General features: G+C 46.0%; 3 protein-coding genes across 4 annotated transcripts; all 3 read left to right on the forward strand.

Moving 5' to 3' along the window:
* Positions 1 to 1,357: 1,357 nt before the first annotated feature.
* Positions 1,358 to 12,388, forward strand: LOC147673308 (uncharacterized). Its single transcript, XM_086947126.1, has 3 exons — positions 1,358 to 1,908; positions 2,144 to 2,815; positions 11,130 to 12,388. Exons 2-3 carry the CDS (start codon positions 2,624 to 2,626, stop codon positions 12,309 to 12,311), a joined length of 1,374 nt encoding a protein of 457 aa, XP_086803252.1. The 5' UTR covers positions 1,358 to 1,908; positions 2,144 to 2,623; the 3' UTR covers positions 12,312 to 12,388.
* Positions 12,389 to 20,467: 8,079 nt separating this feature from the next.
* On the forward strand, positions 20,468 to 37,687 carry DOHH (deoxyhypusine hydroxylase). Its single transcript, XM_086947131.1, has 4 exons — positions 20,468 to 21,868; positions 29,545 to 29,621; positions 30,327 to 30,564; positions 35,355 to 37,687. The coding sequence occupies exons 1-4, from the start codon at positions 21,595 to 21,597 to the stop codon at positions 35,669 to 35,671; spliced, it is 906 nt and encodes a 301-aa protein (XP_086803257.1). The 5' UTR covers positions 20,468 to 21,594; the 3' UTR covers positions 35,672 to 37,687.
* An 8,998-nt stretch (positions 37,688 to 46,685) lies between these two features.
* Positions 46,686 to 58,655, forward strand: SMIM44 (small integral membrane protein 44). Of its 2 annotated transcripts, none has more exons than XM_086947132.1 (3): positions 46,686 to 47,486; positions 50,884 to 52,634; positions 57,513 to 58,655. In XM_086947132.1, exons 2-3 carry the CDS (start codon positions 52,406 to 52,408, stop codon positions 57,770 to 57,772), a joined length of 489 nt encoding a protein of 162 aa, XP_086803258.1. In that variant the 5' UTR covers positions 46,686 to 47,486; positions 50,884 to 52,405; the 3' UTR covers positions 57,773 to 58,655. The 2 variants fall into 2 exon arrangements, with proteins under 2 accessions (XP_086803258.1, XP_086803259.1); XM_086947133.1 differs by lacking the exon at positions 46,686 to 47,486 and adding an exon at positions 47,873 to 47,948.
* Positions 58,656 to 68,119: the final 9,464 nt, after the last annotated feature.

The following is a 68,119-nucleotide window of genomic DNA, read 5'->3' on the forward strand; positions in this document are numbered from 1 at the left end:
CACTGAAATTGAGGACTATATTCCCCAGTTCTGTAGCAAAACAAAACTGTTCATCTTGATCGGACTATATGCAGCGCTTTAGGTGAGATAAAAAGAAAAGTGGGGGTCTCTTAAAGGGTTGAGAATTGTAAAGCTGTGATCCCTTCTTGAGACACTGTGCTCTCTGCAGAGAGGCCAAGGAGATGAATGAGCAAGCAGTCCGAACATCTCTACGGTTCACTGACCGCCACTTTGAGGAACTTGTACTGCCTTTAGCCTCGGCTCCAGAGTTCTCAATCTTGCCCCCTCATGAATACCCAGTAAAAACCTCAACTCCCCCAGGCACTTTGGTCCGGATTACAAGTCTGGGAGCTATTTATTACAAATGATAAATAACTACAACAAGGGGTATGTTATCTATTGAGTGCAATAAATACCACCAATGATGAGTTGTTGGGGAATAACATGCAGATGTTGGGGGTTAACGCAACAAAGTTTGCATGATATGATAACTACTGTGTGTTCTTCCCCCGCTAAATTTCAGCATGTTTGACCTGTCAAAATTAAACAAAGGTAGAATTACTTTATACATTTGATAATTATCGGATGTGTTAAATACCTAACAACTCCTACTTCCATCCTGTCTGTAAACAGGGGTTTACACATGGTTCAGAATTAACCATCCAAATTGTAATCAGTCCCTCAGAGACGACGCACTTCACTACCTGTAACACACTAGAGTCTTCTGTTGTATGAAAAAACTACAGACCCATACATCTGGAATAATCAAATACTATTAGGGAATCCCAGATGAAGTAAAATGTGAAATGTAAACAGGGACTACATCTCTAAACTGGATTGCTGAAAGAGTTTCACATTTTTTACGAGCCTTTTTAAGAAATCGAGTAGTGCAATTCAGTCAGTTAGGTTAAGGGCATATATGTCCCAGTGGGGACTGATTTCTTTTCAAACTCAGTTTTAATTAGTGCCGGGACTGAGCAGGACCCGGCACACCTAAAGGTTCCATGTCACATGCATTTTCTGGAGAGCTTTTGCTGAATTTATTAATCATCACACGCTCACACAACAAATATGTTATTCTTCTGACCAGCAGGGGGCGCGGTAGTTTGGTGAAAGCTTCTGCACTCGAGCAGCTCCCTCTTGTTGCTTCCTTTTCAGTGTTTTGGAGTCGCGGGAGGAGGAGGCAGTGTACATCCTTGCAGGCTGGGACGCGGGTGGTCCTAGGGGTGGGCAGCATTCATTCTCTCCTGGAGCGCCAGGCATCCGTCGCTGGTACTTTGAATGTCCCGAGTCCCCCATCACCGGGGAAGCTCCTGTCAGGTAGAGGCAGCGGAGCCCCCTCAGTCCACGTGCAGATAAGCCCCCACTCCGCCACTTGCCCCTGCGGGGAGGCTCAGTCAACCTAGTGGGTCATTTACACGCCCCCAACTGTTAGCAAATGACTGCGCGTCACCTGGACACGATTTTGCACGTCCTTGATTTCCATTCGCAGAAATGATTGTTTTCAGGTTTGTTAGTCCCATTGAACTGAGGGAATACTACAATTCCCAGAATGCACCTAGTTGTAAACTTAAACCTCTGGAAAATACACGATAATCCTGGTGACACTGAAGTAACCCCGCCCCTTCACCTGTGCAGGTGAACAACTCACTAGAATCATCTGTTCAGTGAGCAGGTGGAGTACTCGAGCCCCTGACATCCCTCTCAAACATTGGGGTCTCTTGTGACCCCATCCCAGGGGAGTGCAGGCCTTTCTTTGCACTACGTAAGCAGTCAGTACCTCGCCATTCCCACCTGCCCTAGATGCCCCACACGTTGCCCCCATGAAAGTGTAACAGTCTGCACCCCCTGCAGAACCAACCAGGGACCCACAGGGGAAGTGGTTTAAATGGAAACATACAAGTGCAGGTACTCACTCTTGACACTACCTGTTTGCTCCTGCAAAGTGCCAATACTCTCCCATTAAATGTATTGCAGCAGTCCTGAGAAGTGTCGGTACTTTACCTCTCAAATAAGAAGTGCAGGTACTCACTCATGACACTACCTGTTTGCTCATGCGAAGTGCCAGTACTCTCCCATTAAATGTATTGCAGCAGTCCTGAGAAGTGTCGGTACTTTACCTCTCAAATTAAAAGAAGTGCAGGTACTCACTCTTGACACTACCTGTTTGCTCCTGCATGCCAGTACTCTCCCATTAAATGTATTGCAGCAGTCCTGAGAAGTGTAGGTACTTTACCTCTCAAATTAGAAGAAGTGCAGATACTCAGTACCGGACAGTACTTGCCCATTTAAAGCACTGCATAGGGGTGTGCATGGATTCCTCTGCCAATCTTGTAATCACCAACAGAGATTAGGCCTCCATCCCTACATGGCCCTGAATTTTACCTCAGAAATGTGAACATTTTCCTCTATTCTTACATGATTCCAGTGACCCACTGGCAGGTTGAGCATAGCTTCTTGCCCCGTATAGGTGCTAATGACCGCCAGGCCTGTGGTGGGCTCTCTATGCTTTACGGGCACTTGATGACCTCAGAAATAGGTGGTCGTCACTGGTAGGCCTTGGCAAGGTCATCTAGTGCCCCCAGAAGTAGGTGTACCTGTCCTTCGTCGCAGGCCCGCTGCAATGCCTGGTGGGGCGGATGGGTCAGATGAGGCCCAACAGAAGCTGGTGCTCCTTTCCCTTTACTTGCTGCTCCTGAGGCGGAGGAAGGGCCGGGGCAGGCCCCCAGAGGAGGCTTCTCGGAGGGTACAGGAGGCGCAACGGAGAGGCTTACTGCGACAGTACCATGCTCTACGACAGAAGAAGCTGCTTTTGGTAAAACAACTTGTTTTTCATGGCATCATGCTGCCTCATACTGCCCTTTGCATTGCGCTAATGCTGTTTTCCATTTCTACAGTACGCATTTTATCGACCTCCAAAGGATAAATGACAAATTCTCCTGCAAATGCTCACAGTTGCAACCAGCAGGTTGCACACTAATCCTTCATTTATTCCCTTACAGGTGTATGCATATGTCCATTAGTTATGCAGTTCTTATTTTGACCCGGTGGTTTCCGGTGCTCAGTGCCAGCACTTAATTATCAACACTTATTGCAGTCTGCCAAATGGTGGCACTGTTCATCTAATTTAGGGATGAGCACAACAACAGTTGTTTAACAAGGAAATAAACATAAAACAAGCATTGGAAATGCAATAGGTCTCGCATTAGAAAAGTTGGAGCTATTGGTCTTGTAAATTCCTTTTTTTTTATTTATGTGTTGTTTTTGAAAATAGCTAAATTAATAGCTTTGTCATTTACAATGCCAATAGTTATAACTTTTGCAAATGTGACACCTATAGCATTTGTAATGCAACATGTTTTGTATTTACCTGACTTAGATGTATTGATATTACAAATAACAATGGCTTTTAATTTTTTAAAATAATGAATACTTAAAAAATGTATTTAATTTATAATGGCAATAGCTTAAACTTTTGTAAATAACTTTTGTGAAGAATATGTTCAGTGTATTTTATTGTGACGAAAATCCAAGAACAGAAGTGAATTATTAACATCTTTTTGTGACATTTGTAATAAAGCTTGAAACATTGAGAGAACATATTTGAACCAGTGATGCTGTGGTGGTGCTGAGTGATGCTGTGGTTGCGCTGAGTGATGCTGTGGTTGCGCTGAGTGTTGCTGTGGTTGCGCTGAGTGGTGTTGTGGTTGCGCTGACTGGTGCTGTGTTTGCACTGAGTGATGCTGTGGTTGCGCTGAGTGGTGCTGTGGTTGCGCTGAGTGGTGCTGTGGTTGCGCTGAGTGGTGCTGTGTTTGCACTGTTGTGAAATAAAATCCAATCACCCTCAAGATGTAGGAATCAAAGAAATGCAGCAGGTGAGGTGGAATGGACGACATAGTGAGAGCCATGATGCCTAAGAAAGATGTAGTCATGGCTGGGGAAAGGAAACATCATAGAGTATAAACAGTTTGACTCATAAACAGTCGTCAATGAATGAACAAATCTCAGTGTTAGAGACCCCGATGGAGTATCAGCAAGCAGCGCAGGCTGTCATGGGTCAAGTGAAGAAACGGAGCACCAGGGCCACATGCCGCAGAGAGCTAGCGGGCATGGCTGAATTGCATATTAAAAAACATAGGGACATCTTACAGTGCAAATGTAAAGCAGCGACGTAGCGATAAAGCATGTGAGCAAGGGAAAATATACAAGGGAGGAAAGTATAAACGGTGTGCTCCGTATCGTAGTTGTCAAGCGTTTGAAGTGCATATAGTGAGGACGCTTGTAATTAAGGATGGAGACACAAATCAAGGTGCCATGCAGAAACAGAGCTATATATATCTCAATAGTGAAGCTAATAAAATAGCAAAACCAACAAACAAAATGCGAGCGGAGCGAAAACCAATCGCAGCCTGTAAAGAGCGCATATCAGTGGGCTTACCTCAAATGACGGTCTAAGCGTATCGGCACTTCCTGAAGTGATAGGATTTGCAATCACAAGCTCCTTATATTATGCAAGCCAAGCGCGCAAAAACCTAAATTGGAAGAGGGGCAAGGAAAAACAAGCAAAGAGGGGGGGGGAGGGGGGTGAGGAGCTCACAAACTCAAGCAATGAGGGGGGTGAGGAGCTCACACACTCAAGCAACGAGGGGGGAGGAGCTCACGCACTCAAGCAACGGAGGTGGTGAGGAGCTCACGCACTGAAGCAACGAGGGGGGAGGGGGGAGGAGCTCACGCACTCAAGCAACGAGGGGGAGGAGCTCACGCACTCAAGCAACGAGGGGGGAGGAGCTCGCGCACTCAAGCAATGAGGGGGGGGACTGGGGGAGGAGCTTACGCACTCAAGCAACGAGGGGGGGGGAGCTCACGAACTCAAGCAATGAGGGGGGGGGGTGAGGAGCTCAAGCAACAAGGGGGGGGAGCTCACGCACTCAAGCAATAAGGGAGGAGGGAGGTGAGGAGCTCACGCACGCAAGCAACAAGGGGGGAGGAGCTCACGCACTCAAGCAATGAGGGGGGCAGGGGTGAGGAGCTCACGCACTCAAGCAACGAGGGGGGCTGGGGGATGAGGAGCTCACGCACTCAAGCAACGAGGGGGTGAGGAGCTCACGTACTCAAGCAATGAGGGGGTGAGGAGCTCACGCACTCAAGCAACGAGGGGGGGAGGGGGGAGGAGCTCACGCACCCAAGCAATAAGGGGGGTGAGGAGTTCACGCACTGAAGCAGTGAGGGGGGAGGGGGAGGAGCTCACGCACTCAAGCAACGAGGGAGGAGGGGGGTGAGGAGCTCACACACGCAAGAAACAAGGGGGGAGGAGCTCACGCACTCAAGCAACGAGGAGGGCAGGGGTGAGGAGCTCACGCACTCAAGCAACGAGGGGGGCTGGGGGTGAGGAGCTCACGCACTCAAGCAACGAGGGGGTGAGGAGCTCACGTACTCAAGCAACGAGGGGGTGAGGGGGTGAGGAGCTCACGCACTCAAGCAACTAGAGGGGGGGAGGGGGGAGAGGAGCTCACGCACTCAAGCAACGAGGGCGGAGGGGGGTGAGGAGCTCACGCACGCAAGCAACGAGGGGGGAGGAGCTTACCCACTCAAGCAACGAGGGGGGGCGCAGGGTGAGGAGCTCACGCACTCAAGCAACGAGGGGGGGAGGGGATGAGGAGCTCAAACTCAAGCAATGATGGGGGGAAGGGGGATGAGTGTCGAGTAAAGTGAAGTGTAAAGGGAATTAAATTCAGGATATGATCTTTATATATAACATACGTGAATAGTTTTCATTGCAGCCCAAAGTCAATGAGGTTTACCATATGGTTTCTTTCTAAATGGTGCTCCATTCAATCTGTGCAAGCCCTTTTTGTTGGTGCAAAGTTCCTGTTTGGATTGCAGTCACGCATTCAATCAATCAATCAAAGCATTTATATAGCGCACTACTCACCCAGAGGGTCTCAAGGCGCTAGGGGGGGGGGTCCGCTACTGCTCGAACAGCCAGGTCTTGAGTTGCTTCCTGAAGGCGAGGTGGTCCTGGGTCAGGTGGAGGTGGGTCGGAAGGGAGTTCCAAGTTTTGGCGGCGAGGTAGGAGAAGGACCGTCCCCCTGTGGTGGCTCTTCGGATGCGGGGGACGGCGGTGAGGGCGTGGCCTGTCGATCGAAGCTGGCGTTTGGGAGCGTAGAAGTTTAGGCGGCTGTTGAGGTATCCTGGGCCTTGGTTGTGTAGGGCTTTGTGTGCGTGGGTGAGGAGACGGAAGGTGATTCTCTTGTTGACCGGGAGCCAGTGCAGGTCTCTCAGGTGTCCGGAGATGTGGCTGCGACGGGGGATGTCCAGGATGAGTCGTGCTGAGGCGTTCTGGATCCGCTGGAGTCTCTTCTGGAGTTTGGCGGTGGTTCCGGCGTAGAGGGAGTTGCCGTAGTCCAGACGGCTGGTGACGAGGGCCTGGGTGACCGTCTTCCTGGTCTCGGTGGGGATCCACCGGAAGATCTTACGTAGCATGCGCAGGATGTTGAAGCACGACGAGGAGACGGCGTTGACTTGTCTGGTCATGGAGAGGGAGGAGTCCAGGATGAAGCCCAGGTTGCGTGCGTGGTCTGTTGGTTTGGGTGCGCTGCCTAGGGCGGGGGGCCACCAGGAGTCGTCCCAGGTGGAGGGTGAAGATCCCAGGATGAGGACTTCCGTCTTGTCCGAGTTCAGTTTCAGGCGGCTGTTCTTCATCCATTCGGCTACCTCTTTCATCCCTTCGCGAAGGTTGGCTCTGGCGGTGGCGGGGTCGTTGGTGAGGGAGAGGGTCAGCTGGGTGACGTCGGCGTAGGAGATGATGTTGAGGTTGTGCTGGCGTGCAATGTCTGTGAGGGGGCTCATGTAGACGTTGAAGAGGGTTGGACTAAGCGAGGAGCCTTGAGGAATGCCGCAGATGACTTCGGTGGCTTCTGATCTGAACGGGGGGAGGCGGACTCTCTGTGTCCTTCCAGCGAGGAAGGAGATGATCCACTCCAGTGCCTTCTCCTGGATTCCGACGTTGCTGAGGCGCTGCACTAGTGTACGGTGGCAGACAGTGTCGAAGGCCGCGGAGAGGTCTAGGAGGATGAGGGCTGCTGTTTCTCCGTTGTCGAGCAGGGCTTGGATGTCATCGGTGGCTGCGATCAGGGCGGTCTCGGTGCTGTGGTTGGCCCGGAAGCCAGACTGCGAGAGGTCGAGGGATCCGTTCGTCTCGAGGAAGGCGGCCAGCTGCTTGTTGACGGTCTTCTCGATGACTTTTGCAGGGAACGGGAGCAGCGAGATGGGGCGGTAGTTCTTGAGGTCGGTGGGGTCGGCTGATGGCTTCTTTAGTAGAGCGCTGAGTTCGGCGTGCTTCCAGCTCTTCGGGAAGGTAGCGGTGCCGAAGGAGGTGTTGATGATGTCCCGCAGGTGGGGTGCGATGACAGCGTCGGCCTTGTTGAAGACGTGGTGAGGGAAGGGGTCGGTCGGAGATCCGGAGTGGATGGAGTTCATCGTGCGGACGGTGTCTTCGGTGCTGATCGGGGTCCAGGCGCGGAGGGTGGTGGTGGGGGCGGTGGTTCGGTCGTGACGTGCGTCGGTTGAGTGCTGAAGCTGTTGTGTATGTCCGCGATCTTGTTGTGGAAGAAGGAGGCGAGGGAGTTGCAGAGGTCTTGCGAAGGGGTGATGTCGTTGTTTCCGGCGTTGGGGTTGGAGAGCTCTTTAACGATGTTGAAGAGTTCCTTGCTGTTGTGTGCGTTGTTGTCCAGTCGTTCCTTGAATGCCGTTTTCTTGGTGGCGTGGATCAGTTGGTGGTGTGCATTGTGCAACTATAAAGTTTTTTGCATTTAACTATTTACTTGTATTTTTTTGTAAAGTACTGGAGGAATGCGGCTTATATGAACATGTAAATAAATACTAAAGTGAGGGTAAACGGCTGGATAGCAATAAAAACGCATGAAGCAAATTGTCTAGGGCGGTAGGGATAGACTCGGAGGAAAGGGCGTTGGATTAATCTCACTTAATGACAATGCATTGTTTCAACAGAGCAGTAAGAGTTGCACTGAATTATTTCCTCTTCTACGGCTCACTGTGCTTCTTTGTAAACGCAAGGGTTGGGTGTGGAACGCTAGCTGTCTTAAAAGGATTGGTGTTAGCACCATTGTTATCAGAGAGGTTTGAGCCCCGGAGAGGCGCGGAACAAGTTGTTGTGAAGAGCAGGAGATCGCCATCTTTATGACACACACGCGCATGCTCAGGATCACTGATACTGAGGAAAAGAACCCGACCCAGAGTCACAGGACGAAATAACGGGCGGCGAAAGGGGAGGCTGCGTAAGGAGTAAGTAATGGCAGAAATAAAACGCTGGTACCGGAGAGTGAGGATGGGCACCGGTGTCGTGTTCTAGAGCCAGGCCTGCCATGAAGGGAACGTTTTAATTCTTTTTAAGGATCGAAATGGGTATAGCGAAGTTTTTAAACAAAGCCGAAGGAAGCACACGTGGCCTGTTCATTTCTTAAATGAGCCAGATAATTGTGCAGTACATAAAGTGAATGGAACCATTCTCGCTTGGCATCTCGGTGTGAAATTATATAGACTCATGGCGTGCAGTTAGTTAGGGTAATGGGCCCTTGTCACATTATTTATAACTCTCATTAAAAGAGTTTTGCAAGTCAATGATTTCATGCCTAGAAGCAGAAAAGGAAGTTACTGACACGACAAATGGAAGATGAATAACCAAGGAATTCAAAACCTTTTCTGGAGGAAATGGGCACCTATGTGGGCACAAAAGTAATTTTAAATATGGCACCAAATAGCAAATGGATGCCCTGCCATGTGTGCCTGTATGTTTGTGGGTTCGTGTGCAAGGGTGCGTGTTGTGTCTGTGCGCATGCATGGTTGTTAGTCGGTGTGAAAGGGAGCTTGTGTGTCTGTGCGCATGTATGTTTGTTGGTCCGTGTGCAAGGGTGATTGTTTGTCTGTGCGCATGTATGTATGTTGGTCCATGTACAAGGGTGCTTGTGTGTCCGTTGTGTCTGTGCGCAGGTATGTTTGTTGGTCCGTGTGCAAAGGAGCTTGTGTGTCTGTGCGCATGTATGTTTTTTAGTCCGTGTGCAAGGGTGCTTGTATGTCTGTGCGCATGTATGTTTATTGGTCCGTGTGCAAGGAAGCTTGTGAATTTGTACGCATGTGTGTTTCTTGGTCTGTAAACAAGGGTGCTTGTGTGTCTGTGTGGATGTTTGTTTGTGTCAAGAGAGCTTGTGTGCATGTATGTTTGGTGAGGCGGTGAGAGAGAAGCTCACAAACGACAACAATGTCCATCAAGAGCGGGAGGAGGAGAGAAGCGCGCAAAGGGGGTGGGGCAGCGTCTTTGGGTGTGGGGCAGCGGTCCCTGTGGTGGGGCGGGGCACAGAACCCGGAAAGGCAGATAAGTGTTTAGGAATGGGGGCACGGACAGTGGAGGAGGGCGAGAGCTGATATGTGAGAGAAACAGAGACAACAAATGCTGCAAAGAGCAGAGACGAAAATATGTGGAAGGGAGGGACTGTGAATGGAGGGGGAGGTAGGCAAATAGAGGGAGGGAAGGACTGAGGCATGAGAAACGAGCGAGGGAGAAGGGTAGGCGGAGAGTGAAAAAAACAAGCAAAAAATAAATAAAACGAGACATGGCCTGCTGGCCGTGAAAGTGAAAGTACGGCCGGCCGGCTGTGAATAATTAGGGGAGGAGCAGCCAGGAGAGAGCAGGAGCGGAGGCGCCATGCTGGGGAACAGATGGCTGGCGATTTGATGATGTGCACGTGCATTTTAGCTCAATGCGCTTGCGCATTGACCTAAAAGCGCACGGGCACAGCATCAAATCGCCAGTCTAGTTAAACTCTGTTTAAGCCCCTATAGTCTTGCAAGCTCAATGTGCATGCGCATTGACAGGCGAAACCTAAAAATGACTAATATCTGCTGTCCCAGCCGGTTTTCTAGCTTTGGGGGCTTGCAATAGTCAAAATTATCACACTTGTAGGAGTGTGATAGTTGGTAGTTGTGCTAGTATTGTCGTTGGCAGGGCCAATGGGTGGTGCAAGCTTCAGTAGCGTCCTGACGAGGGCCCTGGCACTTCTTTTTTTAAATAAAAGTAAGCACTGTAGTGATGCAGTCCATAATTCCTCCATTCAGCTATGGTCGGGTTTTTTGTGCAAGATTTAGTGGTGAATTATAACTCTGCTCTTAATTAAACCTCACACTGGGGAACCCCCAAATTGACACAAAAGTGACCTCAACTCACCGGACACTAGGCTGGGTAACCACCAAAAGGGACATTTCTTTGAAAGCCGGTTTATTTTTAAGGGCTATTTGCCAATGCATTTTTGTGGAAAACCTCTTAAGTTTCAAAATTTAGTATACATTTGAACACAGTAAAACAGTAGTCTTAAAACTTCTTCCTGCATAGGCTTATAGTTTCTCACAATCATGATAAATAGTGTGTACAAGCTAAACTATTGTGATGAGGCTTCTTAGGGTAAAAAGTAATGTTCAGTGGCCTTTTTCAAATTATCTCTGTAAATGTATCCAGTGTGAACAATTGTAAGTGACCCAAACTATCCTAGTAAAATGTGCAAGGGGCGATCCAAGGGAGATTTCAAAAGTAATTTTTGTGATTTTCTTTACTTTCTTTTTTCTTTCTCTCTCTTTCTTTCATCCGCTGAGACATTTTGACATATAGTTGCATTACTCTTTAGTTCTTCTTTGCTGAGCCTAACATCTGAACGATTGCAACAGTGGTGATTCAACTTATTGAAAAAGGAGGACATGTTGCCATACACATAGTAAAAATGTTTTTTTATAGACTTTGGTAAAGAAGGTTCAGTAATTCCGACCTGCCAAAGCCTCACGCGTTCCACGATATCCCATCAGGCCTCCAAGTGGAAGTCAGTCCCACAGTGTGAAGACCCCAGCACAAACAATTCTGCTGCCATTTGGTTGAATAGAAGAGTTTTATTCAAAAAGTCTTAATAAAAGGGAAAGATATAATTTCACTGAAGTGGAAGACAGGTTGAGTACCTGAGAAGTTTTGTAGGTGTACATATTTACAGCACTTTGGTATAGTGAGATAAGATTGTATACCCCTTTATGTGCATTGCAATTAAAGCTGTTCTTTCTCATCCTATTTCTAGCTATTGATGGCCCGGCGGAGGCAGAGCAGGCGCTCTTCTGAGCTTGGCACCGTAGATCGCCGTGATTGGTGGGAGCAGGTGGCCCTCAAGCAGTTCGGGCCCCAAGACTGGCTGGAGAATTTTCGTTTGCCCAAGTCCACCTTCCTCCATATTTGCGACCAACTGAGACCAAAGCTTTGCCACCGGAGCACCCGCCTAAGCCCAGAGAAGAAGGTGGCTTTGGCTCTCTGGCGTTTGGCCACGAACATTGAGTGCCACGTCGCAGCCTCTCTGTTTGGTGTCAGGCCATTGGTGGTACTGAAATGCGTCAAAGAGGTGTGCCAAGCGGTCATTTCCCTCCTCAAGCCACTCTACCTCCGCTTACCCCATGATCACGAGTTGGAGAACATGGCCGGGATTTTCAGTACCTGGTGGGGTTTCCCTCACTGCATTGGTGCAGTGGATACTATCCAAATCCCTGTTGCGTCCACAACACACTGTGACGAGGACTACAAGAACGGGGAGCGCTGGCACGCCATGGTGCTACAGGCCGCAGTAGATGGGCTTGGACAGTTCTGGGACGTATGTGCTGGGTTCCCAGGTGGGATGGATAACGGGGATATCCTGCAAAATTCGTACCTGTGGACCTTGACTAGGGATGGCGGCCAGTTGTCCCAGCCTCAGAGACACTTCAGTGGCCGGTCTTTGAAGTACGTACTGTTGGGTGACACGTCATATCCGCTGCAGGACTGGCTCATGAAACCTTACTTGGACTGCGAGAGGCTAACATCTTCCCAGTTGCACTTTAACTACCAGCTGGAGCGGGCCCACAACGTGATAGAGAACACATTTCTGCGTTTAAGGGCACGCTGGCATTGCCTCCTGCAGCCGCACAACCCCACCGTGGTGCCCACCATGGTCCTGGCCTGCTGCGTCCTTCACAATGTTTGTGAGATGCACGCCAGCCCCTTCAACCATGCCTGGCTGGAGACTGTGGAGATGTCCCACTTCCGCCAGCCAAAGCATCCTCCCTCCCAATCGTTGGATGACTGCGCGGCAGAAGAAGTGCGCCAAATCTTTTGCAGCTATTTCCAGAATACAGACAGAACTAATCCCAGGCAGGCTTGTAACGGTTCTCAACGCCCCAGTAACAATAATCCTTGCAAATTTTCCAATCTTCAGCAAATAGCAAAAACTGATTAAATGGCACATTACTTTATGTGTGAATTAAAATCTCATTAATCTTGTCCAGCATTAAAAGGGGAATTATCAAGTTATAATGGCTTCCTGTTTCATTGAGGCGCCTATGCCCCCCCCCCCCCCCCCCCCTCCCCCGCCGCCAAGCTGAAATGAGGGCTGGGAATGTATGCAGGAATACAATGTGTTTTTAGTTTAGGAGAACAATCTTTCCATGCATCTCATCTCAGTACATCACTTCTCCAAGCACCTTACCACAAAAGAACAAAAGTGTTGTACAGGTCTCTTTTCTCTACATTCATGCAATCTGCACAAACTGTCTTGATGAGTCGAAGATGTAGCCCTCGCAAGGGGTGTGGAAAACGCTATATTAATAACCATATAATGCGACAGAGTGGCTTGAACTGCACCATTTACGTGTTTAAGCCTGACCATTGCAGGATTCAGAGAGGCATTTGGAGGGAATTAAAAAGAACATCCTAGGGAAATATTAAGCATGTTTCCCCTTGCCATAATCTGCTGGAACGCAGCAGCTGTTTGCTGAGAGGGTTCGTTGCACAACACAAAGTGCTATAAATAATGCCAAAAATAACCCTTTCAGTACTGCTAAAAGACAGGGTATCCTCTAATTAATTAAATATATATATATATATATATATATATATTATACACACACACATATATTTGTGGACAAGACAGAGTCACCAGTTTTTTAAAGCATGAGATGTAGAAAAATGATGTAGCAGCGTTGACTAAATTATGTTTCACGCTAAGGCAAATTATGTGGCAAATCTGTGGTGGCGTTATTTAGCTATTTTGCCATTGTAACACACTAATCTGTAGAAACATGTTTTGACCTCGTTAGTACCAGTTTATTACGTGTATAGAGCAATCTGTAAGTGAAAGATGAGCGGTTAAACTTTGCAAAGGCTGTATCACTGTGCAACCCAACATGTACACTTTTTTTCTTTTCTTTTTTTTTGAATAAACTTTCAATCTGTTTGAGCTAGAAATAAAAATTCTTTGAAATCTGCAAATTAAACAGCAGATGGTGGATTCTGTGGCTGGTGAAGTAAATCCATGATTATGCTGAAAATGCCTCAGTCGCAGAATCACATAATTCCAGTGGCCCTGACAATGTATTACACTTACTGTGAATTTTGCTTTTCCGGTCATCCTAGCCATTTAGAGGCACCGACTTATCAGGAAATATGTTTTTCTTGACAGGTGTGTTCCCCTTTGAATATGACTTTTTTCCACTCCCTTTTTGTACATCGCGTTCTTGGAAGAGGCCTCTTAGATTCCCCAGTAATATAAGCTAGAATTAAAAGGAATCACCTTCAAACTATTTTCGTGGTAATACAGTGCCCGGCAGACTTGGCATATGGTTAATGTTGGTGTAATTCCAGCCGATGCAAATATAGACTGCCAAGGGGCATTTTAATTTTGCAGGCTCTTTGATTGATTTTAATTTTATTTGGCTTAAGCTTGAAAAGTCTCCACACTTAAACCACTGAAAAGCAATGGGTGGAGTGGGTATAAAGGAGGCACAAACAGCCAGGAAGGCTTGTAACTACCAGAGCAGCGGGTGGGAAACTAATGATACGATGAATAGGGCCACGGTAGGCGAGTAACTACCAGTGGCGGCTGGTGGACTTTGAAAGTGGTGAGGTGTAAGGTCAAGTCCTGAATTATATATAGTGTGCAAACAAGCGCAGCAAGTGAGCGTGGCTGTCACAAGTAATGTTCATAGAGAATCTCCCCAGAGGATAGTTTTTGTAATGGAGTAAAGTAGAGCATATTTAACACAAGGTCTGAAAATTATCATAAAGCCCCACCATGCCTTCTTTATGAGGTGTCATGCATGGGGCATGAGTGCAGTGCCTATATATGTTGCCGCTGTGTAGTGCAGTGACCCTCCCTCCGGCATGCTACTCCGTGTCTGGTACTAGCTGATGTGTAGAAATGGGCATGGGTTATGTAAGGAGAAAGTAATTATAGGATTAATGCTGGTGTGAATAAAAAGGGGTTGTAGAAGACAGATCCTTCCTCCCACTCCTGTGACATTTCAAGCTCTTATTTATCACTCCTTACCTTCCTCAATGCCACTTTTTCTGTATGTGCCCCACATCTCCCTATAGTTGATTCCATTCCTTTTCCTCTCCCTCCAAATCCCGCTCCCTTCCCTCCATTTTCCTCCCTTTAATTTTCCTTGACCAATATGTTCCCTCCCCCCCCCCACTCCCTCAGTTTTTGCCTTTACCAGTCCTTCTTTCCATTCTCATTTCTCATAGATTTAAAGTTATTCCATGTCAACAGTGAATATACGTTTATATGCAAAACGCATGGAAAAACAACTGTTATTGAAATGTTTTGCCTCAGATTTGCCAATACTTCCTGCCTCTGCATCCCTTCTTTCTGCCCATAAGTACAACCCATCTTCCCTTATCCTCCTTGTCCCAGCACCTATCCATCCCCATAGCTCCATAGTGGAGAAGTGTGGCTCAGGGGTTAGAGGCGGCAGACCCGGAAGCTGAGATCGGCCCTGGACCAGGGTTCAATTCCTCGCCTCAACGGGGCTTGGGCTCAATAATTCCACGGACTCGATAATTCTCGCTCCGGTGCCTACTCGACTCACGGGTTCACACTCTGCGACTCTGGGCAATAGCTTGCTTAAGCTCCACAACGGCCCCTCGCGGCGGGATGCTTGGCTTTCACCTTGTGGATACCCTGCCGGGGTTATCTCACAGGGGAATACCAGGACGGGTTCCCTAAGCAAGCGCTTAGATGCCTGCGATGTGGGTGATTTGCGCTATATAAATACATGTACATTTACATTTACATAGCTGCCAAGGTTTCAGATTGCTATGTGTGACATTTTCATAATTCCACTGTAATTGTGTGTGACATTTCAATGACTATGAGTGACACTTTCTTGCAAGCAAAATCAAGAAAGGAAGAGAAGGGAAACCTATAATTATCAGAAATTACACCAATTTGCTCTACAGGAAACTCTAAGACGATCTTAAATCTCTTGGAAGTAGTGTTCAGGGGACTGGGCTAGGCGAAAAATGAATGCACACACTGGAAAGAAAACGTAACTGTGAGTTTCTTTCAGAGTTTCGAAACATATTTTATTGATTTTATGTAGCAAATATTCTTGGAAGTAGTGTTTTGGGTTAGGAAAAACAGGAATGCATATACTTAAGACTTCTGCCCTTTTAAAAGCTCAGCTCTACCAGGGCATGAAGACACATGGTTACGTGAGGACGTGTGGAGATTCAGCAAAAATAGAAGAGACTCCGACAGGGGTAAGGAGAGCCGATACACACGTAAAGGAATGAGACAGCATAATGCGCTGCAGAAAGAGTTTGATGAGCGAAGCTGTTAGCACAAGTACCGCTGTCAATATCGGGTGTTCCCACCAGCCCAAAAGAAATTAAGTTATTCCTGTCCTACATACCAGCGTGAAAACAGGGCCCCTGTGACCAGACCTCTGTCTTGAAAACAGGTGGGCCCTGACAGTTCATACTCCTTGGCTCCTTGGCTCTCAGTTGCACCCTGTTTAAACAAATTCACTACTCCGCACTCCCCCGGGTCTAGGAGCAGACATCCTCCTATCTGCCGTCCCAGCTCTGGATCAAATACTGAAGCTGGCTGCAGCGGGGTCCTGCTTTGACGTTGCAGCTATGTAAAAATGCTTACTCCTTGAAAACGAAGGCGGCGATATACAAGAGCGTTTGCAAGGTAGCTTGGGTGGAGCAAGAGAGGAGTCAACACTCCTCAGCACCAGGACCTAGTGGTACAGCCCAGTTGAGTACAAGAGTGTGCCTAAAAACCGCAGAATCACTATTGACGTTGCTCAGCAGCACCGTCAACCAGCCCCCAAGTCTGGTGAGCAGCGTGCATGTCCGTGCACTGCCTTGACTGCCCCACTCACTTTAGAAAACTGTTTATTATTATAATTAAGCAGGCAGCGCTCTTGGGCTGCAGTGCTTGAGCATTGCAGATCAGGAGGCACTAACATGCGTAACTTCGCATTTCAGTGCAGTGATGCGGACCACCACACTGAAATGCGTTAGTCTTATGCCAGATCCGTGGTACTTGGCAGGGCTGCATCCCGATCTCTCTTCTTCTCATTGCCTCTTCTACTCATTTACTTACCGTACCCTTTAATCTTCTTCCTCTTTTCCATTGGATTGCTTACATTAGCAATTTCAAATGGCCACACATGAGGAATAAGCAGCTCATCTGTTCTTGTTCTTGTTTATTTGCGTTCTGATACTTGTAGCTTTCTGTTTATAACAGAAAAACGTAATACTAAAAAACACCAGAATGCTAAGGAAGTCCATGACTTGGTAGACCGTCAACTCTCAGTCCCTCAGCTGCCTACAACTTCCTTCTAGTTCTGTATCCAGCTCACTTTCACCCTATCTCCACTACTCACCTTTCTCTTTTTGCTATGCATGCGTTTCCTTCTCAAGGCACCTGCCTTATGCCTCCATCACTACCCCTGTCTACTTCTACCACTTCCCATTCCTCACCCCCATCCCTGTGTCCTGTAACAGTGATTCTCCTCCTACCTCAGAGGTGATGGAGCTGCCAGACTCCGGGAAACCATTGCGGTGAAAAACATAGTCTTGCTGCTGCTTTACAATGTTAGAAAATAAACTACATGGCGAAGTGGGAGTAAAATGCCTTTGCCAGTTGATTCACAACTGTTACCGGTTTAAAGTAAGTGTTTGGTTTTCTAAATAACATAATTTAACTTTAAAAGGTAAGCACTTTTTGGGACAGGCAGCAGCTCATGGACAGCACAAGCTGCGTTGAAAAGTGTGAGGCTGGCGTTTATATGACTGGTTTAGAACACCAGCCGCGTCCCTGAGGCCTCCCTGTAAGCCTCCACCTGACCTCAGACGCTCAGAATAGTCAAAGATATCAGGGCATTTCCAGAGGAGTACTCCAAAGGTTTTTTGCTGTTTTATATATCTCAAACTCGTTCCAAAGGTATTGGAGCGCCTGACATGAGCACCAGCTACTTCACGCAAGGTGACATTACTCGCCCAAGGAACGGTTTGTACAGAGCATCTTCACCAGTGAATCCAGGCCAGTGTCACAGTATGAGAAACACCAGCACACTAAGCAGTATATGTGTTTTAATTGTGCAACCTGGCTTCACTAATGACGCCCTGTTACAGGCACATTGGATACTCCTCCTGCCTGCCGGGCACACTGTAGTGCCTAGGTGCCTACTGATATGCAGAAAACTCAAGATAGCTCAGGCCACAGGAACCTCGCTGCTGAACTGATCCTCTGCTGGCAGCATTGTGCCCAGCAGCGGGTCCTGGAAATGAGGTGTTTTATCTCGCCTGGCCAATCGGAGAATGTTTTTCCTGAATCTGGCAACTCTCTCAGAAGCAGTTATATATCTTGTGTGTTAACCTGTGATTCTGGGCAAATTGCTTAGCCTCCTGGTGCCTAAAAATGTCGGACCTTGTGTAATATAGCCAGGTCACTCATATAATGCACACCAGTACCTTTGGGTCGAGTATACAAACTAATGTCTTCTGTGTGAACACCACTAGACTGCTCAAATGCAAGGAAATTATCCACAAAAAAACATTATCATTGCAGCGTAAAGGGGAAATAGGTACCTACCAAGTGGTATTCTTTTGGGCCTGTGGTGCAACAAACAGGGCTCTGCTTCAGCCAGCATTTAGTAATTTGTTTTCAGCTGCTTGGCATTTTTTAATTCTCTCCTTGCCTCTCCCCTCAGGCTAGTAGGGTAATTCTACCCCTTTTTGCCCATTACCACCATCCGCCCCTGGTAATTACTGGAAACTAGGCTATTATTCTCATAAATCTGCAATATTCATACAAAAAAGTTGATGAACCTAGTTTATGAACAATAAATTGAAGTGTGCCTTTGAGACCTAATGGTAGAAATTAAAACTCTGCAAACTTTTTTTTATTAAACTGGAGTAATCAGAATACTTTGGGTAATTCCGCACTACTCCTTTGATGCAGAATTACTGAAAATTACACAATTAAGCTAATTTGTGTAAGTATGAGTAATTTTGTATGAAACGCCAACCTCAGGAGCATAGGAAAAACAAATTTAATTAACGCATATGGCGGCTACTGTTTGTGTTCTGTTGCATTTAGCACTCCTTCATTGTGCACTAAGAAAATAGTGCTAAGTACATTTAAGATACCAGGGTGCATTTTGTGCTCAAAAAGTAGAGCCATGTGCTGGGTTATGCTCCTCACTTAATTATGTGTATTCTACTGTAATTTTGCATAATTACTTCTCAGCAAATTATGCAAGTAACACCCACCCCTAGTATAAATCATGACTGAAATTTCAAGAACTTCACCAGTTCATATGAAGCAGCACATTAAATGCTTATTGATGTCATGTAGCCACATTTATGCCTGAGTAGGAACACCACCATTTTACATGATCACGTTGTTAAGTTACCTTCTTTTCTTAAACATTTAACACACATTTGCTGTGTACGATTTTGGGAAACACTTTGAGTTTTTTGTTGCTCAGTATTTGTCTCATAATCTTTATGATTAGGCTGAAGAACGATAGGGATTGTTATGGTTCAGTGGGACAAATTTGGATGAATTCCTATTCAGATCTGAATTCAGACCCATGTGTGGGTCTGTTGACTCTGGCGCTTTTCCATCAAGACCGGCTGGCATGGTTGTGGACTGATCTGTAAAAGTAATGTCCATATGAAGGTTGTGTTGGTCTTACTGGGACTGTATGTGTATGACTTTCAAAAGTTATGTGTTGTTGAGTATTGTGCATTGTCCAGACTACACCAATCTTGGCTTCATTGCCAAGATCACAACAATTGCTGTTTCGTATTTGAAGTTACCTTTCCACCTGTCCGTTGAAAACACAATCCAAAGAAAAACAATACAACATTCTGGACATGTTTACGTTAGTAGCACCAAGTGAATCCTGCCTGGTAGCAATGTTGTTTGACCAGATATAGCCCAGGATATGAGCATAGGTCACAAAAATGGTTCTAATCAGAACTTTGTGGCTCTGGTATACTGATCACTTAAGCCTGCTTATTTGTTCCGGTGAGAAAACTGGACAACGTACATATATAAAAGAGCATGAAAATCAGTATCATATGAAATACATGTGCAATTCATATATTCTGTATAAAATAAAAATATTCACTGGTGTGCAGCACAAACTATTGGTATACACTATGCTTCTGAATTTGTGTTGAATAACTTGTTTTTAGTATTGTGGGTAATGCCGCAGTAACCAGATTTCCCATCAATGTTCGAATCTTAGCTCCAAAATACCAGCTCCGATCTGATTTGCACATTTAGATAATGTCTTCGCATACCTGCAAGGCTTGAAGATAGTCATGAAAATGTGTGGCACTTGATATGGCTGAAATCAACTGAGCAAATAAAGTTGTCTCTAATTAACGGGCTCTGCTGCTTGTTTATGGAAACCAGGAGAGGATTACAGCGCCGTCGACTATGTAAGCTGAGTACTTTTGGAAAACTCTAGTATCGGCCATCCCCTCCTTTATACAGTAATGATTGTTAATAGAGATGGCAGCCCACTTATTGACTCAGGAGGAAAAACAATGCCACAGAGAGTCAAGTGGCAGTTCCCCACCCCCACACACGGATGTCAACTGGCTGCCTGAAGGAGCGTACTGAATTTCAGTAGTATGTACCTTTTGAGGACAGAGCCTTCTGATCTTTGTAACAGAGCCTAGGGCTGCTGAAGTTCACATGGCAATCACAAGGTGAGCAGAGTTGCTTTGCAGCACTGGATGAACCGAGCTCTGAAAAAATGCCTACTGCCTTCATAGAGAAGTAAAATATATATAAAAGATTCTTGCACTTCTTCACCAGGTTTAAAAAGTGTTTATGTGGCCCATGTTGGTGAATGTTTTGCAACTTAAGAGTGAAACATTTAATCACATAAAACACATGATGATGGTTCGTTATGACAATGCTATTAGTGTAATATTTTCTTTAGAAGTAAAGATTATCATGTTTAAGTTATTTTTAGGCAGCAAGATTGTTCTGTAAATCACACCATATATTCAAACCGAAGTGTATTCCTTGATCTCAATATCATTGGCGCTGCTTCAGAGATTGTGTTTAACTCCTGTCACTCAAGCCAAATTTGTAGTTATTGTATACTGCTTAGGAGATTTACTGGAATGCTACACATTTATGGCAAAGTAGTTACTGTCCTGACTGCCTAGAGCGGACCATAATCTAAAGGTCACAGGTTAAAATTCAGGCCAGGCTTACTCCCCCTTTCAATCCTCTGAGCTGAGATAATTAGTGATGTTGGAAGTCAACTTGCCTTGTGGTGTTAATGTGAAATGCTTGGCCCATTCGATAGTGGTCATTTAATAACCTAATATATTCTTGGAATTGCAGTTTTCATTCTCATAATATGCCCAGACATCATACCAGATTACAGTGGATGTGCTTAGAATTATATTGACGTTTTAAGGTCCTGTTTTTTTCGAAAATAAACTAAAAAGAACAATTTCCGACATTTTATATTCTGTGTATTTGTGTGCATGCATACGTCTATTTTTAGTTGTACACGTCAGGGTTCGTGATGGGAAAGAGCAAACCTGTGATATAGTTTGAAAGCACTCCTAAACCATTATGTTGCACAACTTGGGTATTCTCTGATATTTATTTCAATCTATGGAAAGAACTGCTTTGTTTTATTCGCAGTGAAGTGCCAATCAAAGGGTCACGCTTATAGCAATAACATATTACACATAAGCACACTGAAAGTAGAAAAGTGCCACACTTGAGCAAAAGGAAACCTTTGCAGCTATTACATACCATACACCGACAGTAAACTAAAGTTTTGAGGCAGCCCAGATAGTTGGAGTTACATGTCGTCCTTCTTCTGTTTCGGTGTTCTGTCGTGTATCCTAGAGTAGCTATTGTCCGCTTTTTGTTTCTATTTTCGCACCTGGCCATTACCATTTGGGAGCATAGAGAGGGGTGCGTGTTTATGAAAGATTGGGTTCATCGCTGCCTTTCGAAGAACACATCTTACATTTTATGATTGGGGAAGTTAAATGTAATAAAAAAACTGTACTTTATGGAACGCCCAAGCATTGCCTGCCCTTTAAAAATATGTTATTATGTATTTCCGGCTTTGGTTGGTCCCGGTTGTTACGTTGTCCTGTTCTAAGATGGCCGCGCTCTGTGCCTAGGACCGGTGCGGCAATTAAAGATACACCGAGGCTATCCGGGAAAGATGGTGCCCCAGGAGGAGGTGCAGCGCCTCGGCCGGGAGCTGGTGGACCAGAGCCGGCCCTTGAGCCAGCGCTTCCGAGCGCTCTTTACCCTCCGCGCCTTGGGCGGCCCGGAGGCCATCGCCGGCATCAGCGGGGCGTTCCAGGACCCCTCTGCGCTGCTCAAGCATGAGGCGGCCTACTGCCTGGGACAGATGGGGGACCGTGCGGCCGAGCCGGCCCTCAGGGCAGTCCTGGTGGACAGAGAGCAGGAGCCCATGGTGCGACATGAAGCGGGTGAGCCAGGGAAAATGTCATGTCATTATGTGGCAGGGGAGGACCAAATTATGTGGAAGGCCTCACTTACCCCATTACAGGAATGACTAATTTATGTGTCAAGAAAAATCAATTTATGTGGCATAATGTGTCACATTTCGTAATGTATCTGTTCATTATTTCTTTTTTTTTTTAATACATTAACACTGTCAGGAGAAGGGTTTCACCTTGTAAGTACGAGTTTAATACAGAAATACATCAAAACGCAACTGAACGTTAAACAGTCAACCTTTGCAAAGTGTCTTCTGCTGCACGCAACGCCCCAGCGCATTTTTAATACCTTTTCTTTTATTTTAGTTAGCATTCTTTTTTCATCCGCTAAATATGCAGCAGATGATGGTCTGTATGGCAAACGCATAATTATGCAAAAAAGGCAGCTAAATCCCATCATTCCAGTGTCCCTGGGTCTAACCAGTTAATCATTGGGTCTGGTGGCTCAGTGGACTACTGCATCCACGACAAATTTGTAAGAGTCACAATTTAAAATGTTGCCGTGTAGCTCTGTTCTTCATCCAAATCCTTGCAGAACTCTTATGTTTGTTTTTCTCTAGCCTCCTTTCTCTGGGCATGTCTGAAAATTTGAAAGCAGTTGGGCCCTTATGATAGAGCACGATGTCTTATCATTAGGTTTCGACCTGGTGAGGGGTGCCCCTCCCAGTTTGAAAACTTTTGTTTTCAGTAGGGATGTTCAGACGGCCTCTGTTTCCAATTGGCTAGTTCCATAAATGGAGACTAGCCATTGGGAGACAGAGGCTGTCAATCACGCTTTCTTGCGAAAACGCGATTCGGGGGCGTTTCTCGTACTTTTTTTAAGCCCCGCCCCTTTGTCCTGGGCCGCGCTGTGATTGGCTGACGTCACGGGGGTGTCCCGGGCCGGCAGCCAATCACAGCACGGCCCGGGACCTGACTTGTTAAATCTGCTATAAAACCGAAACACTAGACGTGTTACAGGTATTCAAATATTTAAATAATGTATGACACGCATAGAGGCATTAAAAGCACTTGCAAACGCTCAAAAACATGTCTACGAATATAAGACTGTTTATAATTAATACAGTTTTGCCTTTTAATAGTAGCACTTCTTCATTATGATAATTCCATGCACGTCAGACTGCACCTACTGCATAGCCGGAGAAAATATGTCATCTTTAGAGATAGCGTGGTAACTGTGACACTCTGTGGCGTACACCGGCTCGCGCTTTACCCTGCGAATTCACTCTGCTCTATGGGTTTTCCCTCTCAGGGAACTTGGAGAATTGGGTACTGTGGCGCAGTCACTCAGCTGTACCAACAGAGACATCAGCGCTGCTTCTGGGGAGAGTGAAACGCTGCTTGTTTATTTAGGCATGAATGGCCCCGCAGTCCGTACGCCATTCCCGCCCCCCCCCCCCCCCTCCCTGTGCTCGTGGTGCTTTATTTATTATTTTAGGCATGAATGGCCCCGCAGTCCGTACGCCGTTCCCGCCCCCCCCCGTCCTGTGCCCGTTCCCGCCCCCCCCCTCGCTGATCACTTTGCAGCTTATAACATAGCACGCATTGCCGTTTGAACTTCCAGTTCAAGTCAGACGGAGAACTACGGTACTGAAAATAGAAAGAGACCGTCGGACTTCATCGGAGAGGAAAGGCAAGTAACTGAGCCCGGTATTGTGAACTGAGTGTTGCTTTTTCGAAACAACCTATACGAATACAATTCCAAGCGCAGGCGTCCTTTATTCCTTTGAGTTGAGTCTCTGAATTTTAACTGCCATTCACTTTTTTTGTGTTTCGATTTCCTTGAGTAGCGTCCTCGTGGGTAGTCCGTCTTCTTTTTCCATGACATATTTCCGAAATTATGTAGCCTTCTATTTACTTTATTCAATATTAAGCTTATTTTCCTCTAGTTGGAGTTGTTCTGTTTCATTGACTTATCGCTTTAGTTTTTTTTTAATTCCCTAAGTATTACCCATTTCTTCTTTATTTCTTCGTGGTCCGATTCCCATTGTGTCCGTCTCTCTGTGTAATAAAGTTTTGTTTGCGTTTTTGTCGCACATGCACTGTGCAACCACTTTCGGCGTTGCTGTTTCGAAGTTGGAGGTCTTAAGGGGACTGGTGTGTGGGGAGTGGTGAGTGGGTCGTTCTGTTGACGAGAATGTCGTTATTAGTTGGAAAATGTAGAGGGAGGATTAAAGGTCATCTTATGATCCAGGCTATGGACGGGGATCAAGGACAGGGTGGCTTTAGCACTAAAAACTATTATGATAGGTGGATTGTTGCTAGGCATATAGGGACATTTACTGGGATGGGGCATCGGATGCTGAGCTGTCTGACGGTTGTCAACAACTATTTAATGGGTCAAGAAGTCGAGGAGCCTTATGGATTGGAGGAGGGGTCGTATTGTAGCATTTGTATACCGCGTATGATTCCATTGTGGGGCACTAAAGCATTTACCCACTCTAATAGCTAACTGCATTGTATAGGGTGCGTGATTGGATGGGAGTTGTCTTTGTTTTGAACCTATAGGGGAATTGTGTTCATGTCGTTTGGTGGTGACTACTGAAGTGTGGGTCTCGCACAGTGGGTGGTGCTAGGTGCAAGTATGCGAGCGATAGATGCACATCAGTTCCATGGAAGCCAGATTAATGTTTCACGTTTCAAACGTTGTATCATTGAGTGTTACCTCGTGATTAACCATTTCTTCTTTATTTCTTCGTGGTCCGATTCCCATTGTGTACTTTTGTGTTCGTCTCTGCTGTGTAATAAAGTTTTGTTTGCGTTTTTGTCGCACATGCGCTGTGTAACCGCTTTCGGCGTTGCTAGTCATGGCATTTTCTTTGAGCCGATTTTTAGGCTTTGGTGAGTGTAAGATGCGGTTTCAGAGGTGGGCCGGTCATCGTGTTGTGAAGTAGCCTTTATTAGAAAAGGAGGTTAGGGTGGTTGTCAATACTGTATGTACCCCTTCTTACCCCCACCTACTGATCGAAAGGCATAGCCACTTCCCAACCCTTCCGTCCCGAGCAGGACTCCTGATTTCTCTCTCTCTCTCTGTCTCTCTGTCTCTCTGTCTCTCTGTCTCTCTGTCTCTCTGTCTCTGTCTCTGTCTCTGTCTCTGTTGTTGTTGTTGATCTGAAACTGACAGTTGCTCCACTGTCAGTTTCCTTCTCAGCCTCGGGGGCTTCATTCAAACCCCTGGCTGGCCCTTGGCCAGGTTTCCACATATCAATGTTGCTAGTATGGCTGCTCCGGAGAAAGAGGTTGACCGATCAGCCACCTGTGGAGCTCTTCTGGCAGGAAGTGAGGATAACACCTTCCTCCCTCTGAAAAGTCAGAACCAAACAACCTTTGTATACAGATCTCTAATATGTAACATAGACGCTGGAAGTAGGTTAGAAGGGGGTGCTGTAGCACCGCCAAATAACCGTGCTGGAGCCCAAGGTGATTGAACAATAAAGGTGCCTTTAATTTTTATTCATATGAGAATCTTGCTGGTGTGAAAAGAAATGTTGTGGGATGTCACTTGATACGCTGCTGAAGTGGGTGTATAGAGCTGCGTTTCCTACATTGGTACGTCTACTATCTTCAGGGCCATTGAAATTATTTGGCTGCAGTTCTTTTTCTCTTAATTAAAGATTTACCACATAATCTTTGCCCAGACATCATTCCCATGTGCAAAAATGACCAAATGATGAAATACTATCAAAATATGGACTGCATTATGTTTCATAATATCTTGCCTCATAATTAATTCAACTTTTAAACATAATTCATTGCTCCCCTGTCGCTTAATTCGTTGCTCTGTTGGTGTGTGTTGCTCTGTCTGTGTGTGTTGCTCTGTCTGTGTGTGTTGCTCTGTCTGTGTGTGTTGCTCTGTCTGTGTGGGTGGCTCTGTCTGTGTGTGTGGCTCTGTCTGTGTGTGTGGCTGTGGCTCTGTCTGTGTCTGTGGCTCTGTCTGTGTGCAAATGCAATAGGTCTCGCATTTGTGAGAGATTAACCCCTTCCATGCTGGTGACGAACCCCAGCCGTCATGCACTACGGTGCTCGTGTGCTGATGACGGCTGGGGTTCGTCATGGCCCGCCCCTGTTCGTTTGTTTACCGCACGGGGGCGGAAACGGGCCAGCAGGGAAGGGGTTAAGCTATTGGCATTGTAAATGACAATGCCATTTATTTATCTGCTTTCAAAACCAACACATAAATACAAAATTTGTCATTTACAATGCCAATAGCTCAAACTTTTACAAAGGCGAAACCGTTGCATTGTAAATGCTTGTTTTTTTATTGTATACATTAGATTACCATGACATGTATTTGTACCAAGTTAACCAACTCAATGGTACTCATTTTATAGACCTCAGATGGATGAAAGGCCGAGTGGACCTGCCGGGATTTGAACAATCCCGGCGGGTCCACTCAGCCTTTCATCCACCTAAGGGCTATAAAATTAGTACCATTGAGTTGGGTAACTATAAACATCTGTTATTCAGCGCCAAGATGACCCTTTGGGGGTGAACGTGCGCTTTACAAATTCACGTCATGGTAATCTTTTATAAAGCTCCCGCAGCCCAAAGAGTCGCTTGGCGTTAATGTGTTAAAGTGGATGAGAAATAAAGGATGAGGGCGGTAGGCTACTTGCTTTACTGAGCAATTATCTAAGCAGCATAAGTCACTAAGGATGTAGTCTGCAGCCTAGGGTGTGGCCAAATAATGCATTAGTGCCATAGTTCTGAAAAATACATTGGTTCTATCTTTATTATACACCGTGTACAAGAATGAGCGAAAAATAACCTGCTCTGCACTGAACGAGGACCATTTGCAATAAAGCATTTGGCAAGATATATATACAAGACAATCTACCTCGGCACACCTGATACCGGTCACCTCCAAGCCTTGGATCGGCAACCAGCACTGCACGAACATCAGTCTCAATGGAAACCCTGGAACTGTATGGGAAAAACTTCCTCGCAGAGGCACAATTCCCTATTCGAGGATGACAGTGCTGTTTAATGGTTAAGCAATTGACCCATTTGGTTTTATTTTTCTAAATTCAATGCGTAATGTCATGACAATATTACTAACTCCGTCCTCGCATCGCTTTACACACGGCAGGTTGGCCAGCCATCAGAGGACCACTTTCCTTATTGTAAAACGTTGAACTTACTACTGAAGTGTATTGGGTACAGATGATAATTTGGAGAGTCATATCTTGGATGGATGATTTTGTTTATTTTTTATTCGGTCAGGTGTCAGCCGAAACCTTTTCGTTTTTCATTTTTTTAAGTGCAGGGGATTTCAGTCAGCCCTCTTCTTCCACTGATCTGTTAAGCCATTCACATTTGTTTACACCCATCAAAGTATACAGCACAAGACAATGAGTCAGCTTTTCCCTACATTTCACATAGAAACCACACAGATTAAGTAGGTTCCAGCTGGTGTAGAAGTGGGGATCCTTAGGAAAGCCCTGGTTTCTGATTGCGTTATAAAGCCAAGAATGGAAAGGAGGCATTAAAGTGATCCCACTGCAACGGAGACCCTTCCTGGCTGTTACTGCTTAAAACACCAAGAACCATGCCTAATTAAATAAGAAAGCAAGGATTGGCAAAGATAACCTGCCTTGCCTTTTGGGTCTATTGATTGGCTTTACCCATTCTTTGGATTATTCGTAAAAAGCCAAAAGATATTTGCCGAAGCAGCACAGGAGGCAGAGAGCTCGAAAAGATGCGCACTCTCATGGAGTGCTGAAACAAATAGATACAAGCATTAGCAAAGCCAATAGGTTTCACCTCTTCGAAATCTATCGGTTTTGTCAGTGTGTTTTAAGATCTGTTGCACAGCAGCGATAAATTGTTGCTAAATCCGCAAAATCTGTAAAAACAGATTGATTCCGGGAAACTCCAGGAGCTGTTCAGTTACTTTCCCATACATGTCTGTAAAAGCAGAGGTAGCGAAAATGAGAACAAAATAACAATGGGAGGACGGTGCGGGGTCGAGGACACACTTTAACAGTCCACAAGCCACCTTTGCAAAGCTAACTGCAAGGCAGACTAGGTGTTTGTCATTAAACCCCAAGCAGCCCATCTAATTTTAGGTAAATCCCTGCAGCTCACCTGGGTGAAACAATTGCTTGATCACATTTGTTGCTTCCAAGATATTGGGGTTTGAAGATTATTCAAAACTGGTAGCCCCAACCAGGAGATAGAGTAAAACTCTGTGAACCAAGGAAGTACCCAACATCTCTATACCTATAATCTGGTACAGCTTCCTTTTCTTTTTCAGTAGTCTCTGAAGAAATAGTGGAAATACATTAATTTGTCATTTTAGAACTTTGGTTTTCAGCATAAAAATAATCAAAAGGAAGTGCATTAACAAATGAGTGCAGTGAGCTTTCCCTGGCTGAGCCTTTAATGCCTCACCAGAGACCCATGCTTTCTGACATAGCATTGATTACCTTGTGACAGAAGCATGGACAGCATCACCTACTCTGCTACACCTACGCAGGATGACGTAGCAATTTATATCTTATCGGAGTTTGGATTAGTTGACGGTTCCAAGACTCCTTCTGATATCTGTTGGATAATAAAGATAGAAGCAATGGTACATTTTTCAGACGTATGACACTTGTTACTTTAATTAGACCACAACCTTTGCTACATAGCTGCAGGCCACACCTCTATAATGTTTACTTAGTTATTTCTGCTGCTTAGCTCGCTGTCCTATAAAGTAAGATGTCTACTGCCCTCATCATTTCTTTGGCATCCACCCTAAAGCACTAGCACCATGCAACCCTTTGGATTGCAGTCACCTTTTTGTGTCTGTACAGGACAGACTGTCCTTTGAGAGAACCAGGCAGTATTGACCTCAGGTGACCCTCATTTGGAGGCATTCATTTTACCTATAGTTCTTCTTTAAAAAGTCCCCCTCACTAAAGATTCACCCAACATAGCCATTAATTTAATGTAGGACGCCTCTCAGCATATTTTAGTGCAATAGGCTGGGAGACCTACCCCTTGCACGCTCTGAAAACCCTCCTTCTGTTATCACTGCTTCTGTGCAACCTACCTTCTTCAGGAGGCTGATAAGGGAAGCCATGAACAACCGGTCTGTTTTTTTGATATATGTAAGAGGACTGCTAGCAGTTCATCCCCTTAGTGAGACTCACCTCGGTCTGAGATTTGAGCTGAAGATAGTGACCATTGAGGTGGAAGCCCTTGTCCTCTTATTGCGTGGTCACACCTTTAGCTCTCACTTTTCCGGAAACAAATATAGCCCAGAAAGTCCAGCTGTTCTTTGTCCGTGCTTCTCGTTGCCCAAGAAGTGGTTCTGACAGATGTTTCACTCCCATTTGTTTTAGCTCAAGCTCAAAGTTTGCCGCTCAAATTAAAAGAGCAGTTGTGCTCATTGAAGCTGACTGACCTAGAAGCGCATGGAATATCAGTGTATCACTTGGTCCATATTGTTCTTTCATCGTATGATGCAACAGTCTTTGGGTGGTGAGAGTATGATGCCTCCACTCACTGGTGGTTGCTGTCCTCAGGGGTAGCTGTTTCAGTATGCTGTACATCACACCTCTCCATGCCATGACCCACTATTAACAAGGCAGGGACTGGACATCAAGTCTGCTTTCATCCTCCATGGCTAAACCTATTGTCTTTTTCTTTCCTTCCAGGAGAGGCGCTGGGAGCCATCGGTAGCCCTGAGTCCCTGGCTCTCCTGAGGGAATATTGTACAGATCCTGTTATAGAGGTAAATATACCTGCCCCCCCTCGCCCTCCTGTATGCTTTATGTGGTGTCATGGGCTCCAGATCCGCTTTTGCAGTACTTCAATTATTTTCATAGAAAAACAGTCTCTGTTATAACAGAATATGATGATAACCAGGTAATTTTTCCCTTGTAATTTTTTAGGCATTTAAAAAATTTGTTGTTGCTTAAATTAAAAGTTGTTTTAGCAAGGTGTATATGCCTCGGAAGGTATGTAATATTTGTCATTTTACTAACAGTGGAGAGATTTTTTTGTGACCTTAGTGAAATGTCATAGGGATACTACAGTGCCTGGTCACTGGTCTATCCCAAGAGTGGTCTTCACTCTGATAATGAACACAGCTCTCCTCCTTTATTGTATAGGTGTAACTTCAATTATTACACACAATATCAATGCGATCTCGAGCATGGTTTAGTCTAGTGACATCCAGTAAATAATGAGACATTTTTCTCTGGTGTCTGTATGATTATTTTAACATGTATTCACTTGAGTATATGATATATACCGGGAACCCAACTCCAAAGAACGTTTTTATTGTAGCCAGAGCATCTCAAATACAAATGGTTTTGTGTGTGGGCATGTTTATGTGGGAGTGTAGGTGGAAAATAGGCTTCTAAGATCAGTACCCTATGTACCTGCTTCTTCATTGTTACTGATTCACTGTGTTCTTTTTGTGTTACCTTCCCAGGTAGCAGAGACCTGTCAACTCGCTGTGAAAAGGATAGAGTGGCTGCAGAAGAACAAAGATAACCCTGATGCAAACCCATATCAATCCGTGGATCCAGCTCCCCCTCTTGAAGAGAAGGATGTGGTGAAACTAAGAGCGGCACTCCTGAATGAGTCTCTGCCACTCTTTGACCGGTACCGGGCCATGTTTGCTCTTCGGAACTTGGGTGGGGAAGCTGCTGTGCTGGCATTGGCCGATGGTGAGTTTTCCTTGACCAACTGATTTAAAAGTGTATACCCCTGGTTTCCATTAGCCTTCATTCTGTTTCACTTCTTGGCCTTCATTGTTATTTCCCCTTAATCATCTCTGCCCCTATAATGGGGCACATGTTAGTCTTCTATGTTCAGTGAGAAAACAGTTCCATACCTTATTTCCAAGTGTGTAAAGTTTCTTCATCGAGATTGCAGTGGCATCTTGGAGAATATCTGCTACTCCAAGTGGGTAATTACTCCATGTGGTTAATATATAAGTAAGTCTAGAAATGGGCAGAACCATTGACTTTCATCATTCCCCTAGTAATGGCTATTCCTTTAATGTGATGTTTGCAGAAGGAACTGAAGGACTTGGTGAGCCAGAAGATCACTGTGTTGGAAGCCTGTCAATCAATCAGTGAATTTCTATAGCATGGCTAATCACCCAGGAGGGTATCCAGGCGCTAGTTTGGCTCTGAGTCTGAGTCAAATAGCCAAGTCTTTAGTGCCCTTCGGAATTCCGGAAGAGAGGTGGACGTTCGTAACTGTGGTGGAAGGTCATTCCATGTCTTCACTGGAAGGTAGGAAAAGGAGCGTCCTCCGCTTTGGTGGATGCACGGGGCTGTGGGAGAAGGATGCGGAGCGTAGACATCTGGAAGGTTGGTAAAAGCTCATGCAAAGGTTGATGTAGTAGGTCCCTGGTTGTGAAGTGCTTTGTAGGTGTGGATCGTCTGCCTGAATTGGCATCTGTTCTGTATGGGGAGCCAGTGGAGTTTTCTGAGGTGCAGGGCATGGGTTCATCGCGGGAGGTTAAAGATGAGTGAGTGCGGTGTTCTTTGTGGTCTAGAGTCTCTGGAGGAGGTGAGTCGTGATTCCCGAGTTGTTGGCATTGCCTGTGTCCTGGTGATTAGAACCTGTCTGATTTTGGTCTTGTGTCATGGGGGAGCCACTTGAAGATTTTTCATAGCATGCACAGTGTGAAGAAGGCAGAGGAGATGACGTTGATCTGGGACTTCATTGTAATTGTGCTGTCCAGGATGATGCAGAGTGCTTGGTTAGAGAAATGGTTCTAGCTCCGAGGGCCACCAGGAATCATTCCAGGAAGTGGTGTCGTTACCGAAAATCAGTACTTCTGTTTTGTCTGTGTTGAGCTTCAGGCAGTTATCCTTCATCCATTTGCCGACGCTTGTCATTCACCTGTAGAAGTTGGTTTTGATAGTGGCGGTGTCTTTGAGGAGGGAGAGGATGAGTTGGGTGTTGTCTGTGTAGGATATAATGTTCAGTCCATGGGATCTTATTGTGATGGCGGGGGTGGGGGCATGTAGATGTTGAAGAGGGTGGGGTTCAGGGGTGAGCCATGGAGGACAAGGCATGTAATGTCTTTGGGTTCGGAGGAGAATCGTGGATCTTCTGTGTTATTCCGGTAAGGAAGGAGGTCCATTTGTCACCTTGGATTCCGATGTGTTGAAGCCTGGTGATCAGCATGTGGTCAGATATGGTGTCGAAGGCCGCCAAGAGGTCGAGGAGGATCACTGCCGCTGTCTCTCCCCAGTCTAGGAAGAATCGGATGTCATCTGTAACTACAATCAGAGCAGTCTCTGTGCTGTGGTTGTTGCGGGATTCAGACTGAGAGGTGTCGAGGAGGTTGTTCTGTTCTAGGTAGTTAGTCAGTTGCTTGTTGATGGCTTGCTCCAGGATTTTGGTCGGGAAGGGGAGCAGACTCCCTCCCCATTCTCCCCCCTCCTACCCCCCCCCCCCCCCAACACCCTCTCCTTCGCAAGTCTTTCAACTCGGTATCGAACGAGGAACAAAAAAAGACTTACCATACTCGAACAGTATTCAAATTGTGAATACTTCCCAAAATTCATCTGTTAGCCTGCATGTTTCCAATGGATTCAGAAAACGAAATGTGTCATGGGGTCAGAAAAAACAAATGGCAGAAACTATCTGCCTTGTTCCTTAAGAAAATTCCAAGTCTTCCTGTACTTTTTATTCATTATCTGACTGAAGTATTCTATCCAGCTTTTAATGTTGTACTACTGTATTTGTTCTTCTCAGATTACTAAACAAAACAGCAGTTAGCAGGATTTTTTCTTTAGCTGTCATTCAACATATTACCGTCCAGTCTTGATTAAGGCCATTTCATGTCATTGTCAGTCTCTAGTATAATGTCTTGTGCATTGTTGATGAAGAAGAAGCCATTCTTTTGGTTATGTTGGACGCCTGAACTTCCTTCAAAATCATGGACCAACGCAGAAGAAATAACATTTTCCATTGGGTGGTTTCATTACTTTTGGAGTAAAGATCACAACGACTGCAACTTGACAAGGAGTAGTTTGCATGCATCCACTCCTTGTTTAGCGGTTCACTTAAATGAAATGAAAGTAACTCTATTGCTGGATAAGCAGCATGTTTACACAGCATGACCAGCTTGCGTGTTATGGAACGAAAAACGAACTATGTTCCCATTTTTAATGATGAGATAGATGTATTAATAATTTTGCCTTTTTATATGCACAGTTGTGCTCACTATATATAGGTATTTCAGGTGGCACTATCTCAAAATTATTTTTGCTTTTTTGCTATTGTGGAAAGTGTTAAAAGGTACATCCCCTAGAGACTGTTATACGGTTCCTACTAATCTAGCACTACTGTGCATTTAGGTCAACAAAACTTCATAATACAGAGACTGAGTATTCCTATATAATCATATATGTTGGTCTGTTTGGTTAGCTCACAGTACAGCATCCAAAACTCGTCTCCTTCAAGAATTATGGATGTTTTCAGTAACCTACGACATGACTTTCAGTTTCCACAGAAATTGTGGTAACAGATCTAATCCTTTCGTTTGTCACTCTGGCATGCCCTAAGTGTTCACAAAGAAAAGATACAACATCGCAACATTTATTGAACAGCTCTAATCTTTGCTAATCTTTGTAAGTAAAACACGAACCGTGATTGTAAGAAAGATGAGAAACATAATTTTAATAAGCTATATTAGAATAGTGAAAAACACACCCCAATCATGGCAATTGTTGATTAACTTAATACTATTTAGTAGTAGCTTCTTTGCCAAAGAGAACATATCAGGAGTACCCATCTGCCAGGCCGATTGGAATTACCTAACCCTATACCTTGGTACTGTGTCTCAGGAAGCCAGGCTTAGCGCATCCACAAATGCATCTCCGACTGAGTATACAGCTATCTTCCTTCTCAGGATGAAGGTCGGGCACAGCAGGGCTACATCTTACAGCAGCGTTGCTTGATAATTCCGCCAGAAGTGAACCTCTCACTTACTTCAGCACAGACGCAGTTTAAATGACAAAACAGCAAGCTTATCACAATGTGCAAAAGGTGCAGGGCAGCATTTTAATTAGACTAAAGCAGAAGTCGTCTTCGTACAACCACAGAAAATAAAACAGTGCCTCATGTTCTGAATGAGTGCGACAGTGGAGCTAAAGGTGCAGACTACAATGCAACAATGTCTATCAGAAATAAATGCGTGAAAGGGCCATACTTGCCATAGGAAAAACCTGTGCAAACCACCATTCGAAAATGAGTTAAAATGAGAAACTAAAATAGAGACGAAATGCAAACTGTACAACACTACTTGTCAGAAATAATGAATGACAAATCTAGCTGAGTAGGTACTGTTATAGCCGGGAGGTTACAAGATATTTTAAGGTTGTAAAGAAACCACAAAAACAAATTAATTGTGAATGGCCCTGCACTCAAAACAACAAATAAACTATTGATGAAGGCAAATTATCATCCATAATCAAGCACAAAGGAATCTGTTGGGATCTTCCTAAATGAGAAAAGCGATAGTCGTTTTGATTGTAGAAAAAGGTTCCTTTTATTCTTTTTATCCATAGATGAATTAAAATACAGCACACAATGGACAAGACTGCTGATGCGTTTCGTCCTTATAAGGACTTCTTCAGTGCTTAATAGGTCAAAGCAGTGCTCAGAAGTTCATAGAGGTGTAACTCTTATGAGAACAATCAGATTGAGATTGCAAAACGTACATATATAGTAATTTTCCTAAAATCAAGTAATCATGTCCGTATCCCAAGTACAATGAAAGAAAGCACAGTGTATCTGTCTCCACAAATGATACGGCTTGCGGGATAAGTGTGTGTCCAAAGCGGTGTCTGGTTCAGAAAATAAGATCAATATTTTAAGGCTTTACTTAATTATCTACCACTAAAGAAATCATAATGTTACTCGGTGATTACTAGTTCACATAAAGCTGGAATTGCTGCTGGGTTTTTGAATTTGTAATATTTTATGCTACTGTTTTTATATTTTGATTCATTAAATATTAGATGTTGAGGGTATTTTGTTTGGAGCCTTGAAGATGTCTTTGATGAGGTTTCTTGTGTAGTTAAACATTTTATGAAATTGTTTAGGAGTTTCAGTACTATCATTTTGAAACTGTTTCTTGATTTATGGTTATACAGCATGTAGGACTGTGAACATTGGGTCTACAGCCCTCTGCCAGATACTGGAGGCTCAGGGTTGAAGAGAATCAAATTGTTAAACAGTCGCTCTTTAAATGCTTGGTGGGTGGTGAATACACGGATCTTGATGCAGTTTTAAGAAATAGAAAAGAATCCACTTTCAAATTTAATACAGCGTGTATTCTTTATATATATACTATGCTTGTTTAACTGATGAACTCTGACTTTATTTTTGCATGCTCCCTCTCATTTCTAATTTGGGCGAGGGGAGGTATATGAAGATGACTAGGTGTTTTTAATCTGCTTGTTTATACTTTTTCTTGATTCCTCGGCAGGACTCCAGTGTGGCAGTGCTCTCTTTCGTCATGAGATTGGATATGTACTTGGGCAGATGCAGCACGAGGCCTGCATCCCACAGCTGAGGGCCGCGCTGGAGACTGCAGAGGAGAACCCAATGGTGCGCCATGAATGTGCCGAGGCGCTAGGCTCAATTGCAAAGGACTCCTGTCTTGACACCTTGCGGGCATATGCCCGGGATGAAGAACGGGTTGTGCGAGAGAGCTGTGAGGTAGCGCTGGACATGTTTGAATATGAGAACAGTGACCAGTTCCAGTATGCTGATGGACTGAGGAAGCTTCATACCGTGGAGTAGACTTCATTGGACCTTCTTAGGTACCACATGTCAAGCCCCTGATGGCTCAAGCAACCGGAGCTTGGCCTCTTGGTGGCAGAAAGCAGACAAACCTGGTTAAATTAGGGATTATTGTAAATTCTGATGCAAGTTTTTTTATCTTTGGCCTGCTCTCCAGTCGTTGTACGCCTTCACATCTTAAATACAAGTCCCTCTCGGCCTTAAATTGCAAGTCCAGCACAAGAAAAGTAAAATAACTCTTAAACCTACTCTACCGCCCTTCTTGGAGTATGGATGGAATTAAAAGAAATCCACCGAAATGCTTTGCCGGATCACACTTTATTTTCAATGTTAAATCCTCTATGCGTCTGTGTTAGAAACCTGCATTAGCACTTCCAGATGGCGTGTAAGGAGTGGCAAATGATTGGAGCCATTTAACTGTCTGTATTTGAAAGAAGGTCTTTCATGGTGTTATAAGTATGTGAAATCAACAAGTGCCTGGAAAAACACCAAACTGGCATGTGGGGAGGGAGGGCAAAATGAGAAATAATGTCCAATTGTTTAATTATTAAGGGTATTTATATTGTGAGGATCAAGTCCCAGGCGCATCAGTTTTGTACATGGGCCTACGTGACTGCATCGGGGTTTAGAAGCTCAACCGCCGCGTTTACAAGAGCTCAGACATGGAACTACAATCACAGGCACCAGTGCAGCAACACAGTGCAACAGAGGGATGAGTAATGGGGGAATCGGGTAGTGGGTGTGAAATGGATGTTAAGTTCTTTCATGAATGTTCAAAGTGAAGGACCCTTCTTGAATTTGGGGACGATTGTCCCATGGTAAAAAGCTGATGGGTGAGAAGGCCTCCCTTCTTGGTTTACCTTGGTGAGATTTGAGATCAACAGTTAGTAGGTTCACAGGGACTCTGGTCAGGTTACTGGTCACCAGACGTTTTTCAGTTCAGTGGTCAGATACAGAAGAGGATGCCTTTGTGTTTGATGTAAAGCGGCTTGACTTTGATGCACGTTTCGAGGAGGCGGTGGGGGGTACTCGAGCATTTTTTCTGATTGTCATTTGTGCATTGCCTGGTGATCAGATGTGCAGAGACATGGAAGTAGCTTTTACAGAGGTTTGTATATTTCATAGCGAATGATTCACCTCCTTGTGAGAGAGGAGGAGAGTGAACACTAGTTTGAAGCTCTTTGCCTGGAGCAGTGTGTTCTGATCATGTGGAAAAGGCTAGTCTGTTACAAGACGGTCTGGTTTTTAGTTTGAACTTGGGAAAGTAAGTAACCCAAGAATTTGGCTGAAGATGTAAGAGTGAAGCAGTAGCCATCAGGTTGCACATAGCTGAGCCTGCTCCTCTTTGAGGTTGAAGGGGTAGTAACTACTCACATAGAGGCTGATGTGAAGGATGTTCGATGTTTGCAAGACTCTAAGGTACACCTAAACATCCTCTGAAAAGTATGTGTAACATGACAGCATTAACGACTTTGTGGGGCTTTATAGCCGCAAAGTGAGCGTATTCGAAACACTAAACTAACCTGCTACAGTTCGATCATGACAAACTCTTTACCAATACGTAACTGATGCAGGAACATGTTTCCATGTCTTTAAAGGTTGCGGCTTCAATAAGCATGTCTTGTACAGCAGCACTCCACTGGTGTGCAACAATCTGTACCTTACCTGAACCGCTGATGTGTGATTGTGCATGTTCTGCCATAGTTTTTTTAGAACAAATGCACCTTTGGGGCACAATGTATCCCACTTGCAACTGTGTCCTTTAGCCCCAAAACTCCGCCATTCAGAGCAGCTAACACATGTGCTCACTTGTACAGCCCAAGCAATTCGAGACCCACAAGAACATTAACTAGTATGTCCCTCCACCAAGGGCATTGCACAGAGGACTCTTCATTAACCTGCTCCTTTGTCTTATCAATGTGCTTGAAATGCATTGACCTTATCTAGACTGCTGTCGATATTCAGGGTGGAAGGTCACTTGGCACAAAGACAATAAAGCCATGATGCCCTGGTAAATGCTGTCTTCTTTCTTTACATTGGTTGCTGTGTAGCTTCTATCTGCAGTACCGTGTAATTGCTTATTTTGTCTCCTTTAACGTAGCTCATCATGAGGATCGGCGCTCCTACATTTTTTTTTCTTCTTCTTCTTCTCAATCCAGTACAGCGACCTACATAACTTTGCATTACCCCCAGGTCCCCTTGTCCCCTTCATCACAAGGGAGATAGTACCATCTCGCCACACAGATATAAGAACAGAGTAATACTAGAACTCTCTCCCACCGGAAGTCCGCAGAATCTCATCAACTGCTTCCTTCAAAAAGGAAGTGAAAGTAATCCTTATGAACAAGTTCCTGCCTTAAATGACGATGGCTCGTCTGTCTCACTCACCTCCCTTGGATTAACTGCTATATTAGACTATTATTTGTGAAGACCAGAGTTGTTCGGTTATACTCTCATAAGTTATGTTTGTTCTTCTCCCAGCATGCTTTGTATTATTTAAATGTCTTTTTATACCCCCTCTGTCACGGTTCCTTGCCTGCATTCTCAAATGACGTTGGTTTTACTCCCTTCTTATTTCTGACACTCCAAATTGTGGAGCGCTCTGATACCCGTCTCGGTCTTGTTCGTGCGATACAAAACTTTATAAATAAATAAATAGTATCTATTGCCCCACCTCCTCCTACTGAAGGATACATAAGCAGTTCCGACCCAGCCCCACCTCCTCCTACTGAAGGATACATAAGCAGTTCCGACCCAGCCCTACCTCCTCCTACTGAAGGATACATAAGCAGTTCCGACCCAGCCCCACCACCTCCCACTGAAGGATACATGAGCAGTTCCGACCCAGGCCCACCTCCTCCTACTGAAGGATACATCAGCAGTTCCGACCTAGTATTCCTCCTGTTCTTGTTTCTGTCTAGATCGACAGCATATAGAGGGCGATGGTGGGGGTTGCGTGGGGCTTGGACGACTCTGCATTTTGTCATCCTGGCCGGTATTTCAGCAGGGAGGGGTGTCACCAGAGTGGTTTCATATCTCCCTCCCTGCGGGGTTTGCAGGGAGATATGTACAGTGTTGAAAGAACGATTATTCGGTTTAGGAATTTTCCGATCGGTGTTCAGATGCTCTCTGCTTTCGGGTATGGATCTGCACATGCGCGGCAATGAGGGAGTGTGCATATACGCACACTTTTTTTTTTTTCTCCCGGACTACATTGAAGTAATATAAGTTAAGACGGGCGAGCTGGTGAGTACTGAATAGCAGTTGTGTATTTTTTGATTTAGAATTGATTTCTCTGCATTTAGACCGGATTTGTACTACCGAATTCCAGCAAGAGTAAAGCAGTCTAGGAAGAGGAGACATGTGAAATCCTCTTCCTCTTCGGAGTCCTCTTCATCGCCCCCCTCTACCAAAACATTGCATGGAGAGTGATGATGTGATTATAAAGAGGCTGATTGTGGAGACTTTACTGGAGATTTCGCCATATAAAGTTAAAAATAAGGATTTGCTGCCAGTGAGACCCTCTCAGTCTTCTGGGTCAGAGGATGAGACTCCTGGAATGGAGGAGCACAAGGGCGACTGTATTGCAAGGTATATGTTGCCTGATTATGCATGTGAAATCCAACATGGGGTTTCCAGAGGATGAGGTTCCTGAGACTTCTGCTGGTTCCCTCCTTCGCCAGTTTCAGAGTACTGCTCCTCTTCATGTCCCAGTGCACCCCTACATTACTGAGGCCCTGCAGGATATGCAGCATGATTTCTCTGATTCGAACCATGTTGACTCATTTGTGGCCAATTTGATGGAGAGAACATCTTTGGCAGAGGATGCAGTCATCAGAGTCTCTGCAGATAAGATTGATGTTGCTTTGCATAAGTTGTATTCTGGCTCATATCTAGCTCTTAGGGCAGGGATATATGGCACATGTGGCTCAGTCTTTGATCTCAGACATTGTCTCTCTTCCGATCCATGGATGATACATCTGATTGTTCTAGGTCGTTGGAACAAATAGAGCTGCAGGTGGAATACATGTCGAGCGTCGTCTTTCATGTTGTGGGGGCCACAGCACTGTCTGGAGGAGTTTGTGTGATTGCCAGGCGTAACTTGGTATTGAAAAGCTGGCCCCCTGACTCAGCTCAGAATGCAGCTGCTCTCAGATTTACTTTTCAGTGTAACCTGTTGTTTGGAGCAGAACTTGAGGAGAAACTCCATAAATTATTTAAGGAGAAAAAACATTCCTCCTCCCTGAAACATCCTTCTTCAGATAAGCAGCCTGCCCTACCTTAGTCTCCTGTGCCTCAACCATCCCGGAAGCAGCAACACACTCTCAGCGGAGGTTTCAGGCTCAGAGGGGTCGAGACAAAAAGGTAGTCTCACCCAAAACCTTGCTTATGACTATATGGTGGATGGCCAGGAGTTTGCGGTAGGGGGTTGGATCCAGAATTTTCCCCGGCAGTGGGAGGAATCTACTTCTGACGCATGGGTGCTGGGAATTCTCTGGGTAGGGTACTGGGTAGAATTTTCAGCTCTGGCCTATACATGAGGAGTCCGGCCCACTCCTTGGCCTTTGAGGAGGTAGAAGAGGTGGCCCTTTCTCAGGGCATCGACTCCCTTCTTCAGGAGACTGCAGTATTGGATGTTTCTCATATGGAGAGGAGTAGAGGTTTTTATTCCATCCTTTTTCTAGTGAAGAAGTCCACAGGGGGTTTCTGAGTTGTGGTGGACTTGAAAGCTCGCAACAAATTTCGGCGGACCTTGCATTTCAAGATGGAAACACTGCAGAGGATAATTCTGTTGGTTGTTAAGGGGCATCTGATGTTCCGATTCATCCTCCGCACCAGCAGTACCTCAGGTTTTGCATCCAGGAGAGGCACTTGCAGATCTGGGTGTTGCCGTTCTGGCTAAAGTTTGCACCCCGGGTGTCTATGAAGGTAGTGGATCCTTTGGTGGCATCTGTTCATCTGCTATGGTTTCACCGGTATCCGTACTTGGGCGATTGGCTTCTTCATGCTCCTACAAGGTCACAGCTCTTTTGGGATCTGGCCATGGTCTGCTCTACGATTCGGGCACATGGGTTTCTGCTCAATCCTGGGAAGTGCCAGTTGATTCCTACAAGGGATCTGATGTTTATTGGGGAAAGGTTTCGTACTGATCTGAACAGGGTTTTCCTTCCAGCACCCGGGGCAGTGGTCTTGAGGTCTCTATCCTTGCGAAATGATGGGTTGCCACTCCCTCCCATTTCCTCAGTGGTTTAGACTTCTGGGTCACATAGTAGCAGCAGATTTCACAGTGGCATCGGCTCATTTTTATCTTCGTCCACTGTGGTCCCATCTTTGTTCTTTTTTGGACCCAAATTTCAAATGTTTGGTTCCAGTGATTGCAAGGGTCATCGAGGTACTGAGGTGGGGGACACTGCTGGGATGTTGGGGGGTGACTCCGGTCCAGTTCCCTAATGCTGATTCTGCCCTGCTTTTTCAGTGGGTGAAGAGGAGGGGGGTGGGGGGGGGGGGGGGGTTCACTTGCATTCTCTGGTGGTGATCCATATCAGAGGGGTTACATGGAGGTCACAGATTCGCTCAGCTGATTCTTTCCTCCTTCCCAAGAAATGTCACTAACTTGGGCAGTTTTTCGTCAGTGGTGCAAGAGGTTTGGTGTGCTCCTTCTATAGCCCTTTGCTTTCTGGCTCAATGTGCAAGTTTCCAGGTTCTTTTCTCGCAATCCACAGGAGGGTGCTTGGTAGGTGGATGCATTGATCACGTCGCCGGATCAGCTGTTGTATGCATTTCCGCCGGTTCCTTTGATTCCCAATTTCCTAACCAGGTTGTTCGGGGAAGTGATGGTGGTTGTAATCCTTTTTTGGCCCAGGCGCTCATGGTTCCCCGGCTCAAATTCTAGGCAGTCTAGGATCAATAGATGATTCCTTGTCCTCCTTCCTCTCTCGGTCCTCCCCCTTCCTGTTCCTACAGAGGCTGCGTCTTATGGTTTGGAAGTTGAGAGAAGACTGTTACGGAGTAAGGGACCGTCCCAACATTTAGCAAAGGCAATTCAGCAGTCCTGTAAGCCATCTGCCTTAAAATCATGTGAGCGACATTGGGTTAGTTTTCAGCGATGTTGTAAGCCTCTCCAGCTTTCCGCGCCGGCCTTTCACCTGAATGAGGTTCTGCAGTTTTTTGGGAAGGTTTTGAAAAACGTCTGGCAGTTTCCACAATGCGCGCCCAGTGGGCGGCTGTTAGATCTTTTAGGTCACCATGGGGCATTTTGGCTAATGCAGAGGATTTGGTGGCACGATTCGTGTGGATTTTTTTCTCTGTCCCAGCCTCTGGTAAAACTCTTGTTTCCTTTGTGGGTTTTGCAGCTGGTTTTGAAATTGTTGGTTTCTCCTCCCCTTTGAACCTTTGGAGGTAGTGGATATTTAGTTTGTGACCTTCAAAGTGGTGTTTCTGGCGGCCATGACTACTGCCTGTTACATTGGAGATTTGGGAGCTTTGTAGGCTCTTGAGCCTTTTCGTCTTTTTCTGAAGATGGTGTGGTTCTCCGTTTGGACTTCTCTTTTGTGCCTAGGGTGGCCTCCCAGTTTCATAGGTATCAGGAAGTGATTCTTCTGACTCTCTTTGCTGAGCCTGGTTGTTCCTCTGAGGACCAGTGGTCTGTGTTGGATGTCAGAAGGGCTGTGACAGTCTGCCTAGATAAGACTAAATCCTTTTGAAAGGCTTATTTTTTGTGTCTTTTGGAGCCTCATCTCGTGGGGGTAAGGCTTTGTCTTTGCCCATCAGTCGGTGGATCAAACGGTTGATTTCTCTGACCCTATTTCTTTGTCCGGGACCCCTCATCCAGTAGGGATTATGGGGAGGTCCACCCGGGGAATCGCTGCTACCTGGGCCAAATTGTAAGTGGTGGCAATCTCTGAGATTTGTCGGGCAGCCATGTGGGTTACCCCAGATACTTTTGTTAAACATTACAGGTCGCAGAATGTTTTATGTGATGAAAACAGTTTTACTTTAGGTGTTTTGCATTCTGTTGTGTCTTGAATTGCTCACTTATCTGTATGAATAAATCAGTGTGGGGCGCTACATTTTTGTGGTTTCTTATTTCCATAGGAATGCCATGTAGCTCCCTTGGGTAGTCTCACTTGTAATGAATGGGAGAAGGGGGATTTCCTATTACTTAATGGTAATCTTCGTTACCCCTGGTCCTATTGTCCTCGTCCCATTCACCACGCCCATTCCTCCTGTACTGCCAGCCTTCATATGGTGGGGGCTTGGTAGTTTATTTATTTATAAAGTTTTGTATAGCGCGAACAAGACCCAGATGGGTATCGGAGCACTTCACAATTTGGAGTGTCGTAAATAAGGGAGTAAAACCAACTATTTAACAACAAGGTGTGGTGATGGACAGAGTTTCTGAATTAAGCAGAATACTCTCACCCAGTCAAGAGATCAGGGCTAGATCCAACACCATTTTTTAGCTCACCGCACCATCCCAGTTCAGAACCTGGCTATATGCAAATTAGTCTGTTCCTGTCCCAGTGCATGATGGGAACAGGGCAAACCAAACTACCAAGCCAATTCTTACACTGGGAAGGAAACAAGCTTCCGGGGACCGGTTTCTGGCATTTCAGCCGTCGTCGGCCCGGCTTGCTTGAATCCTGATGGTAGTTTAGTCTGCCCTGTTCCCATGCTGCACTGGGCCCGGGACAGACTGATTTGCACATAGCCAGGTTCTGAGCTGGGATGGTGCAGTGAGCTAAACAACGGTGATGGATCAAGCCCTGATCTTTGGACTGGGTAAGAGTGGTCTGCTTAATTCAGACACTGTCATCACCACCCCCTTATCTGAATCGTTTTTGGCCACTATAGGTGTGGCAGGGTATACTCAGACATGAGTCCCTTGCTCACTGCACCATCAGGATTCAAGCAAGCCGGGCCGACGACGGCTGAAATGCCAGAAACCGGTCCCCGGAAGCTTGTCTCCTTTCTGGTGAAGAATTGGCTTGGCAGTTTAGTCTGCCCTGTTCCCATGATGCACTGGGCCAGGGACAGACTGATTTGCATATAGCCAGGTTCTGAGCTGGGATGGTGCAGTGAGCTAAATAATGGTGATGGATCAAGCCCTGATCTTTGGACTGGGTAAGAGTGGTCTGCTTAATTCAGACACTCTGTTCATCACCACCCCCTTTTCTGAATCGGGAGTAAAACCAACGTCATGAGAATGCATGCACGGAACAGTGACAGAGGGGGGGGGGGGGTATCAAAAAACATCGCATTTAAATAATACAAAGCATGCTGGGAGAAGAACAAACATAACTTATGAGAGTATAACTGAACAAATCCGGGTTTCACAAGTCAGAAGGAATGCTAGGTAGGGACTGCTTATGTATCCATCAGCAGTAGGAGATGGGCCAGTAGATACTAGTGTTTCTCTTCTTTTTTCTGTATGGCGAGATTGTACTGTCTCACTTGTGATGAATAGGACGATGATCACATCACCATGAGTACTGAAGTAATTGAACATTACTCCAGTCAACCCTTTACTCTGGCAACCATCACTGCCCTCTGTACCGATTCAACACATCACTTTAAATCTGTTCCTCTGGAGCTGGCACCCACAACACCAAAACTCCTTCCTTTGTGGCTTCTAATGTTACATCACAGGCACCGGTGTAACGCCACCACTGTGCATCGTACTACCTGAGAACCAGGTACCAATAGGTACCCACTTCGCCAGTGCACCCGCTCCTTTAACACCTGCCTTTGCGCATTCTTGTGCAGCCCTGTCGATGCACCCAGGGCTGTATCACCTGCAGCGCTTCTGTAACCTTTCACCTCTATCCAGTACACGGTTGGTGTTTCAGCAATGACCCCCACATGTAATGTAAATGTAATTTGTACAGCGCACTAATACCCCAACTGGGGTGTCCTGGCGCTGTAAATGTCCACTCCTGGGCACCCCCAAGTAATGTCCACTCCTGGGCACCCCCAAGGTGAAGCCAGGCATCCCTGCGCTGTTGGGGCCGTTGTGGAGATTAGGTAAGCTATTGCCCAGAGTTGCAGAGTGGGACCCATGATTAGAGTAGGCACCAAGGGGAGAATTATCAGGTCCGAGGAAATTGAGCCCAAGACCCGCCGAGGCAGGAATTGAACCCTGGTCCCGGCCAGACCTCTGCATCAGGGTCTGCCGCTCTAACCATTGAGCCACCCTTTTCCGATCTGTATCCTTGCCCCAGTTTCTTAGAACTCTTCCTGACACCGTGAATGAACTCTTGTCTTGTTAGGACAACTATCATTCGACTGCCTATTCTATCGCTGGCCCACAGGGGGCAGTCTAATCCTGTTTTACAGATAAGTCCTCTTGGGTGCAAGATCTCTCCGAGTATTTTTAAAACCCATATCTTTAACGTGAGCCTCACCAACCAATCCCCCTCACCTTTCACCACAATTCTATGGCAAAACCCCCTAAGCTTAACTGGGGGAGCAAAAAACCTTTGTGCCTATTTGGAAACCTCAATTGTTAGAAATTTAAACTGATCCGTTTTTTTTTTGTTCATTTAACATTTACTTTTTCAAGTTCATGAAGTACCTCGAGCTTTACATGCCAACTCCAGCAAGACGGCGTCTCGTTTTTACACAGATGCCCTGTATTGGATTATGTCAGTTCTCTGGGTCTTGCCAATCAGCACTCATGGGCCTCAGGTGGATGAATGTTGAGCTGATGGATTAATTATCAGATTGAAACCTTCAAAATGCATGGTCCTTGTTCCTCTGCACCGCTTTCGAGTGAAATATAAATTTAATGGAGAAAATTCCTGAATATAGTGCTACCAGAAATTTTGTATTTTGCATAATTTTTGCCCACTGGAGACTGGTGTGTGGAAAGTGTCTCCTCAATAAACTTTCTACGTAACCCTCTTTCCTGTCAGTATTTTGTGAAATGTGCCTTTGCGTGGAATAAGAGTCACACAAAATTATATATACATCACACTAAAAGTGCAATTATGTGAATTTTCATTACATAAAAAAAACACAATTTTGCCCTATTTTTGTGCAACAGAAAACTTGGATGGGCAAATTCTTTGCTTTAAATTGCATCCCAGTTTGGTAGAAGAGGCTGCAGCCCTTATTTCGATTTCCTTGTAAATCCCTATTCGGTCATAAACGGGTGTTTTAGGCTGATTAGTGCACTAAAACACGCACACGGTGTACATTTCCCTCCTTCACATTTCACCAGTAAAAGGGTACAAGTGCCTGAAATGAATGAGATAAAACTTCGAAAATGGGCGTACAAGCAAACTTTTTTGTTGTGATTCCTCGATCCTTTGGCATAAACTCCGTAATGTTGCACTACGCCAGCACAGCAAGATATCCATAGTTTGTGTGGCATTACCACACAATTTTAACTCTAACGACCCCACAGTATCTTAAATCCTGATCTTTAGATTTCTCTCCCTGCACAATTCACCAGAGGACAAGCACTGCGTTGTAAAGTTATATTAGTTTGTCATGGTGTTTGCCACTTTCCTCTGTTTCTTCTCTGTCTGAGTGCCGCAAGGCAGACTAGTGCATGTAGCACTATACAAGAATCAAAGAATAACTCCACTCATGTCACACCATCTATTTTATCCAAAAACCTCCATGGCTCTGTCCATGTACTTCACTCCTTCGACACCACCCTGCTAAGTACTCATTACTAAGCCCCATACGGTTCTTCCTTTGCACCGCGATGCTGTTTTACAGCCCTTAATTGCTCACTTTCTGGAATAAAAAATACAGCTTTTGCGCCACACTCGAATTGCAATCCACCGATCCCTATCTACTCTGGTATCCCTATGAAAGATGCATGAACGTAGGGAAAAAGCTTTATCCTTGCACTTTCTGCGTTATACAAGGGAATAATATATAATCCCAGCTTGTCTGCAGTCCCTTCCTGTACTTTGCATTTGCTGTGACCTCTGGAAGCTTTGGTGATACGCTCTGCTTATCCTCTTAATGCACTAAATCCTCTCTTCCTGCACCTGCCGCTTCACTCTGGAAGGCCTGGTTCATCACGCGCAACCGCTTAACCAGAAGAAGTGACCCAGCGCTTTCCGCAAAGACATCGCAGTCCAAATACCGGAGAGGCAAGCGGTTCATTTTCAGTGAGAAAGGGAAATCGTGCTTCTTAGCCATTGGATCTCCGGGAGATGCCTGCTGCCATTGAGATAAAAGAGAGCATTTCATGACCTTTGGGGAGAAGCCTGGGGCTCTTGAGATGGAGGAAAGGAATTCAGGACCTTTGGGAGAAAACTGGTGCCATTGAGATGGAGGAAAGGAATTTGTGACCTTTGGGAAGAGCGGGGGCCATTGAGACAGAGGAAAGGAATTTGCGACCTTTGGGAGAAGCCTGGTGCCATTGAGACAGAGGAAATTAATTTGTGACCTTTGGGGGAAGCCTGGTGCCATTGAGATAGAGGAAAGGAATTCAGGACCTTTGGGAGAAAACTGGTGCCATTGAGATGGAGGAAAGGAATTTGTGACCTTTGGAAAGAGCTGGGGCCATTGAGATAGAGGAAAGGATCTCAGGAATTCAGGACCTTTGGAAGAGTGGGGGCCATTGAGACAGAGGAAATTAATGTGTGACCTTTGGGGGAAGCCTGGTGCCATTGAGGCCGAGGAAAGGAATTCAGGACCTTTGGAAAGAGCTGGGGCCATTGAGACAGAGGAAAGGATCTCAGGAATTCAGGACCTTTGGGAGAAGCCTGGTGCCATTGAAATGGAGCAGAGGAATTCATGTATAAAAAATCAGGACTGTGACCAGAATTTGAGCATGCAGTGAAGGAAGCAGGTAGGACTGGGAACAGGGATTGATTTTGACAAAATGGGTTTAGCATGTATCTGCCAGGCGACTTACAGACTTTATGATTCATAAGAAAACATTTAGTCAGCTGTTAATATCTGGAAATGTTGTGCATGTAATCTTTATTTATCCTGAGAAGCACTGAAGGAGATTAGTGGGATCAGAGTCCTTTGCAGCGCTCGTCATTTATGGCTTGCACGTCATTGGCGCATTCGTATGCACGTCGGGTGTCCTTAGTGCCCGATGCTTTTCCATCAGTGTTCCTTGAGTCTTGGTTCTAAAATAGAATTGTTACTCATTTATTTATCGATTTTACAATATCTGAAGCAACTTCTCTTGCAGGGTATTTGAGTGTTTAGCTTTGTAGGTTTGTAAAACTTTTCTACACGTTTTGCTCCCAGGGCCATTAAGGAGAGGCGGGCCTTCTACATTGCAGTCAATGGCTCAGTGGTTAGAGGGATATCTACTGGGCTGCTGCCCCCAAGTGAAATCCAGCCAGAGTTCAGGATGCAGTTGGGCAGGGTCAAATAGGCAGAAAGGAATTTATTGAAGGATCATGCATCTTTTTTTTAAAAAACTTGAAAATCTTCTTAAGCTGGAAGGAATACCAAGTGGGAGCTGTCATAATATTAGTTTTTATGGTGCCTAAGAGGCTGTTTTTGGAGTTGATGAAAGTGGAGTGTTACAACAATGTATGGGTTTAAGAAAGGTTCTTGAGGCTAGAAAAGATGCTGTTAATTTGGACATGGAGGGAGCCACCTTAGAATCGCAGCGCTACAGTTTTTGGGCGCTGGCTCTCATTTGCTGTATTTTCAAAAAATGGAAATTCCTCATTCATTTTCGAGAGATGTTGCTGTTGGCGTTGACCCAGGGCCAAGGACAAACTGGATCAGTTTAAGATATTATGGGCTTGCCTTTTTGCCACTGTGGACCAATTTTTAGAAGATTTTGTTTATCTATGTTTTGCTTTAGAATCTAGCCGAGTGGTGTGGACACCAGTGTTGTTATTCTTAGGTCCCCTCCTTTGATGCTTCTCTCAAAGACTGGCATTGCAAAATGTGCGGGGCATAGACCCTCTGCAGCAGGACAGGCTGTGCCAACAGCTCAGCCGTCCTGTCACAGCCTTTTTAGATCGACAGCGATCGGGTATGTCAAAGTGGGCTTGTGAAAAATATTTTCCAAGGTAATATTACAAATACACCTGATTTTGTCAGAAAGATAGTTTTTTTCTCTTAAAGCAAAATGCATGAGAAAGTAAAAATGCAGCTGAAGTGAGTACTTAACCCTTTCCGTGCTCGTGACGGAACCGTTCCGTCACGAATCTCGGGTGGGCTGTGCTGGTGACGAAACGGTTCCGTCATGGCCCGCTCGCCGCGGCGCGAATTCCGCGCCTCGCTGACGTTGTAAAGAGCGGGCGGGGCTGTGACGGAACCGTTCCGTCACAAGCACAGCCCACCCGAGGGCCGTGACGGAGCGGAATAACCGCCGCAGCTAAGGGGTTAATATTATATTTCTGATTTATTGCCCTTATTTTTGTAGAATCGTTTGTGGGATGCTGAATGTTGGCATCAGACTCCAATGCCGTACCAAAATGGTCGGTCTGGATTGTCGACCTGTACTCTTGTACGACTCTCTAAAAATGTTTAATAGCTGGTTCTGCTGTTGTAGGTCATCGTGTTTGTGCCCGGGTCTGGTGGCTCAGTGGACTAATGCATCCATTGCAGGGGCCTGGGTTTAACCTCATTGTCACAGGTTCAAATCCCGGAGGGTCCACTCAGCCTTTCAGCCATCTGAGGTCGATAAAATGAGTACCATTGAGTTGGGTAACAATGAACATCTGTTATTCAGCGCCGAGACACCTCTGGGTGAACATGCGCTTTACAAATACAAATGTTATGTTATGGTGTATCTGTATTTTGGCCCAGATATCATCATAGGTCGCCCGTAGCATAAAGGAAACGGGGCAAAAATGTTGGGTTCTCATTATAAAAAAAATATTGAGCTAGTACTTCAATTGGACCTTAAAGGAGAGTAGCACTGATATGCGGCCTAGCTACATGAAAGAGAGAGATATATTTCCATTGGTGAGTACTATCAAAAATATGTATAAAAGGAAATTGGGGGAGGGGCGGGACAATAAGGGTTGTACTGGAAGCTAAAATGATAAAAGGTCTGCTTAAAAAGAGATAGATCATCAAATAATGACACCCAACACATACCTAAAATGCCTTCCTAGTCATCCTTAAGTGTGAGGCCAAGAAGTTTCACATTTTCTACAGTTCTATATCTTGCACCAAAAGCACATGGTATGTTGTGAGATTAAGGACACTTTTATCAGGAAGACTGAAAAGTGTGGTACCTACAAGATAGTGATATGATGTTGAGGTTGAGCCTCCATCTGTTTCTATTGTTGACCAGTGGCAGTAGCCAGAACTTCTTAAAGTGCTAAAAATAAAATCCTCCAAACACTGGTCTAACTTTGCACATGTCTTTCTTCAAAATCTCAGTTTTTTCTTCAAAATAGCAGTTTCACCGGTAGATTGACTGGTGTATTCAATTTTCAGGCATTTACAGCACAACTGCATTTAAATATTTAAATGGGACGCACTTAGTTACTTTTGTGCTTTTACACATCTGTTCTTGGTGGATCACTCCTGGTTAGTGACCTGAGTGCTACCAGCCGCTCAAGAATCTCTTCCTGTCTTTGTGGGAGGGGTCATTGGGGATCAGCGTTAGAGCTCACGTGCTCTGGAGAAGCTTGTCGTATGGAGTGGGTGGAGTTCCAGTCAGACCAAGTGTATTCAGAATGAATCTGTCACCAAATAAAAATGTAAAAAAAATGATCATGTGCCCATGATCTTTAACTGATTGGTCTAAATGCATTACCCTCCAGAGCTGGATGCCTGTAGAGTTTAGTATATGGTCAGAAGAATCCTTGAATTAGGTTTAAAAATAAAAGCCAATAACAAAAGTGCAGCATGCATGCTGGAACATGTGGTGTTGATTTATCGAAAAAGGGGATGTGCTAGGCAGCTCCAACCACAAGTGCATACCTGAAAGAAAACTAGTTAAGTATGGTAATGTGGCAATTTTCTTCAAAACATCAAAATAAGTGTAGTTTGTGGTCTGCAGCTGCTAAACAATCTCCATTGTAATTGCTGAAAGTCATAGATGTAGGCTCGCACCTCTTAACTGAGTTTCTATTAGCAGCTAAAGATTTTAGATTCATTTTCCTTAGTCCCTGTATTCAGAACTTTTTAGTTTGTTCCAGTTAAAGCATAATAGAAAACTGTGGAAAATCGAGTGAAGTACGGTTTATGTGGTGACAATTCCTTGTATGAATTGCTGTATTTAATTAAGAATAAACATCTCGTTTCCATTGCAGAACAAAGATCAAGCTGGACTCTATGGTGGAGTTAATTCATAATGTGACATTCCATTGCGAGAGATGGATACTTGTGTCCTTGTCAAGTTCTCAAGTCATCACTTCCCTTCAAGACCACAATTGTGTTTTTCCAAGGTTGTTCCCAGCAGGCACCTTTCCAGGATGCTTTGCTTATCTCACGAGGCTTGCATCGTTTCGTTCTAAAAAAACAAAACATTCACTTCAAGATGTTGCCGGTGCCTGGTTCCTACTCATCTTGGATCATCTTTCATCCTAGGATTCTCCGATCATCTTAATTTCTAAATAAATTACAGCTCTGCAGAAGCTTCTATCATCGACAATTGTGACGTCCACAGATCATCTCAAGATCTTTCTCCTCTTGGGTTTCTGTAGTTGTGCACATCATCTGAAAGTTCTTCCAGCCTCCTCCTTCCAAAAGATAATTTCCCCACATTGTTAATTTTTTTCCATCATTACAATTTAACCTCCCATCAAAATCTTGCCGAATTTTTCTGCATCTTTCCAAGACTGTTCTTCACAAATTTTTCTCAACTTCATTTCCCTAAAAATCTCCCCAATATTTCTCTCGTCAATATCTACTTCTGATCTTTTTCCTGAAAATCGTCCCAGCATCGTCTGTCTTAAAATCTCCCCAGCATTTTTTTTCAACAAGATCTTCCCTGCATTTCTCTTCACTATATCTTTACAGACCTCTTTTACTAAATATTTTTTACGGTTACTCCTTAGAAGAGGCGAGAAGGAGGCTGGTTAAAGAAACAGAAAATGCAGAAAAGAAAAAGGAATTAAGAAGTAAAATTGGAAGAATGATAAGTGAAAGGAAGAAGAAAACGAATGTAAAAAAGAGAAAGAAAGAGGAGGGATAAAGAGGAAAAAACAGAGCAGTCATGAAAATGAAGACAGATGGAAGGCGTGGAAAAATGAGAGCAAGCACAACCTGGAAAGACTGATTTAAGGCAAGACCCACGGAAAAGCTTTGTGGAATAACAAAAAGATTGAATGAAATTAAAAGCCTTCTGGGGTTTTTTGCAGACATTTGTGTTAAAACCCATTTAGCAGAATAGAGCATCTCTGCGAGAGACCCAGTTCTTTGTGTCAGTTCTGTCCTTGTTTTCTTAAAAATGCTTTGCTGATGACCATTCAAACGTTGCCTGCACACCTGAAAACATCATAGACCCAACCAGTTTAGAGTTTTTTGGAAAGCTAAATATGGTCATGTCTCCGGAACCAGATGCCGAAAGAGCATTCGACGTGTCTCCTTCTTCCTGTTCCGGAAACCAAGCTCTGATAGGAATGAAAACACAGATACAATAGTACGGAGAACAATTGGAGAATTGAAAATCTAAGATCGTCCTGCTAGTCTTCTCAAACCTCATTTTCATCGGGATTAGAATTTACAACCACATGCAGCCGGCAGCTTAGACTGTCCCACAAAAAGACATCCAAGGTGGAGAAGCAAGGTCTGAAGATCCTATTGGTAGGTAGGGATAGAAAATCCGGGACAATGGACCTTCACAACTGGGAGGCCAACCGCACGCTGGAGGCGCAGCGTCTTTACCAATATGCAGGGGTGGAGGAGGAGCCATTGTACACGGACTACAAACCGCCAGCGCTTGATGCCATCCGTCTGCCCAAGTACCTCCTGTACCTGCTCATGGCAGCCTTGGTGGTGGTGGCGGTGGCGTACGCCATTGTGGGACACCTCATCAAAGACCTGATGCACGACTTCGCTGGTAAGGCCAGGCAGTGGCAGTGGGGACGTGTGGGCTCTGATATGTTTGGGTCTTCTGTTTTGATCATTTAAAAGGAGGGGTAAGGAAAGGAAGGGGTGAGCGGGAGGATGGAGCAGCATGGAGCACGTGAAGCTGTGCTTACTTGATAGGGACAAGGAACACGGGAGAGAGAGAAAGAAAACGCATGATCTCTATAGAATGCTGAAAAAAGAAAAAAAGTAGTTCCCTGAGTGAGAGCAGTGGATGGATAAGTCATCCAATAAAAAGGGTAGTAAAAATGTGATGCTCCAGGGGAGAGGCAAACACAAGAAGAGGAAGGAAAGCCATATAATAAAAAGCAAGCAAATGAGATTGGATTGATTTTCAAGCCAGCCAATGGTAAGCAATGGTCTGGTGCAAAGCCTCCTGTAAATAGTGGTACCGTCCACTTCAACAACAGACAGTTGAAAGTTGTTATATCGATTAGTGGCACAGGATTACTAGTCTAGAAAGGAAAGTTAGTTGTTACTTGTGCATCAGTTTGCATTCCTAATTGTGTCTGGTTAACCTCATGCGTGCGAGCGGAATTCCGCTCGTACGCTGAGATTTTTTAAAACGCACTTTACGTGACGAGCTGGGCTCGTCATCAGCGTGCGAGGAGGCTACGCCATGACGAGCCCAGCTCGTCATCAGTGCGGAAGGGGTTAAAGGGAATGGAGGGAAAGTGTACTGTTCTCTTGGGTTGTCCCAACAGACTTTGGTTTTGGGACCTGGGTGGCACGAGGGTTGTTTGAGCATACACTTGTACTTATTGTGGGTCCTGCTTACAGTGTGGATCAGTGAGTCTGGTGAGGAATGCTCAGTTGGATACAATTTTGGAATGTCAAGCAGTAAAGTACGGAAGGCGACATGGACTGGCATGGATTCTATTAGTAGGCGTATGATATAAGCCTCTTATGCAAGTCGTGGGTTGAGACGATTGCTCACATACTGTGTTGTGTCTTATTTGTGCTGGTTGTACCTGTCTTTTTTGTGCTGGTTGTGCCTTCTTTGTGCAGGTCACATTCTGCCGGTCGCGTCTTCATTGTGCCAGTTGTGTCTTCATTGTGCTGGTTGTAACACAACAGCTACAAAGGTATCAATATATAAATAATGACTGGCTTAAAAAGATAAAACTGCTGTTTCAAATACCTAGTTTTTTATGTTTATGAAAACTCTACACATATGATTTGGCTCACAGAATAAGGTGAAGCATATGTTCTTCTTTAGAAGCTGCAACCAAGAAAAGCAGTGTTGTAACACGTCACCCTTTGAGGACCTCCAGGTGGAAAAAGGGGCAGAGAATAGGCTACTTCCATTTTTGTGCTAAATGAATGTGCCTGCCAAAAAAATCAGGCGTGGCTTAGCAATGGGCCATATGCGTTTTGATGAATGCTTTAAAGAACACTGTAGCGCACAGTGGTTAGTGGGGCTGACATGGTCATGTATGCGTGTGTCAGTAAGTAACCGGGCTGCCACAATCTGAACCTGTTGCACCCAGGCCGATAGAATTCCTGCCATCTAGTTTTCACCTTATAAGAGCACTGGCCACTGGTACACATTGGTTAAAGGCCTTTTTGAGGGATTTCTTCTGAAAGAAGCATCTAATAGACAACTTAGCCACCCTGATTTCAAGAGAGAAATTTGTTCCAAGTAAATACCAACTTTGTACACACCGCTGGAAGGTAAAGGTGGGGAGCTCATGATGACCAGCCAAGCGGTTAAGTTTCGGCTGGAGAAGTTGATTTTGGCTATAAGAAGCTTGCTCTTTAAGGGTTTGCTCCAAGAAATTGACGTTCATCCACCAGCATACAAGGTAGCGGAAATCTGTCATGCTGATTGGCACCTTTCCCTCTGTCAACTCACAGTGGTCTTATCCGGATGACGATCAGCTGTGTGTTGCCGCGTATACAAAAGTGAACTCAAGCTAGATGGAACAGTTCATCCAGGGGTCTTAATTAATGTTTGACAATATCAACCTCTGAGGGACATCACAGCTAATTATTTTGGGATCTGAGCTGGATGTTTGTAATGTGACGGTTGACTCCTTCCCTCAAACACTGCCCACTATCCCAACTTGAGTCAATCTCAAGACGGTGGGAGAAATGCTCGATATTGTCAAAGGCAGCAGAAGTTGTAACAGCACCAGTCCTATAACACGAACACTGTTTGGGCTGGAAAATGTCACCCCCTTGGCTATGAAGATCATGAATCTGGCCACCAGTACCCATTGGAAGTTACTCTTGGTTTTAGATTTTTACCTCCCCACGTATGACAACCATGCATGTGCACTGAGGGCTCCCTATGAGAGGGAAGGAGCTCCAGAGTTGACTTCTGTGGTCTTGACCACACCAACATGTGCACCATCCTTTAATGAGCATTACTAGAGTCCTCTCATCAGGTGGACACTTGGTGGTGGCAACAATAACTTATAGGGTCAGAGCACATTACCAGTCACCTGCCAGGGAGCATTGCCTCCCAACCTTTTTTTGTTTTAAATTGGTCTGCCAGGCCCATGCAACCAGGTCTTTCACTGTATCCATGTTATACTAGAAACTTTCTTTGTCAAATAGATGGTAGTTTTCCGACACCGACAAGGTATTAACCTGATATTAAGGGACCCACGGTGTGATGTTTGTTGCTATGCTCGGTTCCCAGAATGGGAACATGGAGTTTGAAACCAAGTAAGATGTACTAGAAGAGGGTTCCAAAGTTTGAGGGCACTGGTGGCAAATTTGAGCTTTGAACACTTTACTAATAGAATTGGAACAACTTTGCGTTGGGCCTTTGTGTATGTCCCCAGAGATCTTATTCACTCATCAATGCAGTGTAAAGAGAATGTTAACATATAGAATCCCATCCTAGCTAGAGCAGGGCTTTCTGGCTTGTATGCTCATAGTAGCTCTAGCTCAAATAAGGATATTTTGAAAATGAGAAAGATGGTGGTCTGGTCTTGCCTTCATCACCATTGAAGATAAGATGATGCTGCAAGAACATGCCCAGTGTTCCAGTTTAGGTGGGTCCAGGCTCCTCCCCTGAGCAGGATGCCTCGTGTGCATCTCCTCCTCTACGTGGACAGTAGCTTCTTGTTATGGTCTTTTTTTCCTATATGTAGCACACATTTGCCGGCTACTTCACCTCAGCACTTTTGGTGCAGAACGTTGGTCTGTGGTTCTGGGTGTGCACAGAGAAGGTCTTCCTTTTGAGTTATTCAGTGACCAACCCTGGCCACCTGTGAAATTAGGTACTGTGGTTTAGAGTGTGAGTTTTTAGGTCGAGCCTGAGCAGCGCATGCGCTGCTCTGCGAGCCATGCTTTTTTGGATTATGTACTTGGAGGCCTGCCCACTCTCCACCCATATTTGTCATTGGCTTGTGTCATTGTCCTTCGTAAATGCTGGCTTCTGATAAGTTATTAGGCTTGTTAGTCCCTCCTTAGTACCGCCTTGTCTTAATTTGTAATCTCCCATGAGGACTGACCCGTTTACCTCAGTAATTACATGGCACGTCTTCTTTAGTCTGTAAGCAGTATTTTCTCTAAAGGATTTCTCTTACTGCAGGAGGGCAGGCGGGTCAAGCATTTGGAATGCAATACGTCTCACATTTGTGGGAGTTTAAGCTATTGGCATTGTAAATGATAATGCCTTTTATTTATGTTTTAAAAACCAAAACATAAATAAAAGGCATTGTCATTTACAATGCCAATAACGTGAACTCTCGCAAATGTGAGACCTATTGCATTGCAGAAGCTTGTTCCTGAAGTTGTGAGAATTATGTTTTGTGGGTTGTCGCTGAAGGTTTCATCGCTGAGGGTTTCAGGTCTTTAGCCAGCATTGGCCCTCGGCGGATCTCAGATAAATAGAATTCGTCAGAGCAGTTTTCTAGCTCTACGAAGGTACCAGGGTCTAAAGATGCTGCTTTCTTTGTGGCTAAACTTTTCATGTCCCTGCATTCTGCGGTGAGCTGCTTCGGTGGAGTCGTGACTAACATTAGGGGAGTTTTATACTTCTTAAATGTGGGACTTGGCTAATGTCCTGGTGGAAGATGGCTCTGTTACAGCAGGTCGTTATTAGCTTTCTGTGTGGTTAGATGAGTTTACTTCTCTCACTGCGGTACCTGGTCCCGCATACCAGTTCCTGTGTCAACAGGGCCCAGGGATTCCCTTCCCTGGCTGAGATGGCATAGTGCCGGAATATTGAGCTTTAAAAACAATTATTTGTATCTTACCGATAAATATGATACCTTATTGCCAGGGTGAGGTGAGGTCGCCTACGATGAAGCGTGCTGCTGCAATGCGGGTGAGGTCTCCTCATCCAGAAAATATCATATTTCACAGGTAATCTGGTCGTGGTTTTCACTTTTATTGAATCATCGCATTATTTGTGGTTTCATATGATATATAGTAGGGAGGACATGCAATAATCTCTATCCTCTCGCTCTCCCTTTGTGATAAACAGTGCCTCACGTGCACCGGCTACCGTTGCGCAACCCAAATCCATTGTCTCTCATACACCTCCTCACATAAAACTATTTGGGTGATTTCACACACCGCCTTTTTTCTTCTGCTCATAAGAACACCCTGATATGCACCTCCATATATGAACATCCTCACTCGCACACACTGACCTGCAACCCTGGTATGCATTTCTGCCTCTGGGCCCGTCAAATTGACCTCCCCATGTAAAACTGTTGTGGTGCCCTCATTCCATCTACCTCCTTACTGTCCCATCCTGATGTACAGCTTCTCATACGTGCCTCCACCTGTCGTGCTCTCGGTGCATGAGCGTCAATCCCTCCATGTACCCTCCTGCTTTCTCCAACTCAAAGTGCAAGTCCTCATGACCCTCTTCTTCCTTTTTTAGATTGGGCGTTTGGACCAAAACAAGAAGAGGACAAAGCGCCTGGCGCCCACAGCGCTGCAGACCATAAGCCGTGGGCTAAGGAGGCCGAAGACCCCCGGAGAGCCGAGGAGATTTCTGTGATGATGGGGGAGCAAATGGGGGAGTTCCCCTACAGCAGCAGCGCCCTACCACTGTTGGATGGCGACCCGCTACCCCGCCGCACCGGCCACCGCTCCTCCATCACTTTCGCCAAGGAGACAAGCCGAAATAAGTTTTTCTAGTTGCCATGGGACCTGGTTAGACGCAATACTGTTCTTAAGGTGAACTCTGAGCCAACGTACAGTGTTGCAGCCAGGCTAGAACTCAACAACACTTTGTGTAAAGTCAGGTGGATGGACTCACTTTTTGGCCAAATTAGATGAATTGTTCAGAACATTTGGCAAATCATGGCCATCACTGTCATGGAAGGCATTCTGGGATTCAACATTAGCCAACGCCAAGGACTGCATATGGCGGGTGAAATAAAAATTACCCATTGCCTTTCCTTTCTAAGGAATGTTTGAAGTTTTGCTACCTTCAGTAAGGCTGGTCCTTAATATAAGTGTCTGTGACTTGCGTGTCGACAAAGTGTTTTTATTTAAGCTTTGATTTGATCCTGGAGACAGAAAGATCCTGAGAGACTACAGTAGGAAAGAGCTGTCCAGAGAAAATGGCATTTGCTCTCCTCACTTTCAACATAAACAGGACTCACCAAGTCCCATTGCACTTGACAAAGATTCTCTGGAATTTGCGAATCAAGCCAGCATTGTATTTCAACCTTTCTGCCACACTTAGATTTGCTAGATACCCAGGGCAAGCTCCAGTTAACCCAGTGCTAATGGTTTCTGCTAGATCCATTGTGGCATTTTAATTCCTGGGCTCTGTATGCCCAGCCATGGAAACAAAGTTGTACTTTTACGCAAGAACTTAACTCAATAGACTTCCACGCCCAGTTTCTAGTTGTAACTGGAACGTCTTCTTAGAACTTCACAATAATTACAAAAGTCCATATTCTGCCAACTGCATAGAGATGAAAAATTGTAAAATTGGTCAGAACACTGCTGAAAAACTCGAGAAATGTTTGTGACTTTCTGGCCAATAAAAGGATTTACCAGTTGTTTCTTCTTTCCTTAGTGTGTGTCTTTGTTTTGTTCCAGTGAAATGCCAGCCAATCCAGAGAAGGTTCCGAATGAGCCCCTCCCACCTGCCTTTTCCTATCAGTAGTCTTCTCCTTCCAAAATGCAGGCTGTGACAGAGCGGCTCACATCCACCTTCCTTTCCATCATCTACTACTGTTTCTTGGACTCACCTGAGCTTCCTGACGCCCCCTTGTCATCTGTCCCACTTTGATCCAGTCTTATCTTCTTAGTCAACAATACTTTGCATGCTGGGAATTTAGTTATGTTTTTTCTTTTGCATCTATAAATCCCGGCATGCAAAGGGACTCTTCTGAAAAGGTGTCACATGTGACGAGACACCACAGCAGGTATGTACTGAGGAGTCTGTGGGGTAGTGATGTGGGTGGAAGTGGGTAAGGAGGATAGTAGTATTAGGGAACTCTGACTGGTGGTAAGAACATGAAGTGATCAGCTGGCTCCTTGAACGCGTTTCTTCAATCCTGGGTTTTATTTGGCAGCCTAAGCATGGGTACTCGCAAACAATTTCCCAGGGGCCAAAAAGTTTGGTCTGTGGTGTGACTGAGGGCTGCACTGATGCCAGCAGGGTGGTGGTCAGGTGGAGGGGGGTGTAAAGTAGGTGCAGGGTAAGCAACACATGTACGTCTAGTGGCTGAATTGATTTGCACAATGTGGTCCTAGAAAACCTGGGATGAATCATGGCATCTCTGCTATACCAAATGGTGTGATCCTAGGCATTTATTGTATTTCACTTTCCCTCATTTTTCTCATCACATACATATTAGAGGACCTCGAAATACATGTCTTCAGGATGTGCGGGATACGAAACCTCCCCCTCTGTTTGATTTAATCACTATTGACATTGTTGTCAGGGTGAGGGGAAGCACGAATGTTTCTAAATTCATGTTTGAAAACTAGTACCTTAAAAAAAATGCTTCTGAATTTACTGATATATTCGGATTTACTAAGGTTAAAATGGTTCTTCAGGTTAATAAAATACGGGGAACATCCTTTACAACGAAACCCTTACAACGCTGTACCATTACAACGCAGGTTTAACAACGAAAGTCGTTACAGCGACTTTCGCTGGAGGGCGCTCTAGGATAGGGAATAGTTTAATTTACTATCCAACACCTTCCCTACTATCCACGGGGACTGGAGTTGGAATAGTAAATTAAACTATTCACTATCCACACCCCCCAACGCAAGTCGTTGTAACGACTTGCGTTGTAAAACCTGCGTTGTAACGGTACGCGTGGTAATACCACGCGTTGTACCGTCATACATCCATAAAATACACGTATTGCATTTTGAAAAGACCTTATCATATTTTTACATGTTTCCAGTCTTAAAAAATTGAGTGTCCCTAAAGTTAAGCAGTGCAGGACACACTTGATACTTACTTTCTTTAACTGCAATACCTTTTAAACAAATGTTTGCTGTTTATTTACAGCTTTTTAATGTTCATGCTGGGTCCAGTACTTCGGCCCACTGCTGACATTGCCTAGGCGGCCGCATGTAAAGGTCTGGAGCGCGCATACGGCCCCTGGCCATACTTTGAGTATCACTGACCTAATTCATTCTGGTAGTTGTAGTCATGATTTCCATCAATGTAAAGCAATTTTCTAAAATATTAGGTACAATGGTTTGTAAATGGAACATCAGGAGTGCAGCGTGGCACCCTTGGTGACATAGATATCTGGTAATTTTTATACAAACAAGACCGCGCCCTTCCTTTTTAACCAAAATATCCACCCTGCTAAGTTTCCCAGGCCCATGCGTGATGTGCAGTGCCAGTGCAGGTTTTTTAATATTTTATTTTGAGACTTGTTTAGTCCATTATAAAACGGGGCTACCAGTCCCAGAGTTCATAAAAAACAGGATTGGACCAGCACATCATTCACAGAACTGGGAATCCTGGCAATTATAAATTATTCTCCCAAGCTTTTCTCCCAAGCATACAACTAATTCCATCACACTGCCGTGGCCCTCAGCCCCTCCACCCAGGCGCCAAGAAACCGCAGGTGAACGAGCGCTCTATAAATAATTTTTATCATATCATTAAAAGGGAATAGGACACTTTACTCCGCACGCTTTTACTCCTCGTGCCGTTACCCTGCAGTTTTTACACCGCAAAATCTTTTACAACGCAGGGCTTTACACCGCAAACTATTACAACACATTCCCTATTACAACGCAATTTACTATTCTAACTCCACCGTGGTGTTACGTTGGAGAATGCAGTATTTTTGTTTGCAGTGTAAAGCCCTGCGTTGTAAAAGATTTTGCGGTGTAAGAACTGCAGGGTAATGGCACTGCGGAGTAAAGGATGTTTTCTATTAAAAACTAACACTCCAGATACATTTATGTAGGGCCGGCTTTAGGGTGGGGGGACCAGTGGCCACCCCGCTCCAGGCGGTCACCTGGCGGGGGGGAGGAGGGGCTGTGTTTTCAATTATATTATGGATTTAAAAGCACAATCTTCAGTCTGGAATAAAAATGTCAAGATAACTAGGGTGATTAATGGTTCAGCTGTAGAGAGATCAAGTTTTATGTGTGGAAGTTTGGACTCATAATGTAGGGTTAATACGCCGGCTGCACAGAACGCGTACCATGCAGATCGCAAAAGTGCATATAATGTGGCTAGCTTATTGGGTTACTACTTTTGAGAGATGCTTTTTGTTACTTGCAGTTTAAAAGTTACAAGCCTTACATAGCATAGTGAGCTATTAACTGTCATCGAAGAGCTGCAAGCAAACTGCAAGGCATAGGTGACAGCGTGATTATTTTTCCTTCAGTCATTATCCTAATGTTGCTAAAAAGAGGTCATTTGTGTAGAAATTCTTATTAATAAAGTCAGCCCAAGCACTGTGTTACATTTTAAATCCCGAGCTTGTCCGACTCCAGACCAGGCATTCTGAACCTATTCTGCCTACCCTGCCAGTATGGACGACATGTGACGCCTGCACCGTGTAGTCCTCTGTCTTATGTAACATTTCCTATGCACTCATTTACACACGTATGATCCGTCGTACAAGACAAGGGGCCATTTGGTAGCTTTGTATGGTGTTGTAACAACTGACCAGATTAATGAGGTGATAACCACACAGGTTTGTTAGCACCAGTGGTGGCTGAGTGACTGTGAAGAGAGTTTGGGAGAGAAATGTCATAGAATGTTAGAACCCACGACTGGAAAAGGTGTCATGCCAAAAAAAGGTTTATCTAACAACCTAATTTATGAGGCTTGAGACCTTATTTAGTATCTGTCCCCAGCACTTAATTTGTTCCAGGGCCCTCGTCAGGCGGTGACTGCAGCTTGCACCACCATTGCCCCTGCCAGTACGGCCAGTGGCAGTACCAACACAACTACTAACCATCACACTCCTACAATTCAGACTATTCCAGGCCCTCAACGCTATAAGAATGGCTTGGGAGGCAGATATTAGTCATTTTTAACATATATTGAAATAATAAACAACTGATGCTGTGCTTATCTCTAAACTAGACAAACAGCGGCACCATGTGGTGCACTTCCATCAGGGGTGGAGTTGACCGGTGCCGGCGCTGAACACCGAAAGCCACCAGCTCAAATTAAGTACTGCCTGGCCCTCTGGTAAACTCAGGTGGCACTTTGACAATGTGGCAATGGGTCAAACATTTTGTAGTATGGTTTGACAGAACTTTAAGTGTGGGACATATTGTTTACGATATGCATAGAGAGTCAGCTCTACAGACATTGGGTCAGCCCTGTTTAGCCACTGGCTGGTTTCGGACAGCACCTTTAAGCCATTGGTTCACGGTAGATATCTGTGCCAATGAAATACAGTAGTGATGTTCTATCGCACGTTGAAAGCAGAGTCTTGCAAAGGGTCTGTTGCTCTTTGCAATTGGAACAGACGCTTGTAACTTATAGGCACGACTGTCAAGTCACCCCATGTATTATGTAACACCCCAAACGAGTCCCTGCGCCTTGACACCCTCACGGGTGAGTAGTTGCGTTTTACCAACCCTTGATTGATGGATCGAGTCCCTCATTGATATCCAACATTACCTTTTGCATACTGGTATTCGGGACCTCGTATTTAGAATGCCAGTGTGAATCCAGCATGCTTATGACTAAAAACCAGGACAAATGAATAAGGATGAGGCGTGACGTGAAGTCAGTCAGCGACTATCTGCCTGGCCACCATCTCAGTTGTAAAGAATGGTGTTTTCTGCTAAGGGCAGTTAATTCTGCAACTAAACACAGTGCAACTTGCCCCCTCCTGTGCTCATCCGACCATCTCTGAAAACCCAGACATGCTAAATTTACTGGAATGTATTGGAACAGAGGGGCATAAGTATCAATGAAAGGTTTTGCGATTTCCAAATAGCGATTTTTAGAGAATCGCTATTTTAGAATTGTAAAACGAGATTTAATCAAAAAATCGCAAATATTTTGCGATTCCCTCATATTCCTTAATTGTGACTCACAAATGGCGAGTCGCAATTAAGGAATCCCTTCCCATTCATTACTATGGACCAAGAGGTCCATAGGAATGAATGGAAATTGTGTGTGCAAATTGCGAGTACTCAATAGGTACTCGCAAATTGCGCATGCAATTTCAAGGATGGAAGGGTTGCAAAAGGACACCCTGTTGCACCCCTGAAATGTGCATGTGTGCACATGTGGCGCACATACATGCCCTAAGGGCATGTTTGTGTGCCATACATGCCCTAAGGGCATGTATGTATGCCACATGGCACTTTGAAAAAAGTTGGTGTTAATTTGCGATTTCGTATGCCAAATTCACACAACTTAGGTGCTTTCTACATCGCATTTAAGGAATCGCAATTGGCGATTCCTTAAATGCAATTGCAAAATAGGCAATTGCAAATTTTGCAATTCTCCAATTTGCGATGCCCTTTTGCGATGATACATCCCAAAAGGTATTTTCCCGTTCACAAACGGACCGATTCTGAGAATCGGCCCATTTGCGAACGAGAAAAGGGCTTGAAAAGGGCTTGATACAAATGCCCCAGTGTTGGACTTGGCCCTTTTCCCGGAAATGTTTCTCTTTTTGCTTCCCCTAATTCCGGATGTGCCACCTTGTACTGTAATTGTATAGGCCCTGTGAGGTTAAAATGCCCTGGGTTATATTAAAACCCATGCTAGATGCAGGTGCTTGACTTCCCTCAACATGGCTGCCATAGACCCTTGTTACTGCAGCGTAGTCTGGTTGAGGCTCATTCTAGCTGGCAGGGACCCCAAACATTGTTGCCATTCCAGCCTGCCAGCCTGCCCATAGCCAGAATGGTGGAACCTCCTAGAAGCTCCTGGAACCTTCCAGAACAGGGGAGGTGACACCAACTGCCACTGCCAACTGCCAACTGACGCTATATAAGGAAAGGGAGGGAAACTTTCTAGTCAGTTGGGGTTTCACTGACCTGGGGAACCCACGCAGGAGTTTTAGGCGGGAGGGCCTAGTTAGGGACCTATGCTACTGGGAGTGACAGGATTTAGGTGCTGCCTCTTAAGCTGGGTGAGGTGTCCTAGACTAGCCCCCTGATCTGGCCCGGCGGTAGGGAACCCCAGGGACCATCTACAGTGACCTGCAGAGGAAGCCTGCCTGCAGCCCCCCAACTCAACCCCCCTTCAAGTACCAAGGAACTGATATTTACAAGGGCGCAAAAACCCATCAAGCGCCAAGAAACAGAAGACCTTCAAGTTACCACAGGACTGCTGGGAAGTCCACCAGGTACTGGGCTGTGCTGCATCTGCGCCCCTTAATCCTGTCCTGGACCCCCCTTTGTTAACCTGCCACTGTCGTGTGGCCTGTCCTGCCTTGTCTGGACTGCTAGACTGCCTGAGCTGTGGTGTCCTTCAGAGCGCTGTGATCTGCTTGAGCGCTATCTCTGCTGAGCATCTGACCCATGTGTGCCTTAGCGCTGGCACCGTGAAGTGATTGTGCTGCGTGGGGCCCCAGCGCTGCATTCCTCCTGAGAAGCGCTGTGCCCCCTAAGCGCTATCATAGAGACTGCCCCCAAGCGCTGCTTCTGTCAAGCGCCATCCTGCTGTTCGCGCTATGCCCTGTGAGAGGGAGCGCTGATCTGCCTCGTGGCGCCCCCCCCCCCCAGCCCCTGAAGCGTCGGGTAGGATAAGCGCGATTGCTGGGCTGCACTCACCGCCGCGGCCCGAGCGCCGCTCGTGGAAGACCTCCACTGACTGTGGTACCCCCTCGGCGGCTCCCGGTACCAGGAGAGGGCTGCCGCGCATTCCAGTCAGGCCTCATTAGGCCTGAAGCCATCACCACCTCTATCACGTGACGAGGGTGCTCGGCCTCGTCATTGGCCGCGCCCCCGTCTCTCTGTGCCGCGATTGGTCCAGCGGCCCAGCCGTGTCACTGGCCGTGCCGCGATTGGCAGTTGACTCCCCCACCCCCTGAGGACGCATCCAGATTGGTCCCGGGCCCTCGCAAGGGCTGAGAAGGAAGTCGTGGCTGCCCTGGGGCCGGAGGGAGACCCGGGAAGAGCGCGAGTGTAGCGCGGGTCTCCCCCGACGGCCTACCAGCCCCCTGGGGCCTACGAACACCGCCGGAGGGCCCTGCGGAAAGGGAAGAGCCCTCACCCCTGCCAGTGAACCGACGCAAGGGCCTTAGGTAGGCCGAAGAGACAGGTAAAACCCGGGAAGGCGGGCTGGAGCCTCCGAGAGCGCCCCTCCCCCGGGAAAGACAGTGGTGGAGCCCCGTTGGCCTCGTGTGAATTGGAACTGGGGCCAGAGCCCCGTGGAACAAAATTGGGGCCTGTGCCTCTTCACAGGTTCAACCCCACGTTGGGGGACTAATCGTTCTTACCTGCCCCTAGGCGGGCCCTCCTGGCAGCGAAGTTGTGGGGCTGTATAATCGGTCCCCTGGCCCAGAACTTGATATGCTGCACTTGTGTATGATGCCAGATGTATTCAGGGGTAATGAAATGGTAATCCTTGCGAATTAGAACCTCCTGAACTGGGTAATGTTTAACTCTTGCCAGGGGGATCGAAGGAAGGTACCTCTACCTAAAGAAATGCTTTAAATGAAATGTTTATCCGGGGTCTGACCAGTCACAGGGGTTAGATCCTGGACTGGGGTTCCAGGTTCAGGGTTTGCCGGACCTGGCGGGTGGGACATCTGTGTTCAGAGTCCCCCCAAATTTGACTCCCAGGGGTACTTCTCCCAGTGGGAGGGTGCGGAACTCTGGGAGGGGGTGCAGGGAGAGGGAGGACTCGCCCCCGTCACCAGTTCAGCCTGAGGGTTTAGACTCCAGGTTGCGGAGAGAGTGGTTGTGTGAGGGTTTCCCCAGGCGTAGGAGATGGCGGAACCCCAGGAGGAGAAGTAGGGGGAGGAGAGCCTCGCCCCTAAGGGCTGGTCAGCCTGAGGGTGTAGACCCCAGGTGGGTGGACCAGTGGCAATTTGGAGAGAGGAGAGTGGTTCCAGAGTATCACAAGCCTGAGGCTAGAGCCTCCCACTCTAGGAAGGAAAGACATCCCACTAGGGAACACCAGTGGGGTGGTTTTGTTGGAGAAGGGAGGGTTGCGAGAGAGAACCATTGGGTTCCAGAGTGGAGGAGAGACTGCAGGTGCTCCTGTAGTTGCAGGCCTGCGTCCACCTTTTTCCGCCCCAAGCAGGGAAGCCCAGCAAGGTATTGATCGGTCTACCCTGGCTTTTGGCTGGGGGGGAGTTGTGTTGGACTTGGCCTTTTCCCCCAACATTTTTCGCTTTTGACCCCCTTGTCTAGGATGTCTCCCCCATGGGATTAAACCTGTATAGGCCATGAGTGGTGTGAGACACCTTGTTAAAATTGTAATGCTATGTAATGGTGTGAGCACTTGTAAATTTCCCCATTTTAAAAATGCACCTGACTGAAATATCCTATGTTTAAAATGGATGCCATGGCCATGGGTTTTGCCACCAGGCTGCCATAGGTCAGCGGTCTAGATAATATTACCCAGCCACCCCTAGCTTTTGGAGGGAAAGCCTGGCACCCAGGGTGCTCACCCCCTCCCCTGAGCCAGTTTAGGCCAGCTTTGCCAACATTCTAGAAGGTTCTGGCACTGCCTGGGAGGAGGGTATAAGTAAGGGGGAAGTGCCACCAGAGAGTCAGTCAGCGCTGGGACAAGAGAGAGAGGGGACCTGCTGCGAGGTGCCACCGCCACATGGGCCTGTGAGCTGGGCCCTGCACCCCTAAAACCCCCCTACTCTGCTGTCCCCTGGGCCCCTAACAAGGGAGGGCCCCTACCCAAGTCCCTGACACTGTGGGGACCGGGAATTACGCCAGCGCTGCGAGGAAGAAGCGCCCAGGAGGTGAGGAGTGGGACTGTCTACCCCCCCTTGAGCAGATGTGGCCCCTCTGAAGCACCGTATGGGGAAGATTGTGCCCCCAAAAGAACTGTTGCTGGCTGAGGTGCTGTGAGGCCCTGTGGAAGCGCTGGGCCCTGGAACTGTTGTGGCCCCCTAGTGCTGTAAAGCCTGCCTGTCAAGCGCTGTAATTTGGAAGCGCTATAATTGCGAAGCGTTGAGGAAGAGTCAATTTCCTGCCCCTCCTGCGTGGCCTGAGAAAGGAGCTGAAGCTGTGGGCAGAGGGACGAGCAGCGCGCTGTGAATAGCGCCGTGTGGCCTGAAGGAACTGTGAGGGTAATTGCGCCGGGGAGCCTACCCCTTGTTGGTGCGCTTTCCGAAATATAAGTAATTAATAAAAGGGAGCCTACCCCTGATGGTTGCCGTCATCACCGCCACGGCCTGGCGCAATAACGAGGAGCCCCCCGGCTGCTGTAATTGCTGTTGCGGCGGCCCCCGGTGCCAGGAGAGGGCCGCCGAAGTGTAGAGAGGGCTGCGCTAGGCCCTGAAGATGCTCTCACCCCCATCACGTGACGGGGGAGGGAGGTCGCGTCATCAGCCGCGCCCCCGAGGGTTGCGCCGCGATTGGCGGACGGGCGAGCAGCTTGAGGAGGCCAGAAGAAGCTCCGGCGGAGTTGCGGGGCTCCCGGGGTGAAGAGGGAGCCCCGATTGGGCCGGAAGAGAGAAGCCTGCAGCCTCGAAGTCCCGGGGCAGGGCGAAGCTGAAGCTGGCCGGAGTACTGCCCCGCCTGGTCACAGTTCCTTCAGGCCACACGGCGCTATTCACAGCGCGCTGCTCGTCCCTCTGCCCACAGCTTCAGCTCCTTTCTCAGGCCACGCAGGAGGGGCAGGAAATTGACTCTTCCTCAGCGCTTCGCAATTATAGCGCTTCCAAATTATAGCGCTTGACAGGCAGGCTTTCCAGCACTAGGGGGCCAAAACAGTTCCAGGGCCCAGCGCTTCCACAGGGCCTCACAGCACCTCAGTCAGCAACAGTTTTTTTGGGGGCACAATCTTCCCCATACGGTGCTTCAGAGGGGCCACAGCTGCGTGGTGGTTGGGGGCTGGAGTCGGGGCACAGGGTCGGTGCCCGCCCCAAGGAC

The sequence above is a fragment of the Lissotriton vulgaris genome, chromosome 12, assembly GCF_964263255.1.
Source record: "Lissotriton vulgaris chromosome 12, aLisVul1.2, whole genome shotgun sequence".
In the NCBI taxonomy this organism is placed as follows: Eukaryota; Metazoa; Chordata; class Amphibia; order Caudata; family Salamandridae; genus Lissotriton; species Lissotriton vulgaris.

Excerpts from the sequence above, each read along its gene's own strand:
- SMIM44 (XM_086947132.1), top strand. The coding sequence starts at position 52,406 with ATGGACCTTCACAACTGGGAGGCCAACCGCACGCTGGAGGCGCAGCGT. Across the intron at positions 52,635-57,512 it reads CCTGATGCACGACTTCGCTG|ATTGGGCGTTTGGACCAAAA; the intron begins GTAAGGCCAGGC and ends TTCCTTTTTTAG.
- DOHH (XM_086947131.1), top strand. The coding sequence starts at position 21,595 with ATGGTGCCCCAGGAGGAGGTGCAGCGCCTCGGCCGGGAGCTGGTGGAC. Across the intron at positions 21,869-29,544 it reads CATGGTGCGACATGAAGCGG|GAGAGGCGCTGGGAGCCATC; the intron begins GTGAGCCAGGGA and ends CTTTCCTTCCAG. Across the intron at positions 29,622-30,326 it reads GTACAGATCCTGTTATAGAG|GTAGCAGAGACCTGTCAACT; the intron begins GTAAATATACCT and ends TTACCTTCCCAG.
- LOC147673308 (XM_086947126.1), top strand. The coding sequence starts at position 2,624 with ATGCCTGGTGGGGCGGATGGGTCAGATGAGGCCCAACAGAAGCTGGTG. Across the intron at positions 2,816-11,129 it reads GACAGAAGAAGCTGCTTTTG|CTATTGATGGCCCGGCGGAG; the intron begins GTAAAACAACTT and ends TCCTATTTCTAG.